At 46.1% G+C, this 70587-nt stretch overlaps 4 protein-coding genes and 1 non-coding gene across 18 annotated transcripts; 1 reads left to right on the top strand and 4 right to left on the bottom strand.

Moving 5' to 3' along the window:
• Positions 1–3456: 3456 nt before the first annotated feature.
• Positions 3457–7222, bottom strand: LOC133888124 (FT-interacting protein 7-like). Its single transcript, XM_062328254.1, has one exon. It carries the CDS (start codon positions 7029–7031, stop codon positions 3912–3914), a length of 3120 nt encoding a protein of 1039 aa, XP_062184238.1. The 5' UTR covers positions 7032–7222; the 3' UTR covers positions 3457–3911.
• Positions 7223–11211: 3989 nt separating this feature from the next.
• Positions 11212–11350, bottom strand: LOC133889871 (small nucleolar RNA Z247). Its single transcript, XR_009903952.1, has one exon. It is a non-coding gene; the product is annotated as a small nucleolar RNA Z247 (small nucleolar RNA).
• A 21130-nt stretch (positions 11351–32480) lies between these two features.
• Positions 32481–45413, top strand: LOC133888469 (increased DNA methylation 1-like). Of its 11 annotated transcripts, none has more exons than XM_062328730.1 (13): positions 32481–32777; positions 32870–35911; positions 36099–36222; positions 36737–36822; positions 37202–37443; positions 37840–37926; positions 38234–38333; positions 38427–38622; positions 38753–38949; positions 39156–39329; positions 42794–43679; positions 43832–43981; positions 44145–45413. In XM_062328730.1, exons 2-10 carry the CDS (start codon positions 32891–32893, stop codon positions 39174–39176), a joined length of 4074 nt encoding a protein of 1357 aa, XP_062184714.1. In that variant the 5' UTR covers positions 32481–32777; positions 32870–32890; the 3' UTR covers positions 39177–39329; positions 42794–43679; positions 43832–43981; positions 44145–45413. The 11 variants fall into 11 exon arrangements, with proteins under 11 accessions (XP_062184714.1, XP_062184717.1, XP_062184713.1 ...); XM_062328733.1 differs by lacking the exon at positions 43832–43981 and having other exon boundaries at positions 42794–43436; positions 43610–43679; positions 44126–45412; XM_062328729.1 differs by lacking the exon at positions 43832–43981.
• A 110-nt stretch (positions 45414–45523) lies between these two features.
• Positions 45524–56011, bottom strand: LOC133888470 (transportin-1-like). 2 transcript variants are annotated; one of them, XM_062328739.1, is made up of 29 exons: positions 55639–56011; positions 53846–54133; positions 53583–53672; positions 53283–53360; positions 53126–53206; positions 52824–52874; positions 52383–52468; positions 51979–52045; positions 51843–51899; positions 51727–51756; positions 51172–51231; positions 50948–51064; positions 50337–50450; positions 49768–49866; positions 49500–49625; positions 49347–49421; positions 49158–49229; positions 48900–49010; positions 48526–48609; positions 48284–48391; positions 47441–47542; positions 47292–47354; positions 47152–47226; positions 46800–46871; positions 46596–46720; positions 46409–46460; positions 46262–46330; positions 46130–46189; positions 45524–46046 (listed from the first exon to the last, which is right to left on the bottom strand). In XM_062328739.1, exons 1-29 carry the CDS (start codon positions 55813–55815, stop codon positions 45963–45965), a joined length of 2673 nt encoding a protein of 890 aa, XP_062184723.1. In that variant the 5' UTR covers positions 55816–56011; the 3' UTR covers positions 45524–45962. The 2 variants fall into 2 exon arrangements, with proteins under 2 accessions (XP_062184723.1, XP_062184724.1); XM_062328740.1 differs by lacking the exon at positions 55639–56011 and having other exon boundaries at positions 53583–53676; positions 53846–54038.
• Positions 56012–63072: 7061 nt separating this feature from the next.
• Positions 63073–67521, bottom strand: LOC133888387 (receptor homology region, transmembrane domain- and RING domain-containing protein 1-like). Of its 3 annotated transcripts, none has more exons than XR_009903788.1 (7): positions 67280–67521; positions 66467–66524; positions 66251–66393; positions 65699–65923; positions 64940–65344; positions 63765–64596; positions 63073–63520 (listed from the first exon to the last, which is right to left on the bottom strand). XR_009903788.1 is itself a non-coding variant. In XM_062328610.1 (6 exons), exons 1-6 carry the CDS (start codon positions 67320–67322, stop codon positions 63836–63838), a joined length of 1635 nt encoding a protein of 544 aa, XP_062184594.1. In that variant the 5' UTR covers positions 67323–67521; the 3' UTR covers positions 63588–63835. The 3 variants fall into 3 exon arrangements, 1 of the variants encoding a protein (XP_062184594.1); XR_009903787.1 differs by having other exon boundaries at positions 63073–63473; XM_062328610.1 differs by lacking the exon at positions 63073–63520 and having other exon boundaries at positions 63588–64596.
• Positions 67522–70587: the final 3066 nt, after the last annotated feature.

Raw genomic sequence — 70587 nt, 5'->3', positions numbered from 1 at the left:
GGCCTCATCGCATCATCTTGTTTGCGTAACTCGCACTTATAGATGACCAGATGCTTCTTGTTGTACATGAATAACATGAAGTTTATTCTTCTGAGCGTGTATAGAGGCAGTTCGGGTACCGATAGTTGGTTCCAGTACCTCCCCCACGAGACACTAGATAGGCGTACGAGTAAGTGTGTTATTATACGTACCATTATTACCTTAAGTGATTCATGTTAAGAAATTATAACTGTTTATGTCACGTACAGGAGGAGCGCACAGGGGACTGTAGGCATGCAAGACTGGTAATCCATTAATGTCGAGCACATAAATAGGTGGACGGAGTTAGCCACGGTGAATGTTGTTGTTCCTACTGGATAATACAACGACAACACGTACTGGGAATACCTTTCGTGGTACTATTCATGCACATGTGCCACCTTACTCAGCGGACTTGTAGAGCCAACCCCTAGACCCTTCCCCGAGGATCGCACCCGCCTTCTTCATGTTGTGGTAAATGATGCGGTACTTATAACGATTTTCATTAGTTAAACATATGTATTACCGACATGACCCTCATCTTATACAGACCGAAGCGGCGTACAAAATGCATACGCAGGCGGAGCAAGCTTGTGGGGAAGCAAAGCATGTCATCAACGAGAATGGATCAGAACCCTCTCCGAGATTACATGAGTGTTACGTGGTCTAGGTGGTTGTGCTCCGTGTTAGAGGGGGTACAACCTACCAGCTATGAACCCGTCTCATTCCTCTCACAGCGGCTCATCCAATGCCCGTGAGGAACCCGTTCGGGCACAATCGCGAGAGTCACCTTCGGCTATAGAGCATCATGTGTTACGTTCTGGTGCTGAAGCTGAGGAGTGCACGGAGGCTCCTAAGCCCGAGCAATGTACACTGGGTTCGCAGTCCACGCGGTGGACACAACCTCCTCATACTACAATGACACATACACCTGTAGTATCGACTCATCACGAGGACGTCATTGACTCCACGTAGCAGACGCCTAATTGGAGCAGCCCACATGATTTTGACTGGGCTACTGCAATGCAGACCGGTAGCTTTGCCAAGCTTTTAAGCGGCAAGTAACCCAATATCCCGATGCACATAGGGGTTCGCAGTGGTGCCAGCATGATGAAGCTTCGGCACACTAGACTCCATCGAAGCACGTACTATAGGCATCCACACTTCCGCATGAGGATCCTTCATCATAGTACATACAGGGCCGAGTAAGTGGTTCTGGATACACGTTCGGTGGGGGTTCAACAGAGCAGAACGATGACGATGACGAGCAAGGTCGCACATGGCAGGGGCCAGGGCATGCTGTTGGGATGAGGGCCACACACCCGCCAGACGCTTACACTCCTGGTGATTGCGTGCGTCGTCGTCGTCGTTGAGTTGGCAGTACACTTGTACTTGTTCATGACACATGTATTATTCACTTTATTTTTGTACTCATCTCTATTATGTCTTATCCAATGTATTGTTAATGTAATTATTTTTAATTTATTTAATGCTTATCAAATAATTATGATGCATAACTTTATTTATTACTTATTTATTAAGTATTGTTACATATTAATTATGATATTTAATATTTCTTAAATAATGAGGGATTTGTGCGTTGGTGTAGAGCCAGAACGTTGCCGTTAAGAAGTAATAAATCTATAACGGGATCTTTTAGTACAGGCTTTTTGTGGACACCTATAATGATTGATATAGCATTAAATGTCTCATTACAAGTTGTGCGTAGAGGGAAGGATGATCACTTTAAGAAGAACAACATAATCCAAGCTATGTCCAAATTGCATGCAAGACCCTTCTGTTCCGCATTAACCTCTCCACTCCAACATGTAACCACCGACGACCTTAGGGTCCTCTTGCATGAGCGATGTCAAATGTATCTCAGGGTGTGTGAACTAGCCAACCATCATTCTGTGCTAGGTTTCTCTATGAGGTAAAGAAGAATGACGATGTTGCCCGAGCAGTATGCATCCCACATCCAGGTTCGTCATTTTCTTTTTGGTCACCATGCTTATCTTTTTCCATTGATTCAAATGCTCCTCTTTTACGTTAGACGTTCCCAAAAGACGCTGAGTTGATGAACAAAGAAATCTCAAACTTCTTGGTGATGTATATGCTCTTCGGCGGGGGTGTGATGCCTGGTTCGCCTAGAAGATGACGAAAATTAGCGAACCTAAGGGGTACAAGGACGCCCTCTACTATTCAACCAGAAAATGACGAGACCGATGAGGACAATGATTTCATGCCACCAATGCCTCAACGTTCCAGCAGCAATACATGAGAAGTTTCAAGGAACACTGTAAGAGGACATTCACGCACCACATCAATATGACGTACGACCAACAAGAAAATAGGATGTACTCCTACCGTGATAGATCAAGATAACGACGAGGACAATGATTTCATGCCACAACGACCTCTCCTTCTGAGGCCTCCATCTCCGGATGACAATGAGGACCTTAGAGATTATGGTGAATTTGTTTCTACCCATCCTCACAACTTCCAATCACCACCTCGGCGACGACAACCATCTTTCCCTGATAGCATGTACTGGCACAACTGACATTCTTTCACTAGTTTACTCCGTCACTTTCCACCGCCATCTTGAGATGATCTAGGTAATCAACAGCTATATACTATGCATCTTGAGATCAATAATACAAAGGGGAATACTGCACTACTATATTTTAAGGTTGCTCATAGCCTTTGGGACTACATGGTGAATTAAGAATTTTAAAATATACATTTAAATTAGCAAATAATTTCTAATTTTATCGATACTTGGCAATTTCTAACATGACATATGTTCATACCTATATTTTGACTCAGCCTTTAGACAAGAAGTGACCAAAACTTTAAGCATAAAATGACAACACCTCTATCCTGAATCTATATCTTTAGACACGAAGTGACCATATAACAGAGCTTTAAACATGAAATGGCAACACGCCTCTTTCTGTCTCTATCGACTGACGTTACGTGACGCAGCTGGTCCCGGCATAAAATAACAAACACTAAATATTATGTAATGCAGTACTTTCCAACATAAAATGACAGCATCAAAGGGATGGCAACCGGGACCCGGCCATATTCGACACACGAGGTACCGAATATATGCTACAGTACCATATTCGGCACCTCGTGGGCCGAATATGACCGGACCCATGTTTTTTGGCATACGATGTACCGAAAGTTAATTTTTGGTAAATAAGGTACCGAATATGGATGTTAAAATTGTAAATATGATGATATATTATCTATTCAGTAAATATGATCATATATGTTATCTAATTTTAAATTTTTGTCCAAACAATAGTATGGTATGATATGGTTTGGTACCATATGATAGGCTTTATTCTTCCTAGCTTAGACCGAAAAAAAAGTTAACCACCTTTATTCTGCATGCTACACTTATCCAGAAAAGGCGACCAAAGAAAGAAAGCGGAAGGGCTTTACACATCACATGGCACATAGGCCAAACACAAGTATAGAATATACACCTTCCGATGAGATCCATCCACACATACAAGTATCTATCTGCGCATGCCAACTTTTTAAAAAAAGAGAAAAGAAAAAAAGAAAGCAATATGTGCCAACTTTATAGTGAGGGAGAAAAGAAAAAAAGGATGAAAAGAATGCATCAACTACTACTAGTCCGTTCTCTTCCTTTCCCTTCCCCCACACATGAATCATGGATGACATGATTGCTTTGCTGCTGTTGTGCTGCTTCTGAATGTTCAGAAACAGACGGATACACGAAGCTTCTCTTATTCTGATGAATGCTCAGAGTATCCATCCATCTTGGCATCTTCTCCGTCCTTCGGAAATCAAAACTAGACGACATCCAGCTTCTCTTATTTTATTTTTGCCGCGGCGCAGGCTTGGCGTGTCCGTCATAGCAGCACGTCGGATTTGGCGGGCAGCCTCTTGTAGAAGTTGAATGGCACCGACGGCTGCTTGCTCCGGAACCGCGGGTGCCGCAGCAGGTACAGCCCCACCACCACGGCCACCACCTGGAACGGCGTCACGTACAGCACCACGGCGACGATGAGCGACAGCATGATGAAGATGCCCGTCGCCCTGGGGTCGCGCCAGCTCAGCAGCGACTGCGCGCGCTCCCCCTGCGTCGCCAGGTCGCCCACCACCGTCTGCACGCGCCCGGCCACGCTGCGCAGCCGGTCGTACCTCATCCGCACAATGTCCCCCGGCTTCGTCGTCGGGAATGTGTCGAACTCCTCGTCCAGCTCGTCCGGGTATGCCTGCTCCGCGTGCGACAGCACCGTGTCCATGTGCGGCGGCTTGCGGGGCCGGCGCCGGTAGTTCCACACCCCGATCATGAACAGGTAGAGGAACACCGTCGGCAGGATCAGCTCCGGGTAGCACACCAGGATCAGGAACAGCACGTGCACCAGGATCGTCGTCAGCGGGTTCTTCCACTTGCAGATGCCGTCCATCCATTTCCCCACGGCCACCACGCCCGAGAAGAGCGACGTGATCCGGTAGAAGTTGGCCTTGCTCCTACGCAGGCTGAACATGTGCGAGTCCACGTCCAGCATGTACTCCACCACCTCACGCCGCAGCGGCGGCTCCGCGCGGCCCAGCCGCGCCGCCACCATCTGCATGGCCTGGAACCGGAGGTAGTCCAGCTGCAGCACCGAGATGGGGTTGGTGTAGTGCATCTTGGGGAGCAGCGGCTTGCCGTACATGCCCAGCATGTTGGCCCACGCCGTGCAGGTGAAGCGCACGGCCAGGTGCAGCTCCCCGGTCTTCTTCAGCCCCGACGGGTTCAGCGCCATCAGCGGGTAGAAGTGCGTGTACACGCGGTCGATCTCCAGCGTCGACAGCCGGATGCGCACCTTGCCGATCCTCTGGTCCTTGGCGTCGCCATGGTCGCCCAACACATGGCCGTTGTCGAACACGGCGATGGTGATGACGGTGCAGGGGTCGAACACCTCCCACGTGTACTGCTCGTTCCACTGCGGCGCCAGCGTGTTGAGCAGCGTGCGCGTGCGCACCCACTTGGCGCCGTACTTGGCCACGCAGTAGGGGTCCGTCAGCCGCCCCTGCTTCGCCTTCATCGGCACCAGGTTGCGCGCGCTCAGGATGCCCAGCTCCAGGATGCCGACGGACCCCTTGCGCAGCTTCTTCGCCGACGGCTGCAGGTCGCTGCTGTAGTGCGTCGACTCGTCCAGCACATGGTACGCCGTCTCCAGGCTCAGCCGCAGGTGGATCTTGCTCGCGAACGTCTTGTCCTTGTTGACGCTCGCCGCCGCCTCATCCACCGTCAGACCGCGCGACAGGTTGAACCACTTGGTCTCCACCGACTTGGCCAGGTCGTTGCGGGGCACGTACGGCGCCGCCACGGGGATGATCACGCGGCCCACGGGCTCGTCGCGCCCGGGGGCCACGCGCTCCTCCACCGTCACCACCAGCTGCTCGTCGAACGGTTCCCCCGCCACGAACATGAACTCCTCGTTCCACGTCGGGTTGGCCGACCCCTGCGGCTGCCCCGGGCGCGTGCGCCTGACTTGCCCACCGAGCTGTATCTTGGCGATGGTGGGAGCGAGCGGGCGGCCCTTCTCGGCGGGGACGAGGTCCTGCGCGGCGATGGCGACCACCTTGAGGTAGGCGAGCTTGGGCGAGTAGTAGACCTTGGAGCGCGTGTTATTGAGGCCCTCGAACGGCAGGGAGTGCGCGTCCGAGTGCCAGGCCTCCGGGAATGCCTCGTCGGCCTGCGTGCCGATCCAGACGGCGAGCATGATCTCGCCGTGGCGCAGCTTGTCGCCGCCGCGATCGGCGAGGCGGTACCACTGCGGCGCGAGCGGGCTGTCGGGCGGGACGCGGTGCGGGATGTCGGACATTTCGAAGACGACGCGGCCGACAAAGTCGTCCTTGACGACGTCCTTGTCCTTGACGACGATCTCGAGCTGGTTGGACTGCAGGTGCTCTCGGGAGAAGGCGAAGGTCTGGCGCCATACTGGGTTGGGGTTCTTCTCCAAATGCTTGGTGACGCCCTTGAAGTTGCCCAGCTTCACCTCCACGTAGGGGTCCAGCGCGCCCGTCACGTCCATGGTGGGGAGGTCGCGTGCCTTGACGACGCTCACGTACAGATACGACATGGGCTCCACCATGTCGTACGTCGACGCGATCTTGGCCGCCGCCGCGGCAGCCGCGCGCGGGCCCATCTTGGCGGGCAGCGGTGGCTTCGTCTCCACGAGCCCATACGCCGCGCCGGGCGGGGCAGGGGCAGCTGGTCCGGCGGGGCGCGGCATGACGACCGTCTGCCCTGGCGGCGGAGGCGGCGCGGCGACGGCGTGTAGCGTCGCCCTCCTGGGTTGTTGTTGCTGGTCGCCGCCTCCTCCTGAGGCCGGCACGGAGCGAAAGACGCGAGGCGGCTCGTGGCTGCTCTTGCCCTTGGATTCTGCTTCCGCCTGCTCCGTCTGGCCGACGGCGGCAGCGAACGCAGACCTGACTATCCTTTCGGGGTCTCCGGTGGCTGCAGCGGCGGCGACGGGCTCGTGCTGCTGGTGGTTGGGCGGCGGGACGTTGTTGTTATCGAGAGAGGCGGGAGAAGAAGAGACGGCAGCAGGCGGACGTGGGTGATCATCTTGGATGAGGTAGAGCCTGAGGGCGATGTCCCCGGAGACGCGGGAGAAGAGGCCGCGCTTCTCGAGCGGGTATCTCTGGAGGACGGCCTCGGCGGAGGAGGGTGCGACGGAGGCGGCGTTGATTCGGACGCGGCCGAGGAAGGTGTGTGGGCGGATGGCGTTGTGGTCGTGGAGGCGTCGGTCGTGGTAGACGGAGACGTCGACGGGGAGGGTCCCAAGGCGGGCGGGGTCGCGGACGTCGAAGACGAGCGTGTGGTTCCAGTAAGGGGAGCGATCGGCAGGCTTGGTGGCGGTGCGCTGGCGCTGATCGTCGAATTCGACCTCGACGAAGGGGTTGCAGGAGCCGGCGCCGTCCTTGGGGGAGAGGTCGGCGGCGTCGGAGATCTCGACGGCGAGCTTCATCATATCTTGGGTTGCTGGAAGTGTGGACGGTTAGGAGGGCTTACGCGGGCGGTGGTTCATTAATTTCATTGGTGCTCTGTCTGCTTTGCTGTTGCGGTGGCGGTGTCGGTGTCCTGACTCCTGAGAGGAGGAGGAGGAGGAGGAGGAGGAGGTTGTTGGTTTTGGCGGTGGAAGAGGACGTGGGGCCCACTAGTCAGTGATGGATGTAAAATAGATTGGGAAGCGTTGAACCCTCCCGGGCCGCTTTGCGTGTTGATATAGATGGCGAGAAGAGCCCCCGCCGTGGCAATCACAACAGAACGGAAGATTACAACAAATACTAGAAGATTACAACAGATTTACAATTCTATCTCTAAGCATGTATATCTTCCAACAGCCCCCCTCAATCATAACTTGCACAAGTTAAGATTGCATCTGAATTTTTCCAACTGCTGAGTAGGAAGAGATTTTGTGAATCCATCAGCTATTTGATCCTTTGAAGATATAAATCGAATGTCCAGGATCTTGCGTGCAACACGTTCTCGTACAAAATGGTAATCAACTTCAATGTGTTTAGTTCTTGCATGAAATACTGGATTAACTGACAAATATGTTGCACCAATATTGTCACACCAAAGACACGCTGCTGAAGGACAAGAGATGCCAAGTTCTTGTAGTAATGTCTGTACCCACATTATCTCAGCCGTTGCATTGGCTAAAGATTTATATTCTGCCTCCGTACTTGATCTTGATACAGTGGCTTGTTTCCTGGCACTCCATGACACAAGATTAGAACCAAGGAATACTGCAAAGCCACCTGTTGACCTTCTGTCATCTGGACATCCAGCCCAATCTGCATCTGAAAAGGCACTAACAAGCATAGATGACGATCTCCCAAAACTTAAACCAATACCTAAGGTACCTTTAAGGTACCTCAAAATCCTTTTTACTGCAGACCAGTGCAGGGTGGTGGGTGCATGTAAGAACTGGCATACTTTATTCACAGAGAAAGAAATATCAGGTCTAGTTAAAGTTAAATATTGAAGTGCACCAACCAAGCTTCTATATTGTGTAGAATCATCAGGACCCAGTAAATCTCCTTCGGCTGTGAGTTTTTCTGCAGTAGATAACGGTGTACAGGCTGGTTTACAATTGTACATACCTGCACGTTTTAGTATATCTGAGGTATACTTCTCTTGTGTTAACAATAGACCATTATGTGTCCTTTTTACTTCTATGCCCAGGAAATAATGAAGATCACCTAGATCCTTGAGAGCAAAATCCTTCTCCAAGTTCCGAAGCAAAGCCTTGGTGGCATCCTGAGATGAACTGGCAACAATGATATCATCAACATACACTAACACAAAAATTGTGATTTTGCCCTTGTTGAAGAAAAATAATGAAGTATCAGTCTTTGAAGCAACAAAACCAAGATCCTGTAACCTCATGCTCAACCTGAAGTACCATGCTCTAGGTGCTTGTTTCAAGCCATACAGGGCCTTATCTAACTTACATATATGATGTGGTCTGGTCTTATCCTCAAAACCTGGTGGTTGCTTCATATAGACTTCTTCCTCCAAAACGCCATGAAGAAACGCATTTTGTACATCCAATTGGCGAAGATTCCAACCCTTTGACACTGCAACAGACAAGATAATACGAATAGTGGCAGCTTTGACTACAGGACTGAAGGTGTCCTCGTAGTCAATTCCATATCGTTGTTTAAATCCTTTAGCAACTAAACGAGCCTTGTATCTATCAATTGTACCATCAGCCTTTCTTTTAATTTTATAGACCCACTTACAATCTATAATATTTCTTCCTTTGCAAGGTGGAACTAAATGCCATGTATTATTTTTCATGAGAGCAGAATATTCATTTTCCATAGCCTTTTTCCAATCTTTACTACCAAATGCTTCTTGAACATTTTGTGGTTCACCAGTAGCAGTCAGGAAAGCATACCTTATTGTACCATCTGTATAAACTTTTGGTTTTGCAATACCTTGCCTTGATCTGGTAACTGGTCTTGCCAGCACTGTTTGCTCGGTCACCTGTTGTTCCAGCGCAGAAGATCCAGGCGGCAACTCAGGCGCAGGATGTGACATCGGCCCTGGCTCAGCTGAGAGAGATCCGGACGCGACTGTCGCAGAAGCCTGCACGGAGTCTGAAGTTGTGCTGAAGAACGCATTATCAAGCGCATGCTCAGGAACCGGAGATGATGTCTGCTCGGGAAGAACGCCAGAAGAATCACTTCTGTTTCCGTGCGAAGAATTGCCGGGAAAGGTGCTGCTGTCTACATCGCTAGTACTGCTGTTCCTGTGCGAAGAATTGCCGGGAAAGGTACCGCTGTCTACATCGCCAGGATTGACGCCGAGATTAGCGTTGCTGCCGCCATGTACGCCGCTGCTGCCGCCATGTACACCGGGATTAGCGTTGCTTCCGCCATGCACCCTGTTTTCACCTGATAGCTGTTCTTCACAGGAAATATTAGCAGCAGAATCATTAATCATAGATTGATCACCTAATGTTACACCCCCTTGATCAATATGTGATGGATTTTGGAGATTAATGGGAAGCAAGGAAATTTCAGACCGAAGAAGAGGACCAGCATTGGGATGAAGATGAGCAAAAGGGAAAACATTTTCATCAAACACAACATCCCTAGATATATAGACACGCCCTTCAGATATGTCTAAGCACTTAAATCCTTTATGGAGAGAACTGTATCCCAGGAAGACACATTGCTTAGAACGAAATTGGAGCTTTCGAGAGTTATATGGTCGAAGATTCGTCCAACACGCACAACCAAACGTGCGAAGGAAATTGTAATTTGGTTTTTCATGAAATAGATATTCCAAGGGGGTAGAATACTGTATGACCTTGCTGGGAAGACGGTTGATTAAATATGTAGCAGTAACAAAAGCTTCATCCCAGAATTTAAGTGGCATAGAAGCATGAGCAAGAAGGGCTAGACCAACCTCTACTATATGACGGTGCTTTCTTTCTGCCGAGCCGTTTTGCTGATGAGCATAAGGACATGAGACATGATGGGAAATGCCAATTTTCTGGAAGAAGCTATTCAACTTTTGATACTCGCCTCCCCAATCTGTTTGCATGGTGATGATCTTTCTGCTAAAATGTCTTTCTACAAAACTCTGAAACTCATGAAATTTTTGAAAAACTTCAGATTTTTCTTTAAGCAAGTAAATCCATGTAAACTTGCTATAATCATCAATAAAGCTAACATAATATTTATTTCGTCCAACAGAACTGGGTGCAGGGCCCCAAACATCTGAAAACACAAGTTCTAAAGGGAAACTTGAGACACTTGTAGACTTAGGGTAAGGTAACTGATGGCTCTTGGCCTTTTGACATGCATCACACACAGACTCTTTATTGAACTTATCTGAACATGAAAGTTTATTTCTACTAACGACTTGTTGGACAATAGATAAAGATGGATGACCCAAACGACTGTGCCATCTTGTGGGTGAAGGTTTGATGGCACCACAAACTTGTCGGCTTGGACTAGATGATGAGGAAGCCGGCGGCAACGGATAAAGACCACCCTTACACTTGCCGTGAAGGAGAGTTTTCTTCGTTGCCTGATCCTTGATCAAAAAGAAGTTTGGGTGAAATTCAAGAAAGGCTCTATTGTCAGTAGTAAGGCGATGAACAGAAACAAGATTTTTGTTGGCCTTAGGAACATGAAGCACATTGTTTAGATGCAAATTGCGATTGGGGGTACGAACAATAGTATGACCAATATGATTAATGTTCATACCTGCACCACTGGCTGTGTGAATTTGATCATTACCAGTATACTTGTCTCTCACAGTCAATTTATCAAGGTCGCTTGTGATATGATCTGTTGCCCCCGTATCGGTGTACCAGTTTGTGTCAACACCATATGAAGAGGTAGCTGCAGCAGCACTTCTTTCTTCTCCTGAAAAAGAAGTGTCAAACCTTTTATAGCACTTGATAACAGTGTGACCGATCTTGTTGCACAGCTGACAGATTGGTCGGTTGGATTGATTGGAGTAGCCGCCATTGTTGCTTGATCTGCTGTTGTTGAAGTAGTCCCTTCGGCCACGGCTGTTTCCACGGCCACGGCCACCGCGTCCGCGACCATCACGTCCACCACGCCCTCTTGATGCAGAGTTGACGGAGGACTGCGAGCCACCATGAAGAAGATCCATGCGCATCTCGAACGAGAGCATTTGCGCATATAGTTCGCCCACCGTGATGGGCTCAACTCGAGCAGCCATAGCAGAAACAAGCGGATTGTAGTCGATGTCGAGGCCAGCGAGGATGTAAGACACCAGCTCTTCATCGTCAAGCTTCTTGCCCGCAGATGCCATCTCATCTGCTAAAGACTTCATCTTGCTGAAATATTCAGCAACGGACATGACGCCCTTCTGTGTTGTTGACAGCGCCATGCGAGTATTAATAACTCGTGCTCGAGAATGTGAGGCGAAGATTCCTTCGATTGCGCGCCACACATCAGCAGCCGTCGGCATGGTGGCGACTTGAGTAAGGATCTCGCGCGACAGAGAAGACAGCAGGAAACTGAGGACTTGCTGTTCTTGAGCTGCCCAGCGTTCAAGCGCAGGATTTGGGACCTTCTCGATCTCGTTGCCACTCTTGACGATTTCCAAGGTGGCAGCCGGAGCAACAGCATTGCCGTCGATGAACACGGCCATCTGTGCACCGCGCAGGGCCGCAAGAATTTGCGCCTTCCAAATTGGATGATTAGTCTTCGTGAGCTTTTCCGTGACCGACTGGCCAAGGAGAGGAGATCCAGACGGAAACGCCGCCATGGATGAGGAGGAGCTAGATGAGAGTGAAGCCATCGCCATGGATGTGGAAGAGGGAGAACCTAAGCTCTGATTACCATGTAAAATAGATTGGGAAGCGTTGAACCCTCCCGGGCCGCTTTGCGTGTTGATATAGATGGCGAGAAGAGCCCCCGCCGTGGCAATCACAACAGAACGGAAGATTACAACAAATACTAGAAGATTACAACAGATTTACAATTCTATCTCTAAGCATGTATATCTTCCAACAATGGACGGATAAGGAGCAACAGCTACCGTCGTCGTTGTGTCGAGGTGCTCTGCTCACTCACTCACTCACTCACCCGGAGCAACAAACAGAGGGAGGGAGAAGAGAGGGAGAGGGAGAGGGAGAGGGCAGAGGCAAATGCGCAACCACCTGGGCTGGTGGTTGCTGCTCCTCCCTCCACACACATATATATACTGTAGTATTCTATTTGCTATGAGCTGAGTGGATCTACCTTCCTACACTAGTTAGTACACTGGTGGTTGAGTTGAGGCAAATCATGCATTGCACTGCAATCAGGCCCTTTGCTTCCTTAGAGTATTTGTTGTCCCGCACGTTCCTTTGAATTCTCTTGATGGCGTCTCCATATCCTGATATCTATCGACATGGACTTCATTTCTCCTCACTTCACTTGCTTCTTCTTTTTTTGTCCTACTCCTACACTACTGGAGTAGTATATTACAAGTAAATAAATAATATATATACTCAGATTTCAGATGCATATTATTATATATATGGGTGTCGCTCCTGTTGTATCAACCACCATTGCAACTTGGAATAAAATTGGTCTCTGACTCCTACCTACGTACGTACGTAATCCTAAGCTTGTTTGGTGGTTGCTGCTTCTTCTCCTTCGTTTCTTCCATGGATGTAACCCTTGGAAACGCTACCTGCCTGCCTCTCCTCGACTGCATCTCCCAACTGAAAGCAGGCAGATTAAATTTTAGTATAGTATAGTAGTAACAGTGATGTTGGTCATAATAATATCATCATCATCATCATAATCCAACGACCTTCAATTCGGAGCGGAGGGTCCCCTGCCTGCATTCTCACTTTGCAATACCAACCACTCCAACAATTAGTCTTTCAATTAATCTAGCTTTCTGCAGTTACTATGAGTCCACTTTTAATTAAGCGCGGACCATATATATTTGCAGCTATATGATGTGCCGCCTTGTATATCCCTCCAAGCAAAGGTGATGTTAAACCACTCTCCCCTAAGAGCAAATACTAATTGTTGGAGTGATTGGTATTGCCAAACTAAAATTGAGCCTCTATAAATAACGTTTGGTTTTAGTCCAAACTAAAATTTTGGTCGCTCAAGTTTCGTCCAAAGACACTGTAGAAAAATTTTGACCGACCAATTTTTTTTTAAATATAACCAAATTTTAATAAAAAACCAAACAAAAGTCAATTTCAAGACACGATCAAATTTTGGCTTAACTCACTGAGACCGCAATTCAAACAGACCCTAAATTCACGACACTGATAATTTGTCCCGACCAAATATGTGAGCTCAAGTCATTCATTTGGCCGCCTAACATTTGGTTGACCTGTAGAAAAAATTCAAAAAGGAAGGAAAGCTATGCCACAACCAACAGGGTCCTCCCTCTCCTCTGGCCTCGTGGCCCTGGAAGGAAAGGAATGCCTGCCTGCCTGCCTGCCTGCTGTTGGACCACAATACACTGTACTAGCCGTGTGTTGCTATGGCTTCTAAATTCAAATAAACGACTTCCAAATTAATGTATGATGATAATGATCAGTACTACTAGTTGTAGTCGCGATAGATAAACCATGCCTGCATATAATAAATAATTCATAATAATAATAATTGTGATGGATGCATTTACCTACAACTCTAATTTAAGACCTTGCATTGCCGTCAACATCACGCACAACGTACGTATCCTAAAGTGAATTAGGAACCTTGCCCCCCCCCCCCCCCAAATAAACAAGTAACCTAGCTTGTTGCATACATGCTAAACATCTATATCACACCCGATTTCAAAAGGACAAACCAGATTTATTATATATGTATATCAGGATCAAATTTTATATATGTGGTGACGTCATAAGTGAAATCATTACAATATCATAACATAGCGATAACATAGTCTCCGAGTCGAAGTCTTCCTCCGCCTAGAACTCAGCACCATCGTCCGGGAGATCCTCGAAGTCTTCACATTCTGAGCAGCAAAAAGAGGTTAGAAGAAAACAAGTGTGAGTACATGTCATACTCAGCAAGTGTGAGAAAATATGACATAAGGGCTTAAAACAAGAAAAGCTTGGCTCAGATTTACTGTATCTATATCATTCTATCTTAGGACTCAAAAAGACTTAGTAATCTTATTTACTATGTGTAGTGACAAGACTTTAAAAATCACAGCTCATCGGATTTCATCAGACTACCAAACTCATCAGGTATTCCATATTCAACTACCAACTCCTCAGGTTACCACCATCCGACTACCAGAACCAACCATTCAAGATTCCCCTACTAACCATGATGAAGTCCAAGTCTGCTCTTGACCGTGAGAACAGCTGATATATCAGTTTTATACCCTGCAGATGTTGCACACTTTACCCACAAGTCGTGATTCTCGTGTTTCACACTTCCAGGGTGTAGAGCTGGGGTCTCACAACAAGGCATTTACAGAGCACCTCCAAATCCGTATAAACTCATTAAGGTTTCACCGCTAATAGGGATTATATTCACTACAGAGGCCCTCTCTTATGCCTCAATAGCCAACTGGTGCGTACAAAATAAGGAGGACATCTAATTAATTAGCTAGGTCGTACCAATATAAGCCTCACGGTTGCACTGTTGTGCCGGGTTACAGGCTTCACAAACCGGTCATTAGGATCTAAAGCAAGTACTCGCATATCACCCAATGCGCACACAGCAGTCATACCAACCAAACCAACCTGCCTAGATCCCTATAATCCATGTTGCAACAAAAGATTACCCAAATCGGTTCATGTTGCATAGACCATTAAACAGATTAACATTTAAACCACCCAACATGACATCACGACTAAGTATTTCTACCCTTAACACCCAAAGTACAACACAGGCGACAAGGATAATCTGGAAAGTACTAGTAAACCCTAAACATGGGATTCATATTGACAGAATGCAAGTAGGAATGAAATACACACTTTCCTACAATATGGTCAATGTGATCAAGGACACTTGCCTTCAACAGCGGGTTGCTTAAACTCTTCAAAAGTCTTATCCTGCAGGTTCACAAACTGCCCGTCTCCTATTGCATTCACAAACACTGGAAATAAGCAAGTACAAGTATCTAAGAATAGTGCATCAAACAGTAGCAAAGCGCTATAAAAAGCCTACTAACAGAAAGTACATGTTGCTACGATAGCGCGAGCGCAAGAATCGCCTAAAACAGAGCTATGACGAGAAAGTTATAAAGGTTTGAAGTTACATGGGTCTTTCTATAAAAGGGCAAGAGCTATTTGGTAAAAACATAAAAGTTTCCGGGTGAAAGTTTAGGGATCTATATGCAAATAAATAAAACTACAAGGGTTAAATGTAAGATAAATAGAGCTAACATGAAGCTTTTGTGAAAACCAAAAAAGTCTAAGGGTTAAACTGTAAAATTCCTAATTTTAGAGAGTAACATGATTTATTTTTGAACTGGAAATTCTGGTTATTGCGTAACGCTAACGTCATCACTGACTGGGCTCAAACGGATGATGTGGCGCCTACGTGAGTGCTAACGGGGTGTATGGTCCCGTGGACCAGCTGAGGTGGTACGGTCCACTGGTCCATGGTGGACTGAAGGGGTATGGTTTTGGCCTATCTAATCTGGGCCATAGGTCGGAGATTCGATGGCTCAGAGGGATTGGGGAGAGATTGGCAGTCGACGACAATGGAATGGCGGCGCCGCCGTGGGCATGGCCGGAGCATCGCCGAAGAAACGCGCTACCTCACTACGGTGCACTAGGCTCTATGGTGAGCGGCAGAAAATGAAAAGAGGTGCACGGGGATCTCACCGAGGGCTTCACGCTCGTCGAGGAGGGCTCGGGGGCAACTGGCGACAGCGAGAAGGCAATGGCGGGGTCGGAGTTCGACGGTAGCTTGACTGCGGTGATGAAGAAGCGAAAGCGAGGACCGGGGAAGCTTCCTCACGCTCCTGCGAAGCTAGGGAAAAGGTCAGCAGGCCTCGGAACGCAACGGGAAAGGCTAGCGACGATGAGATGGCGGTGGTACTCACCAGAGCTCAACGAAGGATGGCTTGTGGTGATGAAATGACGTCGAGGTGCGGCGGAGAAGGTTTCTCGTGCTCCTGCGAAGTCAATGACATCCCCAGAAGCGTCGGGGAGGGCTTGGACGCGGCAGACGACGCGCGGTGGAGCTTTGAGCGGCAATGGCGACTCCACGACGGTGATGAGCAGGTGAGAAGCAACAGAGAGGGGGCGATGAGGTTGGGGTGGGTTTTATAGGAGTGCAAGGAGAGTCATGGGGCGCGGCATGGGACGAGTGGTGGAGATTTCTGTCGGTGGTTGAGGGTGTGGTTGCAGCACAGCGACGAGAAAAGGATGAACTACGGGCCTAGGCTGTCAGGAGATGAAGAGAGGGAGGGAGTAGCGGGCTGGGTTGGGCCACATGTGTGGGGAGATGGGATGGCCCTGCGGGACAAAGAAATGGGCGTCACAATCTGCAACCACCTTTCTCTAAGTTTCAAAGCTACTCCCTCTGTCCCAAAATATAGGACGTGTTAGGATCTGAAAAAATCTTTAAAAGTATACTTTGACCATTAATTTATTTTACAATATATTATCAATTGCTACAAAATCAATATCGTATTATAAGATCTATGAAATACGGATCTTTTGATATAACTTCTGTACATTAAAATATATGTATAATTTGAATGATTGTTGATCAAAAATTATAAAATTTGACTTTCATAAATCCTAATATGCTCTATATTTTGGGACGGATAAAATATTATATACAGTACTAGCTAGCTAGGGTTAAATTTAATCTGATCGATCAGTAATACACACTCCTATATATTATGGATCACTGCTATGTAACATATATAATTGAAGTTTCTCAAAGAGAAGAGGTAACTAGCAGCGTACAACTTCCTGGCCAGAAAAAAGCTCGCAGGCTGCGTACAACAAACGGTAGCACGCATGCATGGAGATGGATGGAGGCGGCTGCATCTGTTTTGTTGGTGCCATTATTAAACAAGTAGTAGTAGTCATTACTGTGGCTTGTTTACTTGCATGATTGAATAATAATCCAACACGAGTCAAGAGCTAGGTAGAGATCATGCATGGATGCTTATCTATCGAGCCAATTTCAGGTGCCACCAGACCAAAATATATATGGGCCAGGCCTGGAGGAATCTCCAGATTGAGCCCAATTAAGTTTTGGCAACAATGGAGGAACTTTTTCCCAAATAAAAAATTGCAACTATATGATTCTGTTTTGAAAAATTTCAGATCTTGATTCCAATCACTCATTGGAAGGGCGATAGGGACGTATCGCTAGTTATAATAGCAACAAGTCGATATGGCCTGTCAGTGTGGACAAATCATGCTACCTGTCGCCCTTTCAACAGGTGATAGATACTTGTTTTTTTCTTTCAATGAAGTTAGGATAGTGTCGAGGGTAATTCTTGATAGTGGTTTCGGGGTACGTTGGACAGTGGGTGTATGACCTTTGTTCGGAATACGTATGTTGTATCTAGGTGTGTATGTGCAACTCAAGACATCGGGGTTTATCCAGGTTCATGCCCCACCGGAGCCTTTCAAACAACCACCACTGCATCCTCATGGCGCCACGCACCGGAAAGGAGGCCGATTTCCGCAAGTCCAAATGCACCGCTACGAAGCTGAAGCAGATGTACAAGAATCGTCTGCTTCCGCACCATTTGTCCTCCGGGTACCGCCCTGGGGGAGATGTTCCTGCTCCCCGCCAGGGGGAGATCATAATCTTTGCTTCATTTTTCTTGGCCAGTCTCGTCCTCTCTTTCTTCGAGTTCTTCTGCGCCGTCATCTCCTTCTACGATATCTGTCATCTTCATCTAAACCCCATCTCCATCATCATGCTGAGCATCTTTGCTCATATGTGCGAGAACTTCATAGGGGTCGAGCTATGTCTCGATCTCTTCAGATTTTTCTATGTTGCCTGGCTCCAGCCAGGGCCGGCTACCAGGAGCTGCAGTTTCCGTCTCCAAGACTGTGTCGCTAGTTCCTACTTGGAGATGAACCCAAAATCATCGTGGTCGGGCTGGAGGGAGGAGTGGTTCTACCTTACGACCAATGACTCCCTCGACAACCTTCGCATGCCCGAAGCGCCGACACGTCTTGCAGAGAGTTGGGCGAGCTCTCCCACACCGACCGCTGAGCTACTACCCCTCTCCGACCGGGTTAGGGGGCTAGCGAAAGCCGATCTGTCGGGGTCGGATGTCGTGCGCGACTTCATCAAGCGCCGACTTTGCCCCTTATGGCGAAGGGCGCACCCGACCTACATGTATACTGAGAGCGACAATGATACTCGGGAGAGTTCCGTAGGTAATATTACAACCATCTGCTTGCCTCGGGAGGCTCGATCGGGTGGTGTTTTACCATTATTGTTTTTAGATCTTTCCGATGAGGTCATCGATCTGCGGGTCAGATCGCTAATGGTGGCGACCGCCAGGAAAGGAGGCCCTCCGTGCATCCCTCTATGCGAGCTCCCTCCGGTGGATAGGGTGCGGGTTACGCTAGTATGTTTGATATTTTCCCCAAATTCCCTATTCCAAATTTTTTTTCTTGGCAGAGTTTTATTTTTGGGCCATCTTCAGCTTCTTCCCGAGGTCGATGCCCTGAGGCCAATAATCGACGAGGTCGACGAGACCCTTCGGGAGATCGATCGGGAAGCGTCTGCCCCAGGACCGAACGTCCCTCGTCCTGGTTGCGCTTCACACCCAATTGGGCCGGGGGGCGGCCAACCTCCGCAGAGTCCGGTGATGGTCGAGGGTGGTGGCGCCGTGAGTGATGCCAGTCAGCAGGAGGCCGGCCAGGCGCCCTGCGACCGGTCCAGGACTAACCCGGCGTCCCACGGCCAGTCTGGGACCGACTTGGCGCCCCACGGCCAGTCCGAGTTCGACCCAGCGCCCCGCGATCAGTCCAGAACCGACCCGACACCCGGTGACCAGTTCGGGGCCAACCCAATGCCCCGCGACCAGATCTGTCCTGGCCAAGCGCGGTCCAACCCTGGCACCGGGGACCTAGCCTCCGTACGGCGCGGAAAGAGGGTGGCGGAAGGATCATTGGATACGGGGAAATCAAAACATCCCTGCAAGACCCCAAGCACCGACGGCCCACTAGCGGGGTTGTCCTCTTGGAACGGTCGATCTAGCGAGTTTGTGAGGTCCAAGCTAGTGCTTCAGTCTCCGTTACAGAGGTAGGCCTTTCTGGGCAGTTGTGGATACTTTGAACAACTCTTTTCTTCTTGATTTGACAACTTTGCTTGTTTATCGTAGGCCTTCGGCGACCCCCCCCCCCCATGATTCCCCGGCCTGATGCCCCGATGCCCCTGCCAGCGTTGGCTTTGCCCCTCGGCGTATCAACGACGCCTCCAGGCCCCACGGGCTTGGTCGTGGAGTCTGTTTTGACTCCTGACTTGATCACGTGGGTCGGTCGTTTCCCGGTCGTCGTTCGCAAGCTGGTCGAAGAGAAGGAGACAGCGAGCAGTAGATGCGCCGAGCTAGAGAAGCAGTTGGCCGAGATGCAGAGGAGGTGCAGTGAGCTCTCCCAGAAAGCCGTGCTGGCCGCCGAGCACTCCCAACCTAAGGATGAAGAGCGCATTACCCTCAACATCCTCTGGGAAGCCTTCAGAGCGCTAGCGGATCCGTTGGGTAGCCTCGGGCTGGGGGTGATCGAGCCAAAGGATGGTCGCACCATCCAAGCCTGGCCTACGCCCTCCGGGTCTTTGCGGAGCACTTCTCTGAGCTCCCTGCCACCCTGACGTTGAGGGGGCGGAGGACCTTTCGCATGCGGTGAGGGCAATCGTGGAGTACATCTTTCGGTGCTACTGCAGCCATGACCGTAACTTCAACCTAGACTTGGTCCAGGAAGGGGCCGCGCTTGCCGGTCCAGAAACCGAGGAGAGGCTTCAGCGGGAGTACCAGTGGGCGGTGGACTACGTGATGTACATCTTCTGGGTAGAGGCCGCCGAGGAGTAAAAAACTCGGTTGTAACCTTTGTTAGGAAATATTTTTTGAATGGAGCCCCCATGCCTTTGTTTCCTGACAAGATTGTGTCATTCTGGCCATAGAGTTCCCGGAGTGTCCGAGCCTCCCGCCTGAACTGATCTGCCACCCTCGCCGATTGGCCCCCCAGCCCTCATCGAATCCCCGACCATATCCGTTGACCACCCTTTAGACCGACAATCCTTGGAGGTGGCGGCGAGACGTGTGCAGGGATATGTGGTCGAGCGGGCGAGTACTTCGAGCCACCGTCAAGGTGCGTTGCACCGATCACTCGCAACGCGTGATGTTCCTAGGTTACACCAGTAAGGTTCATCCAGCTGACACCGGTGTGGCTTGCGCTCTGTTTTTTGACTAGCCTGTCAGGAGGAGTTGCTCGGGGTGAAGAGGGATCTGGAACAGGCGACTAGGGAAAGCGCCCAGCAGAGGGAGGAGTTCCACGACCGCCTTCGCCACTGTCGGGAAGATTTCTATGCGGTGCGAAAGGAACTCGAGTGGCTAACCAAGGAGAGCGACGAGCAGCGAGTGGCGTTCTACAACCAACTCAGTCGAGCCTTCACCCCTTTTGACTCGTTGCTTCGGTCCGCCGGTGTCCAGGTCTGTCCGACCCCTGGGAACACCATGTCCGGTCATATCGAGTGGTTTTTGGAGGCATCCGAGGAGGTAGGTGGCCTTGAGCAGAGGATTCGCGAGACCGTTAGAGACCATCTTTTCAAGGTCGGAGTCTCTGGTGCCTACCTGGCCCTCGCCTGTGTCAGCGACCACTTCCCCGACCTGGACATCTTGTCGGTAGTCGGCGCCGGCTTTGAAGGTACTCGGATGACCGTGAAGGAACTCGACACCCGGACTGATTCATTTTTGTATGCCGTTCGTTCCTGTCTGTGGATTGTCCGGTTCGACCCCCTTAGGGATATTTTTGGGTCCTAGGAGGAATGTCGTAGGCTTATCTGGAACTAGCCCCTGGGCTTTGTAATGAGGGGCATTTGGCCCTTATGTGGGTCTTCTCCGTATTTGGATGATGAATAGTCTTTGAAGTGCCTGTATCACTTAGGAAGGATCGCATTAAGCCGCTCACAAGCAACATTTCTGGTGCTGAGGGAGACCCTTAGCACGACGAGCCTTTCGGTGGCGACCATCGCTCGACCCGATTTAGGACTTGCGGCAATGTGGTCATTAACCCTAAGGTGCCTGTACCCTGTCATCGTGCGAGCGGGTTAGCTTCGGATCTCGTCCCGTCAACATGAGCGAGCGGGCTAACAAATCTCAGAATTTGTCGGGAAACCGCGTTTGTCCATGGAGTCCTGCAACATAAAGGGTTTGATTACTTTAATTTGGAAAAACTTACAAGTCATGTCCACGCTTGTCCGAAAGGTCCTGCAAAATAGTCAAACAGGCTTGTCTCCGAACAGCCTCATACGTAGAGCTGGCGTACCGCGAGCAGTATGATCAGCGGCCGACCACCCCGGTCAACCCGACTGCGCGTGGCCAGGAAACTGGAGGTCGTTAGTGACCTGCGACCAGTTTTACGTGTGGTGGTCACGACCGTGCCTGAGGTTAAGAATTTATGGCTGCCTAGGGCTTTAGAGAACGGTCCCACGACGTCCAGCCCCAAGACAGTGACCTGCGACCAGTTTTACGTGTGGTATGGTTTGCAGTGCCCGGGCTGGTAGGTTGGTTTTCTGGTCATGGTGCTGGCATGACTCGCACCTTTTCACCTGCTCGCGAGCATCCTTGCGCGCCAGCTGTCGGAGGATGAACTCCTGTCGCAGGGATCCCGAGAGACCCTTTTTTAAAGATTCGGCTGGGGGGATGATCCTGAACGAGTTCGTCAGAGAAATAAATGGAAGTGCAAATAAATGCAACGGCCGGTGGTGGGGGATGATCGACCTAGTGCAAAGAGAAATAAATGCACCGGAGTTTAGACAGGTTCGGGCCGCACGGGGGCGTAATACCCTACTCCTGTGTGGATGCAATATCCTTCCTTGAAGGGAATCCTTCAAGGATGTATCTGGTTACAAGGGTGTATTGTCTAACGGAGAGCTTGAGGCTCCCTTGCTCTAGCTCTACTCGAGCTTGCTTGTGGTGTTCTTCGAATGCTTCAGGGGAGCTTCAGGGGCGATAGCTTCTTTTTTTTGGAGAGATCGCTTGATCCAGGTTGATCCCTTCCTTTTATACACTCGCCGACCACGACTTACCCCAAATGGGAAAGAGGGGGCGCAAGTTCCAAGATGCCACAGAGAAAGGCGTCATCATTCCCTCTGGGCGAAGCGACAGGGGCGGTGGAAAAACGCAGCGCGCATCCGACCACCCGTCACTGCGGACGTCCTGGCGCCGTTGAGAGGGCCCACCGGGCGGCCACAGAGGCACCCGGTGCGCCCACCCTGTCTTGTTCTTCTGCCAGGGCAGGGTGGCGGGCGGAACGTTTTGATCCTGGCAACGTTATCCCGAGATACCCTGGATGATACGGGACGGGACCCGTGCAATTAATGGACCCACGCCCCTCTGCCAAAGCATGGCAGGGACTGACACTGCGGCGTGGGCAGTTAGGAATGTCAAGATGTCAGGATGTCAGGCCGCGCATGCCCATTAAATGCGGCTTCGGACCTTTGACTGGTTGACACCTCGCCGACGGGTCCTTCCGGGTCGTCGGGGCGTCGGGTGATCTTGCGCGAACCTTCGGGGAACCGGGTGCTCGGGGGCTGCCACGTGCAGCCCCGAGCACTTCTGCAGAACCTTTGGGGAACCGAGTGCTCGGGGGCTGCCACGTGCAGCCCCGAGCACTCTCTCCCGAGCCCTTCTGCAGAACCTTTGGGGAACCGAGTGCTCGGGGGCTGCCACGTGCAGCCTCGAGCACTCTCTCCCGAACACTTGGCTGTTCGGCCCATCGGGGGCCTATGGTACTCGGGGGCGAGCGGGCACCTCCCCGAGCACTTTCTTCCCGGTACTTGGACTCTGCGGGTCATCGGGGAACTGGGGTGCTCGGGAACCAGAGGCTGTGACCCCGAGCACCTTCTCCCGGAACTTAGATTTTCCTCATCCTGCAGGGGGGACCTCGCGGGATGGTGACACGTGGTGGACGGCCGGCCTGTTCTCGGGACTCAGGGACCCCTAGTTCCTGATACACCGACAGTGGTGGGAGGTCCGGCCTCCACGTTTGCTTCTGAGGGTGTTAGGGAGCGCTGTGCTCCCCCCATTCTGAGTGATGTACTTTAGTAAAGGGTCGTTGCTCCCTTGGTGATAGAGGCGTCCCTCTACCAAGGAGAATTCTCGCGGTTGGCTCGCGTGACCTTTTCTGCTGACACATCGTCGTCAGGGGTTGCTTGATTCTCAAGGTAGTCCGAGATCCGATCCATCCAGGTCATACCAAAATCGAGCAGGGCGTCCACATAATGGCCACCTGAGGTCGATGACACCGAGGGAGGCATTGCCTCCAAAGGTGTTGCCTCTGGTGTTCTGTTTCTAAGCGGAGCATCCCTTCCGCTTCGGCCTGAGACCACAACGGGTGGCCGTGTGAGTCTTTTTCTCAAATACTCCAACCAGGACAGGTTTGTAAGAGGAGGCTAGATGGGCCAGCCCATCGACCAAGGAAGAAATCCTTGCGAGGGACGTGTGTAACTTCCCAGCCGATAGAGCGTTGCTCTAGCTTTCTCACTTCGGAGAGGTATGTCGCCATCGTCCGGTCCAAGCACTGAAGACCCCTTGGCGATGGGGTTTCACCTAGTAGCAAGTCTCTCATCGCTAGTAGGTGTTTCTCCCCACGTGGGTGATGCTTGTGTTCCATTTAAGAGGCCCTCATACTCTACTTCGCATTTAACAACTGGAAAAAATGGAATTGAACCATGTACATGACGATGCATGGTCCTGTGCTTGCTCCTTCTTGGTTGGGGGAAGCATGCTCCGCTTAGCGACCAGTACCGCGTCCGTGACCCTTTGAAATCCTGCAAGGTAGAACAAGGATTCCCCTTCCTGTGGGGAGTGGTCATTACTCGTGCCCAAAGTTCGAGGTGTAGACCCTTGTTTTCGTCCTGGGGTTGAGCCTGCTCAGAGAAACGACACACGCGATTAGTTCCCCGATATTCTTTTGTCGGATCGAATCATACCTGCTCGATGGTTTTGGTTCATGTCCCGAGGCTGGGGTGGCAGTCCTTATGCGGTGAGCGATCCTCCGGGTGGGGCTACCAGCGAAGAAACCCGTTCCCCAAGAGCTTGCGATCTGTGAGCTCTCCTTGGCACCGGGAGCATGGATGCCTCAGCAGCCTCCCGAAGCCTTCGGATCCTGATCCGATGTCCTGAGTTTGAGATATATCAGCTCCGTCTGGGTCGTACCCAACGAAGAACACCTTACAACAACTTGAATCCCGAACTCAAAAATGCGCCCCCTACCTGGCGTGCCAACTGTCAAGGGTAATTCCTGAAAGTGATTCCGGGGTATGTTGGACAGTGGGTGCGTGATCTTTGTTCAGAATGCGTATGTTGGATCTGGATGTGTATGTGCAACTCAAGACACCAGGGTTTATCCAGGTTCAGGCCCCCTATGGGTAATAGCCCTACATCCTGTGTATTCTTCTTGTTGTGGTCTAAGCCAGTTACCGATGATGTTCTGCCCAGCCTTCTACTTGTTGGGCCCAAAAATCTCTCTCTCTATAAGCCTGGTTGTCGGTGTATCAGGAACCGGGGGTCCCTGAGTCCCGAGGCCAGGCCAGCCGTCCGCCACGTGTCACCATCCCGCGAGTTCCCTCTCGCGGGATGAGGAAAATCTAAGTTCCGGGAGAAGGTGCTCGGGGCCACAGCCTCTGGTCCCCGAGCACCCCAGTTCCCCGATGACCCGCCGAGTCCAAGTACCGGGAACAAAGTGCTCGGGGAGGTGCCCGGTCACCCCCGAGCACCCTAGTCCCCCGACGATCAGAAGAGCTAAGTTCCGGGAGAGAGTGCTCGGGGGGCCGCGTGCGGCAGCCCCCGAGCGCCCGATTCCCCGAGGGTCAGTACAAAAGTGTTCGGGAGAGAGTGCTTGGGGTTGCACGTGGCAGCCCCCGAGCACTCGGTTCCCCGAAGGTTCGTGCGAGAGTGCTCGGGAGAGAATGCTCGGGGAGGTAAACAGTACCCCCGAGCACTCGGTGCCCTGACGACACAGAGGGGCCCGCCGATGAGGTGTCAGCCCGTCAGAGGTCCGAGACCGCATTTAATGGGCGTGCGCGGCCTGACATCCCCAACTGCTCCCGCCGCAGCGTCAGCCCCTGCCATGCTTTGGCAGAGAGGCGTGGGGCCATTAATTGCACGGGTCCCGTCCCGTATCATCCGGCATATCTCGGTATAACGTTACTAGGACCAAGACGTTTCGCCTGCCGCCCTGCCGTTGCAGAGGAACAAGATAGGGCGGGCACGCCGGGTGCCTCTGTGGCTGCCCGGTGGGCCCTCTCAACGGCGCCCATTGCCAGGGCGTCCACAGTGACGAGCGACCGGAGGCGCGCCGCGTTTTTCCACCGCCCCTGTCACTTCGCCCAGAGAAAATGATGACGCCTTTCTCAGTCGCGGCGTCTTGAAACTTGTGCCCCTTCCTTCCCGTTCGGGGTATGTCATGGCCGGCGAGTGCATAAAAGAGTCGGCACACCGGAGGGATGGGGGAGAGAGAGAAAAGAAGAAAAAGAGGGAGGCAACTAAGTTGAACAGAAGAAGAGAGTCAACCGAGACACCCAGACGAAGAAGACGAACCACGCAACGAACCAAGCCAACAAACGAAGTCATCACAAGCAAGCCTGAGCAGAGCTCCGGCCGAAGAACAAGGAGCCTCAAGCTCTTAGTTAGACACTATACTCTTGTAACCAGATACACCCTCAGGGGACCCCCTCGGGACAGTTATTGTATCCATACAGGAGTAGGGTATTACGCCCCCGTGCGGCCCGAACCTGTCTAAACTCCGGTGCATTTACTTCCCTTTGCACTAGGTCGAACATCCCCGACCACCGGCCATTGTATTTACTTCCACTTCCATTTATTTCTCCGATGAACTTATTCAGGATCATCCCCCCGGCCGAATCTCTAAAAAGGGGTCTCTCGGGATCCCTGCGACAGGAGTTAATCCTCTGACACTGGTACTCCTCCCTTTATATATCAGAGGGAGAGAGGACTTACACATGTGTCGGTGTATCAGGAACCGGGGATCCCTAAGTCCCGAGGCCAGGCCAGCCGTCCGCCACGTGTCACCATCCCGCGAGGTTCCTCCTGCGAGGTGAGGAAAGTCTAAGTTCCGGGAGAAGGTGCTCGGGGCCACAGTCCCTGGTCCCCGAGCACCCCAGTTCCCCGATGACCCGCAGAGTCTAAGTACCGGGAAGAAAGTGCTCGAGGAGGTGCCCGGTCACCCCCGAGCACCCTAGTCCCCCGACGATCAGAAGAGCTAAGTTCCGGGAGAGAGTGCTCGGGGGCTGTGCGCAGCAGTCCCCGAGCGCACGGTTCCCCGAGGGTCAGCGCGAAAGTGCTCGGGAGAGAGTGCTCAGGGTTGCGCGTGGCGGCCCCCGGGCTCTCGGTTCCCCGAAGGTTCGTACAAAAGTGCTCGGGAGAAAGTGCTCGGAGAGGTAGACAGCACTCCCGAGCACCCGGTGCCCCGAGGACAAGGATAAGCATTCTCGGGAGAGAGTGCTCGGGGGGGGGGGGGGTGAACAGTACCCCCGAGCGCTCGGTGCCTCGACGACCCGGAAAGGCCCCCGAGGGGCCCGCCGATAAGGTGTCAATCAGTCAGAGGCCTGAGGCCGCATTTAATGAGCGTGCGCGGCCTGACATTCCCAACTGCTCCCGCCGCAGTGTCAGTCCCTGCCACGTTTTGGCAGAGAGGCGTGGGGCTATTAATTGTACGGGTCCCGTCCCGTGCCATCCGGCGTGTCTCGGGATAACATCGCCAGGATCAAGGCATTCCGTCTGCCGCCCTGCCATGGCAGAGGAACAAGACAGGGCGGGCACGCCGGGTAGCTCTGTGGCTGCCCGGTGGGCCCTCCCAACGGCGCCCGTTGCCAGGGCGTTTATGGTGACAAGTGACCGGGCGTGCGCCGCGTTTTCCACCTCCCTGGTCACTTCGCCCAGAGAAAATAATGACGCCTTTCCCAGTCATGGCGTCTTGGAACTTGTGCCCCCTCCTTCCCGTTCGGGGCTTGTCACAGCCGATGAATGCATAAAAGAGTCGGCACACAGAAGAGAAAGAGGAGAGGAACCACCCAGCAATCCTCAAAGGATAGACCGAAAGAGAGTCCGACCAAAGATACATCTGAGACGTCCAAGAGACCGCAAGCATCGAGCACAGAAGCACCAAGAATCAAACCGTAGTCCCTGCCCAAGAACAAGGAGCCTCAAGTTCTTAGTTAGACACAATATTCTTGTAACCAGCAACATCCTTGAAGGACTTCCTCAGGACAGTTATTACATCCACACAGGAGTAGGGTATTACGCCCCTGCGCGGCCCGAACCTGTCTAAACTCCAGTGCATTTACTTCCCTTTGCACTAGGTCGATCATCCCCCACCACCGGCCGTTGCATTTACTTTCACTTCCATTTATTTCTCCGACGAGCTTATTCAGGATCATCCCCTCAGCCGAATCTCTAAAAAGGGGTCTCTCGGGATCCCTGCGACAGGAGTTAATCCTCCGACAACGTGAGTCAAGACATAGACTCAGGCCTAGCTAGAGCTTCTCACCTAGGCCTATCATTACTAAAAGCAGTTGTATCCCATTTGCTCTACGGCACCACAGAGCATGTCCCATCGCTCCACCGCCTGCATCATCCCGGTCCCCCGGACTGTCCTGTCCTGTCCCGTCCCCATGTGTCGCCTGCACACCTGCAAAAGAACTCTTGCCACGCTTGTCAGGCCATCCCGTAGTGATTAATGCTACGGGACGGGTCATGACCGCTCTGCGCTAACCACGCCGTGGACGACCAGAAAGGGGACCTAGGGAAGGGAACTACTCAAGTGAAAAAATATTTATTGTGATTAAACTGTTTGGACATATACCTGCCCTACGGCCAGAGGAGACTGGTCGCGGGGTTTGCTCCTGTGACCTAAGGGCTGGTCGCGGAGCTCGGTCGGAGAGTCTGGTTGCGTGGTTGCTGGCTGGTCGTGCTGTTGCTGACTGGTCGTGCGGGAGAACCACGGTTGCGGACAAAACGTAACATGCAGTACCTGCTGATATCTTACAGGCATGGGTCCGCCCGCGAGGGACCCCACTATTCTTTACACCAATAGATATATTTAAAAATAGAATCGTCGCGGATTAATCAGACAAGGAGAGTAGAAGCTGGCAATTTGATTCGCAAAGTTAAACATCTATGATAAATACAAAGTTCGCGATACATGGTTGTAAATATTACAATGTCGGGAATAAAACATTGGTTCTACTATGTGGACCAGGGACTTTCCCCCCTTCTCTCACATGCCACTTCGCGATCCTCTTATTTCTAGCGATGCAGGAGACCTTGACACCTCTGAAGTAGTTTCTCACACCTCTAAACTTTGGCATCCTGCCTCCTAAAAATGTCGTCTCAAAGGCGGCGTTCCTCCTCTTGCATTTGAGGATCATCAGCCTGTCATTTGCGTTCCTGTTCTCACTGCTGACGTTCTTGTTGTCACGCACGACGTGCCTCCTCCATCCTGATCTCATGCTCCATTTTCATTTCGGCCTCTCTGATCCATCCACCATTAAACGGTGGCTTAACCATGTCGATCTATTCTTGAAGCGACAAGGTTGTTTAACAATTAAAAGTTGCTTATAAGTGTAGTTTGCAATATGAATTTGAAAAGTGTGGAAGAATGGGAAAGAGGAACATACTGTGAAGTTGGGATCAAGTTCAGGACACATGAAGAATCTCTTACTAAAGATCTCCACGTCGAAGGATCTCAACATTCATGCTTGTTCACCACATAAGTAGAAAAGACGATCATGCCAGTGTGACACTCCGAATAGGTGGTTCCTCCAGCAATCCATGGCACCCTGGTAAAATGTAACATCGCATTTTAAATATTAGTAAATAATTAAATGGAACAGAAAATTACAATAAGTCAATAACAAGTTTACATTATAATAGAAAACATAAAATAATACAATCTTATAATACCAACACAGTTTGTTACATCATACGTCATTGCAACATGACAAAAATAATTTCGACAACACAAATTACACATAGCAAGGTTCGTTACAACATGACAATAATCGGTCACAGAACTCTATAATACATGGATGAAGCAGATGAACAATGATGCCATAGACGTCTCCCATCGGAACCTGAACCGGAAGGACCTGCTAGAGCATTGTTGCTACCTACTGGACATTTGGCGCACTTCTTGAAAATGTGTCCGATTTTATTACACTCGCTGCACAATTTTCACATGATTCCTGGCTTCAGATTCATTCATGTCATTACGAATCCTTATGGTCTTGCGACATCTCGTCTTCTACTTCGTGGTGTCAGGATCTGGGACATACAATTTGTTCTCGTTGTGAACGAACCCACTATCTCAAACCCATATAGCTCATGGTTCCATGTCTCAAAAAGAGATTCCTTCATGAAGTACTCAGAGACATACCTTTATGTCCTCAAGCTAGTCTCAACATAAGCAGCAATAACATGGGAGCACAGCCTTGCTTTGTACCAGTTGTAACTGCATCTTTTAGTAGTGAGCACACACACTCTCTCCTGAATAGCTCTTTCATAGTTGACCCCCCCCCCTTCTGACCTTCGAACCTACACATAATTTCATATCGGTGTTGTGCAGTCTCCTTGGGTTTCACCCAGTGCATATGTTCCTTATTCATCTTATTAGCCATGTATTAAGTCATTTTAGACCCCATAGATCAACCGAACGTCATTTATTGCCACTGCTACAAAACAGACCATTAAGTATTTGCATAATAAATTCCACAATTCTGATTAGTGGCAGTCCCCTAACACCTTTCAATCCACTCATAGAACATCTTTACAGATGATCTGGTCCTCCTCCTCAATCATGGATGATCTAGTGGGATGCTACCAAAAGCAATATGGATGCCCTAATGTCTCATCATTGGCCTCCATCCATGCTCTTCTGTTTGCTTCGTGGTAAGGTCATCTAGTGTTTTTCATAGGGCGTCAAACTTCCGTTATTGGTTCTAACTAGACAACCTCTTGAAAAGGTTTATCAGGTTCTTGTTCTTGAACTACCTGAAGAAGTTAGCACCCAAATGCCTCATGCACCACACGCTCTACAAATCTTGTCAGATGGATCTAACTTGGCATTCAGATGAACCATTCTACAGGTCGAGGATTGCCTTCAATATCTCTGCATGCTGGTCATGTATAACGCAAACATCCAGTCGATCTCCCACAACAAAAATCCCGATGCGCTCCAAGAACCAATACTAGCTGTCTGAATTCTCACTCTTGACGAAGGCGAATGTCACTGGTTAGTTGTTTTCATCAACTCCAATTGCAGTGAGTATTTAACCCTTGTACTTACCGGTAAGGAAGGTCTTGTTGATGCAAAAGATATGATGACAATGTTGGAACGCTCGAATGCTCCCAAGGCAAAGCATGTGCACTGTAGAACCAACTTACCAGGTTCCTTCACCGATTAGTTGTGCTTGGTGTCAAAGTAAGTTCTAGGGTTCCTCTGAGTAATGGTGTGAAGCAACTGTATGAGATTATCGTACGATGCTTCATACGTTCCGAACATCATCTCAGTTACTTTTCTCTTTGCTCTAAAAGCCTTATCGTAACTAATGGTGTACCGGTACCTCTCCTCTATTGCTCTAATTATGGATCTAAATTCATAGTTCAAGTTGTCCACAATCGGAGCAAACATGACATTGGCAACAAAACTTGTTGAAAGGTTCATGTGCTCAAGAGCTTCCTCGTCCTCCCTATCCTCCTGCTCTATTTGTTCAATTAAATCAAGAACGAGTTTCCTCTCGTCTGCCTCACCAGTTGGTTCCATCAGAATGGTTGAGGACTGCCCAACATCAAATGCTTCCACCTCATGTATCACCATTTCTTCACCCTCCTCCATAGCATCGCCGCCCTGTAACTCCCCAACTCCCTCCCGGTACCTCCATTGCATAAGCAACACAGGTGGTCATCCTCTCTCCGTTGCTCCCTCCAGGTACCACCTCCAAATTGAGGTTTTATTTAGCTGAAGCACATCCCAATAAACACATTTAGTTCACAGTCAATTACAACACTAACGGTCAGCTACTGTTGCTTGGGATTTATTTTGAAACTATGCATTAACCAGACGTAAAATTGCTCTGGTTCCACGTTTCTAGTTGAGGAATAGAAGCAAACCTTGACAAGATCAGAGCCATCGACCAGATGAGATCCCCGACTAGGTTAAAGTAAATCTAGAAACTAACAGGGTGTATGGTGGTTTGAGTAGGTTCATCTCGAGGCTAGGTAGAAGGGGATGCCACTCTTCAAGCTTCTAAAGAAAAGCAACTCTTTTCTATTAGTCTAGATATATTCTTCTCCACTGAGTCAAACCCCAACATACCTACCCCTTGCGGACCATAAACAATGTCTCCTTCTCTATAAAAAAACTTGAAATACGACTTATCTGACATACCTTCCCACAATTAATAAAAAAAATTATATAATATTTCGACTGACAACAAGTATATGTGCTAGATCTACAATAACAGAAAATAACAAAACAAACTGCTAACGTTCCTCTAAACTAATAGATCTGATGCCTAACATTTTCAAAACTAGATTTGATGGCTAACCTAACTGACTTGTAAAAAAATACTAGAATTAGAGCATTTACCTTCATCATAGATGGATTTTGATAGGGCTTTCCCTTCCATCATCTCTCCTCCCCTCTTCTCTCATCTCACTCTCACTCAATTTGTTAGAGACACAAATGAGCATTGTGCTCATGCAGAGGGGTGACACTCCATTATATAGGAAAAGATGTCGCCCAACCGAAGGGTGATAGCTTTTTCATAGGTCTTACATGACGATTTATCACTCTTCTAACGGGCGATAGGTTGACGTCGCAGCCACAGTGGTATTGTATTCGAGCTGACACCCCGTGTCGCTCATTGTAAGAGCGAAAGTATGTGTTTAGATCTACAATTTTTCAAAACAAATATATATATTTGCAATTTGTTAATTTAAAAAATAAAAAATCAACAATGGCGGCCTGCACTGCACCACCTACTTGGTCTGGCTGGCTCTATGAATCCAAAAGTTATGCCTGGTGGAGTGGAGCATGCCTGGCCTGCAAAATTCTAAATCTAAGAAAAGTCAAACTAGTCAGGAATCTTATTCAAATTCAAAATCTCCACTCCATGGCATCACGGGTTTGATTTGGTTTGGTTTGGTTTTGGAGCCAAAACGTTCAAACGAAGCTACTATAGTAGTCGGAGCACTGCCTCCTCTGAGTCTCGGTGGCTCAGTTGTCCCTGCCATTCGTCTCCCCCCGCCCCGATACACGCCGGCCGTCGGCAGGGGGCAAGCCACTGCTGCCGTTGCTTCAGCTTCACTGCCCACGCCGCCCCTCACCCGCCTCCCTTCCTCTCCCAGCCGCCCAAACCAAGCCAAACCCTAGAGGACGCCCGGAAAGTGGCCTCGGATCTCGTCGCAGATTTGATCCGCTCCACCCCCAATCTCTCTCGATTCCATCCCAATCCCTCCGTCCGCGCTTGGAATTCAGCTGCTCTCCTCCATCCCACCCAATTCACTTCAGGTACCACCATTTGGATCCGGTCCTTCTCCTCCTCGCATTCTCTCTCACTCACGGACCAAGCCCACGCTTCCCGCTGCTGTCCAATTTTGCAGGCTCCCTACCTACCAACGCCTATGAACATGGCCGCCGGGGGACCCAACGCCGACGGCATGCTGGGTTTCAAGGAGGACGACGCCATGAGATTCATCTTCGGCGACGACATCATGGCCATGGACGACCACGGCGCCTTCGACAGATCGCTCATGGAGCTCCAAGTATTCAAGGAGGTCTTCTGTGGGACGACCACGGCGCCTTCGACGTCCATATTTTCCCCTGCTCACTTCGGTGTACCGCACCAGCCTGCTGGTATCACTGCTGCGCCACAGCCTCAAGTGCTTCGTAATGAGCCAAATGCTCCTCATCAGATGGATGCCAAGGTGGATCTCCAGCTCGAGGAGCATTCATATCCTCATGCTGATCAAAATGGGATTGACCAGGCATCTGCCGAGCCCGATGCTGCGTTGCAGGGATTCATAGGTTACTGCCAGGCTGGACCCAAGTGTGCTACTCATCTGCTCGGCCTCTGTGATGGCCAACACCAATTTTTCGGTGCTGCTGTCGTCGACAACATTTTGGGTGTGCACACGCAAGGAACAACTCAAGACGTCAGAGCTGGAATCTGCAATGCGGTTGGGTTGGGTGGCAGCACCAGCACCAGCACCAGCGTGGTTGATGACCCCATGCCTTCCTACATGGAAGCACTAGCGGAGATCTCGGAATTCCAAAGTGGGACTCTTCTTTCTGATCCCTTTTTGCATCAATGGCTCAACGATCAGCAACAATTCCCAAGTGATACGTGCTTAAGTTTTGATCAAGGGCAGATAGCTGACACTACTCATAGTCATCTCCTCTACACAAGTACAACGGAGGTAGGAGTAGAACAATATCCATTTTCTAGCAAAGCAACTCGTGGTACTGCAACGGTACCTCAGCAATCCCAATATTGGTTCAGCCCTGGTCAGTTTGCCGAGCTTGAGACCATTTGGCAGGATGCTACGCCTGAAGCTAACATTAGTTCACTGGATGATGTTGATGTTCATGGATGCAGCAGTCTACACTCTGGCTCGGCAGTTGTCGGTTCCAAGAAGATGTTAGGCAGGGATCTTCCTGACCAGCTGGAAGCACACGCACATCGCCTTTTCAAGGATGCTGGATGGACTATCAAGCCACGGAAAAGGAATGACAGGGCTAAGATGGCATCCTATTTCACAGCACCAAACAGGGAAGCGGTTCATACCTCACTAACTCAGGCTTGGAAGTTTTGTGGCAAGAAATTACATGAAGCTTCCGCAGATTCTGAAAGGGGAAGGTATCCAAAGGAGTGGTCAGATGTTGATGCATTTTGGAAGGACCTCACGGATACAATGGCCTATGTTGATAAGATGCTTGTGAACCATCAGAATGCACTCACGTTTCTTCAGCGCTGGCAGATTTTAGACCCCTTCATAGCTGTTGTGTTCATCAGTAGGAAAATCACAGCTCTGCAGCAACGTAAAACTCTTAGAGCTGTCGACAGTTCAACCTTTGTTCTTGATGACAGCACGGACGTGTCATCAGAAAGCAAGAACATGCACAAAGCCAGTGATTTATTGGCCAGCCGAATGATTCAATCTACTCCTGTAATCACAGACTCTGATTGCAGTACACTAGCAACTGAGAGCTACAACGGGCATCAGACTTTACACAGTTATCATGATGCGGAAGGCAGCAACGATAGGGATATGAGCCCAAAGCTTTGTGGCACCAAGATTCTGAATTGTGATGCAAGTGACCAAACAGAAAATCATGTTTATGAAGGTGATGATGCAAGACAAATTGTTGCTCGAACAAAGATTGCTAATAATCCTGTAAAAAAGGTGAGGAAGAAGTCCAAAAGGATATCTGATATCGATGCAACTGGACTAGACGGGTTGTATTCTCAAAGCTTCACGCAACCTACCATGGAAAATGTGTTTAACCATGAGGTCAATGTAGCAACCATGGTCATGTCTGATGCAGAAAACTTTAATGCCTCTAAGGCACATGGTATGTGTTCGGGTGGTGGCACACTGAAAAATTATTTGAAAGCTGAATCGAAATCAGAAAAGCTAGATGAAAATGACCAAAGCAACAAGTGTGACATGTTCCTGCCTTCAGAGAGCAAGCAACTGAGTATGTTACAGAGTGAGAAGAGGATCGAAGAACTTAGGGAATGCAATACATTCTCAGAAACCCACTGTGCTGCAAGGGAGTTAGATGCCACAGTGTCCTGCCCTGATGACGAGGTCCAGAAACAGTTGCCTTCATCCCGTGCACAATCTTCCGAGGATTCACAAAATGGTCCAATAGGCAATACTGTTCCTGTTGAGTTATCCCATGAATGTAATGCTGCTGTTCTGGAAACTGATCTAACCCTTGAGTTTCAAACCTGCAAGGAGATCGCCACTAAAAGCAAACCTAAAGGTTGGGAGAAGTATGTGAAGAAAAGACCTCGTGAGCTGCTGATCAACGATGATGACCTTTTGATCACAGCTATAATAAAAAACAAGGATCTTGGCTCCCGTCATAAATTTGCTGCAGGCTTTTCAGGTGCAAAGAAGTTCAAGAAACTTAAGAGCCAAAAGAAAGGTAACAAGCTACTTTTGAGAACAGCTGGAAAAGCGGGCACTAACCTATTGGGTGGGAAGAGAATAAGCCTGGCTCGGAAAACCGTCATCTGCTGGTTGATTGCCACTGGCTTTCTTACTGTAAAAGATGTTATACAGTACCAGGATCTCAAAAGCAATAAAGTTGTAAAGGATGGGCAGGTTACCTGGGAAGGAATTGTTTGCAATTGTTGCACAAAAACCTTCTCTGTATCTGACTTCAAAGCTCATGCTGGTTGCAGTTTGCCAAAGTCCTCGTTGGGCCTGTTTCTACAGTCCGGCAAGTCATACACTTTATGCCAGGTTGAGGCTTGGTCTGCTGAATTTATGAGCAGGAGCAATGCATGTGGTAAAAAAGTCGAGGCAATAGATGAAAATGATGACACCTGCGGTTTCTGTGGAGATGGTGGTGAATTACTGTGCTGTGACAATTGCCCATCAACATACCATCAAGCTTGCTTGTCTGCTAAGGTATCTAGCTTCCTGTTGGTGCACATTGGCTAGAGATAATTTTCAATTCAAAGGTTGCTGTCCTTTAATGTTGCAATGTTTTGTTCCAAATAACGTGTATCATAGCAAATTGAATTGAATAATACTTAATCTATATGCAAAGTTGTTTCCTAATTTGTTATTTACGCTTCTTCCTTTACAAATACAGGAGCTTCCAGAAGGTAGTTGGTACTGCCATAACTGCACTTGTCAGATTTGTGGGAGATCAGTTAGTGAAAAGGAGGTTTCGGCATTCTCAGTTGTCTTCAAATGTTTACAGTGCGGAGATGCGTGTAAAATTCTATCATATCTCCCCTCTATCATTTGCATAATTTTCTTTATAGTGCCATCCTTTTATAATGCTTAGTGTTGTAGTAGCTGAGAGTTGGTTGGGTAGTTTGCCAGTTTATGTTAACTTTACTGCCTAACTTCATTAATCGTTACTTTGTTTTATGGAACAATTTTTATATGCCTGGGTTGATCCAAGTAAGGTCCTATTAGTTGAAAATGTAGCTCCTTCCAGAAATTGATTTTTCGCTCTCATAGAAACTGCTTTAGAGGGGCTTCAACTTCTCAGCGTAAAAGGGGCTTACGCTCCCAATAAGAGCCCCTCTAGTCTAGCGGCGCTCTGTTGGCTAGTGATTAAGCTTCGAGCAGTTTTGAGCAGAAGCTGAACCAGAAGATGATTTCATAATTCACATCTTATTTAACTGAACCAATCTTCAATTCTTCATTGTGCATTGTAGATGAAATCTTTGAATGTTTATCCTTAACTTCAATTCGATATACTCTTGTTTTCACTGGCAGACCATGACACTTGCATTGAGCAAGAGAAGCTACCTTTCGAGGGTAAAAGATCTGACACATGGTTTTGTGGGAGATATTGTAAAGAGGTAATATTTATTTATTTTATTTGTCAAGATGATGTTCAATTGTGCATGATGCTTTAATCAATATAGCTGACTTGTAATTTATCATACCTTTAGAAATTGTAGCTTCTTTGTGGCCCTCATTCTTTGTCATAGACATATATATTTGATTAACCTCTCAGATTGGCTTACCAGGCCTCAAAGCTCGGATGTCAATTTTATGGCCATCTAGGATAAAAATAATCAGCAACTAATGGAACAGTAGAAATGTTTTCTACTCTTCATTTTATTATCTACCACCTTTCTGCGCACCTAACATACTGCAGTTCTTGGATCAAATATTTTGTTTCCTGCTCTTCATTTTCTTTCCTGTTAAAGTGCTTTTCTACCCTTGTTCTAACAGATATTCATAGGACTACACAGTCATGTTGGAGTTGATAATATTCTTGACAATGAGCTTTCATGGTCCATATTGAGGTGCAACAGTGATGGGCAGAAGCTATATTCTGTTCGGAGGATCGCCCGTTTGACAGAGTGTAATACGAAACTAGCAGTGGCTCTTACTCTATTGGAGGAATGTTTCACTCGTATGGTGGATCCTAGAACTGGTGTGGACATGATACCTCATGTTTTGTACAACAAGGGGTAAGTTTCCTTATCCTTTCCTTGTAATTTTCTGTTTCCCATTGCTTCATTACATGTTTTTTGGCTCATACAATTTTCTTGCGCAATATGGGCAAATATGAGGCTGAGATATCACACAGTAATGATGTGTATATACACATTAGCATGAACACTAATACTATGGGGGTTGATTTCTCCACGTTATACTGGAAAATTGAACTGATAAAATTGCTGGTATGCTAAAGTACAGAAGACGGGCTTTGGAACGTTCAATGCTGTAGCTAGTCTTATTATATTGTTCTTCTCAAATGCACTTCAGTTGATATAGGGCTGATTCTCAATATTACATAGGAAACATGAATCTGTAACTTTACTCAGCAATTTCAACGTTCACTAACATGGAGCACTTCTCATCAGATCAAACTTTGCTCGTTTAGATTATCAGGGATTCTATACCGTAATCCTGGAGAAAGGTGATGAGATTTTATGTGTCGCTTCCATCAGGTAATTCCTTTTGTTGATCAGGTCTTTGTTAGACACTGTACTTTCTTTTCTGTCTGAAGTATTATTTAACTGAATTGATGCCTTTTTTTTTTATCTCTACCCACTTGCTTGCCATTGACTGCTTTCATGGCTTATATCTTTAACGATTAACAGATTGCAAATTTTCAGCTCATGAAATGTTAGCTATTGGAAAATTTCCTCATAGTTGAAAACAATATGTTGTGGAAATAATAGTAAACAAATAAAGCATGTGAACTGTTTCTTCCATTTTGAATATTAAAGAAATATCTGTTTCTTTCTCATGCAGGGTACATGGAACCAAAGCTGCTGAGCTGCCTTTTATTGCTACTTCTGTAGACTATCGACGGCAAGGGATGTGCCAAAGACTATTGTGCATTATTGAAAAGGTACATTGGAGTAGGAAAACAGACAAACCTTCACAACCTTTATAACTATATCTGCATTTCACCATGTGATTTCCCCCCTTTCCTCTAATACAGATGCTGAGATCATTCCATGTTAAGATGTTGGTCCTTTCTGCCATCCCACAGTTGGTTAGTACATGGGTTTCAGGATTTGGCTTCAAACCTATTGAAGACGATGAAAGGAAACAACTCCATAATGTAAACTTGATGTTGTTTCCTGGAACGTCGTTACTAACAAAGAGATTGGATGGAGTTATGGCTACCAAACCAGGTGAATTACCTGCCTGCTTACCAGTGGCCACATTTGTGCCTTCTGGTTTATGAATCTGTACACTTTTGTATTATGTATTCCTTCCATTTGTTTGTGTCTAGAATACTCAAATGTTTGAAATTATATGCAGGTAAGGAAAAGGATGTTCATGATGTTTCTGGATTTCCTAATGATAACTTTATACCTAATGCGAAAGCAAGCGAGCATCTTGAACTCCATGACCTTGACTTGTCCGGGACAGAGTTTAAAGCTGAGATTTCAGTGAGTGGTCCATTCAGAACACTGAAACATGAATGTGGTTCAGCAGCATGGTTTCGGTCTACTAAGGTTTGTTCCATCAACGCTATGAGACTTTAAGCTTTTCGTTGATCACTTCAAATAAAAGGACTAATGTTTTCCAATCAAACATATTGTCAGATGGATGCATATCGAATTTCCATTATAATGATTTATTTGTATGCCTGTGTGAGCTTTGAATGTGTAAAGGTGTACATTATAGCGATAACTAATTCATGTATTATGTTGTTCTGCAGTTAGCTGTTGGGGAAGTGTGATATTCTGATGTATTAAATTCTGGTCTCTTGCTATCCATCGTTATGGGTTGCTCTGCGTTGACCAAATTGGTTTTTCCAGTTTACGGCTTAACTCAATTTGTAACAGCAAAATTGTACAGAAGCTTGCTGATGTGTGCAGGCAACTATTTACAGGTATTTGCAAATCTTAGTCAACTTTGATTATTCAATTAACCACATTATGGGCCGCTTTGGGAACTTGTTGGAGTTTGTCTACAGTATTCTTGTTTCTTGGAAGTTTTGGCTGTGCGTCTGGGTTGCAACGTAAAGCACAAATTTAGTTTGGACTCGAATCATATTGATTGGTAGATCACACTGAGGGGTACCTCCATAATATTTCTGAGCATCTTTCGAGTTGATTTGATACATGAAAGGCCGGAACAAAAGGTATTAGCATGATAGCACTTAACGAGTGGCTTGCACTATATACGTATCCCCCAAGAATATTTAAACCCTTTTACTGTGCGTCAGGCTTATACCTTGTCACACCCGGTTTTAAAGGAAACAACCAGATGTATTCCACATGTATGTCAGGATCAAGTTTTACATACATGCAGCGACGTCATTAGTGATAACATAAACTGTGTCTCAAATAACGTAAACAATCCTTACAAAAGGACCCGTAGGTCTGAAAGAAAATACTAATAAATCTTCAATTGGCAGCGGAACACCCATCCATCCACAGGCGTTGTCCGGGGGAAACACCAGCCTAGGATATGGTCTTCACTCGATGCCATCTTCCTTCTAGAAATCAGCGTCCTCGCCCGGGACTTCCTCGAAGACTTCACCTTCTGAGCATCATCCGAGGGTAGGGAAAAGGCAAGCGTGAGTACATAAAGTACTCAGCAAGTGGAGGAAAAATATGACATGCAGGCTATTGACAAGGAAAGTTCAACTTGGGGATTTACTGCGACTATGCTCAGCTAAAACAGACTCAAACAATCTAGCAATCCTATTTACTAGATTTTATTCCAACAATATAAGAACATAACTCATCGGATTCCATCCGACTACCAGACTCACCAGATATCCCATATCCGGCTACCGACTCATCGGGAGTACCACCACCCGACTACCCAAACCAACCCTTAAAGTACCCATCTAATCCTGAAGAAGTCCAAGCCGCTCTTGACCGTGAGCACGGCTGATCGATCAGTTATTTACTCTGCAGAGTTTGCACACTTTACCCACGAGTCGTGATTCCCTTTTTGCCTTACACTTCTGGGGTGTATGGCCGGGGTTTCACTACAAGGCTGTTACAAAGTATCTCCACATCTATAAGCACCCACTAAGGTTTCACCGCTAACAGGGATCCCATCCACTGCAGAGGCCCCCTCTTGTGCCACCGAACCAACCATTGGTGCGTACAGAATGCGAAGAACACTAATTACTTAGCCAGGCCGTACCCATATAGGCCTCATGGTTGTGCTGCTTTGCCAGGTTACAGGCTCCAAGAACCGGTCCTTAGGATCCCACACAAGAACATACACAAACCCTGCTGTATAGCTCCACCACATACTAGCCATCCAGTTGGGATCCCTAAATTCAAGTTACTACAAGATTATCAATTCTCCCAAGTACTTGTTCCATAGTTATTAATCAAAGTTCATAATGATTCTAATCCATGACTGCACTAGCATGACTACCCTTTTACAGGACCCAAAAACCCCAAAAAGGCTACAAGGAATGGCCATACAAATTCTAGTAAACCCTATTCATGGGATTCAAAATTAGACAAGCATGCAACTAAGGAAAAGTAAACTATAATGATCTAGGGTTAAATCAAGGTGATCAAGGACACTTGCCTTCGTAAGTTGGCTGCTCAGAATCTTCGAAAACTTGGTCTTGAATGCTGGCACTCTGTTCTCCTCCTAAGCCGAAGAACACACCGGAAAGAAATAACAAAACAGCTAAGTACAACACACTAAACAGGAAAAACTAACTCTAAAAAGGCTAAGAACGGAAAGTACACGCTGCTACGATCTCGGGAGCGCGAAAATCACCTAAATCGGAGGTCGTATGGAAAAGTTACACTAATTCTACTCTACAGGGGCTTTTCTGAAAGTTTGCAGGGACTAAATTGTAAAACAGATAGTTCTAGGGGCTTAAGTGCAAAGTTCAGGGACCTAAACATAATTACCCTAAAATCCAGGGGCCTAATTGCAATTATCCTATAGTCCAGGGGCCAAATTGCAATTATCCAGAACTATCTAAGGGCCTATATGCAAAAACAGTGAAGCCTAGGGGTTTCCTTGCAAATCTCCCTATTTTCCGAGAATAGGTGGAATTCTTTTTATACTGAAAATCCTAATTAATGCGCAATGCTGACGTCACAGGCTGACTGGGCTCTGACTGAGCATCCACTGCTGACTGGGCTCTGCCACGTAGGACAGGGACATCCACGTGGCGCGCTGACGTGTCTCTGCTGCTGACTGGGTTTAAGAGGGACACGTGGCGCAATCTGGACGGCTAGCGAAGGGGTATATTTGCGATCTAATCAGGAACGTTCAAAGGGGATCCGACGGCTAACCTTGAATCTTCCTTCTCGGGTCGGCGGCGCGAGCTCAGGGCGGCGGTGCTTGACCGGAGAGTCGCCGGAGTGGAGCTCCGGTGGCTGGACTTCGACGGCGAGCGGCGGAATACGGAGAGGAGACGACGGCGAACCCGATTGAGCAACACGTCCGCGTCGGGGTGGCTTCCAACGGCTCGGCGACGGCGAGAGGCGGCGGCGGGATCGAAGCTCGGTGAAGGTGCCGGTGCGACGACGGAGCGGCTCGATTGGCGGTCGGGAAAGCGTCTAGGGAGGCATGCGAAGACGGAGGAGGCATCAATCGACCGAAATATGGCTCGGGGAGCGCTGACGACGGAGAGAGGCGGCGGCGCTTACCGGTGCACGATGACGGCTCGGTCTGGCGGCGGAGAAGCGTCGGCGAGCAGCGAAACGGGCTCCTCCCGCTACGGCGATGCTGGCGGCGAGCTCGGACACGGCGGGGAGGTTCGGGCGCAGAGGATTGCTCGGCGACAGCAGCGGCTATGGCGCTCGGCGAGCTCGGGTTCTTGCGCGTGTGCAGGGGGGAAAAGGCGGCGCTGCTGGGGTTATAAAGGCGAGGGCGGCGCAGGCTGTTGCGGGGCGCAGCGCGTAGGGCGGACGGCGCGACGAAATCGGACTCGGCGCGCGGCAGTTCGGGATCGGTTTGGATACGGGCGCAGGTTGTTGCAGGGCGCGGCGGAGACGACAGAGCTGACGGGCGGGCCCCTCTGGCAGCGACGCGCGCGCGGGGTGGGCTGGGCTGGAAGCAGACGGCGCTGGGCTGGGCTGCGGAGAGAAAACGGGCGTCACATACCTTCAATCAATTCCTTCTTGTTACGAGCAATCTTACTCTTACTGAGTATATATAATATCAGACAGCCAGAGTGACAGCATAATAATAGTAACTCACCGCGTCTAATTTCTAAAGGTTTGATATTTAATCTTTTTAACTTTATTTTACCTTAGAATTCTTTGTAGCATTGGCCTCTTAAGTAAACTGAAGCATTATTTCTTATTGAAAAAATAGGTAGAAAGGTAGCTAACTAACTATGGCTCCTTTCTCATTAAGTTCTCATCGGACGGCCAGGAAATGGATCAAATGAACCAGAAATCCAAGAATTTTGATTGAATTGGAGAGAATGCAATTAAGCTAAGAGTCCAAGAAATCACAGTATAGCCTAGTCTGTTCTGTGTCTAGAACTGAAAGTTCAGATGCCATGCGAAACCCTATTTGTCTCTCCTGGGTGAAGTGCTCTCCTGAGATTGGGCGATTGTGTATGGTTAGTCTGATTCTGAGACAGAAATACCTTACATATGCAACACCTGAATTAAGATTACTTGCACATCTGAAATAGAGGAAATATTTGTACACCATGGAGCTGTTAGTGTATGAAGTGGAATGCATTCGACCCTTCTCTAAGTTCTTCATGATAGGAGGCTATCTAAGCTGGATGCTAGGCATAAAAAAGGGGTATTGAAGAAACATGGTAAACTTTTTGATCAAAGAGATAAGGATGATAGCATCTATATAACAAGCCATCTAATCTGTTTGAGGCATGAGAAGAAGAATACAGCATGGGTCAGTCTGCCTGGATATTACATGAGTGCCATCTACTCTTTTCATGGTAATTCTACTGGGATGCATATTTAAGTACAGAGCAACCAAACTGATGTAATCCGTCTGGATATGAGTACTGATGGGTTCATGCGAAGTAAGCCCCTTCACCACGAAGTTAGACGAGCATGCCATATTTTGCTTGATGCCATCAGATATGTTTATACCCCCTTTTCTTTTGAGTTTTGGGGGAAGTTCCTTTTCCATATGTAGTGTTGTTTGATATTTAGGTTAAGGTCACAACAATCCCAGATGGCATTGTACATGTAGGTGATGCATTGCCATAGGTGCTGAGGTGGCCATAAATTGGTGTTATAATCCTTTGTCGGATGATTCAAAAGTGAGATTTGCCATCTTTTTTTGGCTACTGTACTTTTACAGCTTCAGCCTGCAAGGGTTTATCTAATTTAGCTGCAGTGGAGTCATCGCTCCGAATTAATTTGAAATCAGGATGTTTTCAATTTTTATTTTTATTTTTTTGTACTTGCCCAGGTCCAGTGGCGGATTTGCCACTCGAGCAACTAGGGCCTTGCCCCTAGTCTTGGCCCAGTTGCGCCTTGGACCTGCTCCTATTTTTTATGTAGCTCAGCTCAACAAGCCCGGCAAGCCCATTGAGCGGCCCTAGTCACCGGGCCAGCCCAGGTCCACACCTAGGTCCTTGGCTTTTAGTTTGTGCACCCACGAAAAAATTGGAATATCCACCACTGCCTTTAGCTTGGTCTAGCTTCAAATTTACCTTGTTTAGCGTTCAATTATTTGCTTTGAAATATAATTGACCTTCCTCAGTGTCTACATCCTGTATCAGGACTGATGGGGCTTTCTGCCGCAAAGCTGGTGTGGTCATAGTTTGGCTATGATCTTCTCGAATCCTCATGGCTGCAGTGCATTTCGTGCATCATTGGTGTGATACAAACCTCAACAGCAGCGGCAGGGTGCGTATGCAGATTTGGTCATCTGTGGCAGGACTCAGACTCTCACTACGTCTCTCGGCAGTTGCTGTAAGAATCGATCCAGTTCCAAATTATCCAAAGGTTTGACAGCAATTGAGAATGGGAATGGGGGTTTATAGGATGGAGTTTGGGATGAGACTTGGTAGATTGCTTTTTAGTCCCAGTGCCTTGTTTGGCAAAAGTAATGAGAAGTTGTAGAAATTGATTTGCAATTTACAGAACATGCTAACAAAAGTAGTGATGACAGAGATCTGAGATGCATCATCTTTCTTTAGACAACAATTCCCTGAAGTGGAGTTGTATGCTCAGATTCCCAACCCACATGCCGTTGAAATTTTACCCCCTCTGATCAATAAGCGAAACAAGTGGAGCTCCTCTCTTTGTCATCTGTTTCGACTGAACAAAAGAATTGTTACAGCAGCAGAACGAACATCAAACTATTTACGCAATGTTCATATTGGCAAAAGATGACATGGAGTTCCCTCTTCCTCTAGTATCAAAAGAATTCGAGCAAGAGATTATTACAGAAAGGAAGCACACGTTCATCTTGGCAAGAATGAAATTGAAATGGGAAAGTATATTAGAGAAAATTTGCACTAATTCATTCCGCAGGGGGACGAGGGCAAGAAACAGAAATGAAGGGACATTGAAAAGCAAAGGGAAAACAAGCAGCAGCAGCAGCAGCAGCAGCAGCTAATATGATGACATTCCAGGAGGAAGCTAGCTAGGTAGCCCGCCAGCAGAGAAGAGGTCGGACGGCGGCGGCGTCTGCTCCTGGGACTGGAGTGGCGCGAGGAGCTGCGACTTGCGTCGGGTATCGCGGGATGGCAAGGAAGTGCTTGGTCTTGGAGATGAGACGGGAGCAGCGGAGCTCGCCGACCTTGAACTGCTTGTCGGGGTCGTGCGCCTGGTACTTGTTCTTGATGCGCTCCCGGCGCTTCTTTTTATTTTTATTTGGTTGCACTGGGATGGATCCTCCGCGCTTCTGTCTGCCCTACATCAACATGCGTGGAATATCCTACAAAGCACTGAAACTAATTGGAGTACGAATCTAATTGCTAGCCCAACAGACAGTGCATGGTTCCAATTCCCGTCTACAATTCAGTTAGGTTTCTTCACACAAACTACAGGTATTAGAACACGCTAATCGAGTGATATATTACCAGAAGGCCAACTTATCAAACTAGTGTGTCATACGATGTAGGAGACAAGCTGGGTGATTACTTGCAGAGGAGAAGGCTAGAGACTTCATCAGTCTTTATTATGCGGAATGAATTGATACAACCCTGTGATGTGAAGAAGAGAAAACAATCCTACACCTAGACTCTTCTGTTGTTCCACAAAATAAGACCTTTGAACAACTCAATGTTGCCGCGCGAGGGTTGTCAGTGGAATGACAAAAACAAAACCAAGCCCACTGACCGAACCAACCAATACAAATCGACATCCTACTACCAACCAAACGTTCTGATCCTACCGTGGTAATTCTAACCACTCACGTGTGCTTCGACCAGTCCTTTGTGTACAATAACAACCGGGCAGAATCTATCACATGTCACACATGTAAAATCACACACTCCACCCCTGACTTGCCCAGTCTCATCTTTCTTCCTGCTCTCTGTCTCCTCCGCTGGTGTGGGTGAATAGATCACACAGGCTTCTTCGCATCTTCTTTATACTCCGTATCTAGCCAATCTCTGCACAACTGCTGGTTCTAGGGCGGACATGCACTGTTCCCAACCACCATTTCCAAGCATCTAAGGCAAAAGCAATTCTCGGTTAATTTCTCGTCGCTCAATGCAACTGGAAAGGCATCGTTGACAAAGAAACCAAAGTTTACCTGCTTATAGCCATTCAGAATCTGGCACACTTCATTGTGAAGACCTTCACTTTTTATCTCCTGTACACACATAAAATTAGCTCATACGGAATACTAGCATCAAAAGGAGACCCAATAGGAACTGCAACTCACATTCCAACTTGCACAGGCCTGGCAGATGTAAGCTAGTGAACCCACAGCTCCTGAAGGGTTTGCTGCCACCTGGTATAACCCAAAGAGTAATTCAGAAGTAAATCAAGAATGTGCCCGTTAGCGCTTAGTCAGGGGGTGTGGATGTACCATAGCACATAGACCATGGAATGCATCCTCTTTCTCAAAATCATCTCTTATCCTGGATGGAGACCAAAGAAAAAAAACAAGTTCCATACATCATGCAAGAAAGCTGGGTCACATGTTGTCATGAAAGCTTGAAACTACTTCGTCCTCTTTGGATGCTCTATAAAAACTCTAGAAAATGTCTACTTACATGCACAAGGCATTGCACCATGCTTGCATGAAATGGTCCATATGAGGGGCCACAATGTCTGGACAGACCCAGCTAAGCCTCCCAAGAGTGATTGCGCTATTTTCTAGAAGTGACTTGTTCAAACCCTGTCAGCGTGAAAAAAAAGTAGGCATTTAGCTGAAATCTAACTTGAAAACATGATACAAGACCTTAAAAATCATTTACCTCAGTGGATTTTAGAATCTGAACCAAGCATGAAACAACAGTGATCACCACAGGTGAGATTTCTTTGCCAATCTGGGAAGCAAAAATTACATGTAAGCAATAAATTTAACAAATACGAAGGAACACTACTGTGTCAAAAACACAAAACTAAGAGCACAAGGAAACGAGCTATGTGGTGGCCAGTACACAACTAATAAGCGTCTCTGGAAAGAGGAAACCCATGCCAAATTGTCTGACCACTATAAGCCGTAATAAAAGAAAAGGTATGCCTTGGTAAAAAATAAATAAAAAATAGGGCACCCGGGTTGGCAGTAGCAGCACTAAACCAAAAGGTATAGAAGTAGGCACTAACCTTGACTGCTAATTCTCCAATAGCCCAACAAGCATTGTTAGCTACTGACACAGCATCTTTCACAGATTGAGGGTTCTGCAGCAATAAAAATGTGTGAGGAATGAATCAAGATAATAATAGACCACACAGGATATGCTTACTAATTGCTTTGCTGCAACAGTAAGGAATTCTTGAAGGCGTCCATGCAAATGTATTGGGCAAACCTAGTATAACAAAGTGTGTTAATTTTTTATAGGATGAAAATTGTCTCGAGATAACAAATCATGAACTTCGGTGGTTCACAGCTAACCCTAGAAAGGTCTCCAAGAAGGGCAAGAGCACTTTGTCGGACATCAGCTGCTTCATCCATGCAGCATTGCAAAAGTAGATCTCTCATATTGCTCTGTGCAACCTACACCGAAATAAAGACGACATATATCAAAGTGCCACTGATACTATACTAAAATTTTAAGTGCTAATCAGCAAGCTGAGAATCATCCCTTAAAAACACCACAGTCTAACATCCAGTTAATACATGCTTAATGTTGAAGACAAACTTCACGACTAAAATAGAAAAATCTTATTTTCAATAACTCCATAGTCTAGCAGTCAATCAATGCATGCTCAATGTTGAACATAAACTTCGCGGTTGTGTTCTAGTTTTTATAAAATCCTAATATACCTCATAAAGCAAATTACTATGGACAGGCATCAGTACTTAGTCTTATAAACTCAAAGAGTTTCATCCAATGGAGCCAACACAACAAGTGGACAAGTGAAACTAGCTCTTTCCAGAAGAAAAAAAGAACTATACGGCTATACCCAACCATCCTGGTGAGAGTTGATAACTCAAGCCTGAGAAATCGCATAAAAATAGTCTTCACCCAAGCTACTTGCTAAACAGACAAAACTGCAACTTGTTTACAAACACCTAAATCAGCTACCCTTTTACATTGACACAGAGTGGTTTGTCTACCCAGAAAATGAGGTAAAAAAACTCCTAGCACAACAAAACTAATAATTTCTGTATACAATATAGTAGATATTGAGACAATCAATGTACTGTCTGACATTAATAAGTTCAAACAGAACTAGTAGTATTTATATCTAAGTATCTAACAATAGCAGATCATAACCAAAGAGAAGAACTTACCAGGCTTTCGATACTGGTGCCAAGACCTTCGGCAAGTCCTGACAGTAGGTCCAACGAGCAGACAACGAATTCCCTATCATACAATGCACCAGCCGCAGTAGGATCAATCTGCAAGTTAAAAGGATATCCATCAAGAAACAGAAAATTTTACAATCTCATATCTTATATGTATTTGGACCTTGTAGCATATCATATTAATTTTTCTTTCAGGTGACCTTATAGAAGGAAAAAAATTGACAAACCTTTGCCAACTGTTGGGATTGGATAAGATTGATGCACCTCTGAAAAACTGGCTCAGCAAACTGAGCAAATCCTGGTCCCAATGCCTGAAAAGATTGAATAAAAGACAATGGAATCTTCAGGAACAGCTCAGGGGGGAAAAAAGAAACTGTACATAGTATCCTAATCATTCACATTCTTTTAATTTGGCATCAAGATAGGCAACTCAGCTCCTAATCCAAATTGTTACAATCAAAAGAAATCTTCAATAAATATATCACGGTGAATTTATAACCAATATAATCACAAAAAAAGATCTAACATGGATGCTACACACCTTAAGATAAGGCATGTTCATAACTACATAGATGGTTTGCACAGATTAAGATAACAGTACCTGTGTGATAGATGTAAAGCATTCAAGCAGCGGAAATAGATCTTTGTCAGAATTGGAAAGTTGCTGCCATTTCGTGATTAAAGGCGGCATAAATATATCTAGATATTTCGCCTGCATAGCATCTTAAGAAAATTAGCAATCTCCATAAGGAAGCAGCACACAAAAAGAACGTGGTCACAAGGAATCCAAAAGAACCGATATGCTTGCTTGATGGAATAAAAGAACAAACTAGAGAAGAATTCATGAAAATGTTGGCACCTGGTTTAGTTCTGCTCCGACAGCATCAGCAAGAGTACCAAGAGCATCATAGAGTATCCGGAGGTTTCGTCTCTGATCAGAATCAACACATAAAATTAGAATTACAAATACGAAACCTGAGGTAGCAGTCATTGAATGGTAAGGTTCAGTGCGTTTGCAATATAAGAAAAAAACTAAATTCTAACAAACCTGATATTTTCCATAGGCACACATGAGGTGCTGCAAAATTACTTCCAAGTGTGGAACTAATTCTTCTGCAGCTTCCTGAAAATAGGAAACCAATACTTAATATTGTACTCAAATTCTCAGGGCAGAAAAATCATTCTAAGATATGTAAACAACCTCTTCTAGAGTTGCAAATGCCGAACAAGCAGCCTCTTGTACTCTTTTGTTTGTATCCAATATCCTTCTGAGCAATCCCATGAGGATCTTATCAAACTGTTCAAGGCCATTTGGATGACCAAGGCTCTGCATCAGCAAAAAGAACAGTTGAATAAGAACCATAATCTATGAACTGACAATGTATTAATGGCAATTGTTTGTGAGCCTTAGGTGAAACCCTAGAATGGCAGGGATAAGAATAATATCCGCAATGAGAGTGCCCTATTACCTGAACAATGAATTTGCTGTATCGAGAGAGGGTCCAACAAGTGATACTTCGTATAAGAGGAAATTTATCATCAAGAAGTGGGATTAGAAAAGCAACAATCTGCATTTCAATGAAGACATCTTATAAAGTGCACAACATATAATAGCAAGAAGGTGCGTGAAGAACTGATTATAGCCCATAGCAGGCAACATCTAATAAAAATAACTGAATGTGGTAACACTATTGAATTGATTGAGTTAAGTTTGTCCTGTAAATATTAAAGATTGCAACAATAGTATGCTCCTGCAATAAGCATTTCAAAATTACCAGATATTGTTGAAACAATTTTATAGCTATGTTCAAAAGATTCATGACAGAATCAAGAATGCAGTCTATACAATTGCGTCTGAAAACTAAGTCTAAGGAATGTTATACTTATGTTACATGATCGTCTCAAGATGATTTGGTACATAGTCAGCTACCACAATGAGATCTTTACTCATTTATACCATAACAGAGGAGAGATTTGACTGCTATTGTGCCAACACATATTAGAATAGCAACGATTATCAATTACTCATTAGTATTACCTGAGGAAGGTGGGGATATAATCCAGCAATGCACCCTTCTGCTATAGCACCAAGAGACAAAACAGCAACTTCCCTCTCCTTCCAAGAATCATCATCTGTCCGAGCCAAGTTTTGCTGCAAGTTATAGAAAGTGGTGTATTTTTAACCAAAAGATGCAAGGAACACCATGCAACCATAAATATAATATCAGTTATAACACAGGCACCGAAAAGTATATAACTATCCCATAATATCAGGAAAAGCATTCTGAAAATAGCCATTACTCAACATCTAATGCAATAACTAGTTTACAGTTGAATAGTTTTAGCACTTTTACAACCAGGGCAACCTTCAGGAATGGCACTTAGGGCCTTCCTGCTGTGCTAATTGTCTGGTGCTAATAATAACAATTTCCAGTGATTATGGAGGAGTTCCACATTATTTTTCAAGTAAACACAAAGCTTGAATGGTATTTGGAGGGAAAATGAATATGTGCGTCAAAGCCATCATAAAACACACTCTTTGCCAAAAACCATGAGAAAGGTTCGATCCAAATCATTCTAGTAACAGCTTCAACAAAAAAACATCATAACTAAAAGTTTTAGCCTAAAACTACAAGGAATGCAAATTACCTCAATCAAAGGCATTAAAGTTGGAAGGATGTCATCTCCAAACACATTAGAGAGGACATCCAACCCAGCAGCACTACACTTCCGCAAGTTCCAGACATTTACGGCATCATCATCATCCTGTTCAAAGTACCATTTTTTTTGGCAAATTTTAAATTGATGAGGTGGTCTATGTTGGTAAAAACCATTCATCTGATTAAAAGGAGAGAAAAAAATTCTGAACTTACACCGTCTTGTCCAGTTTCAGATCCATGTAATCGAGAGGCATGGAAACGGGGCTTCAGGTCCTGTTACACATTATCTACATCTCATTCACAGCAACAAAACAAACAGAACATAAACGTTGAAAGCTTGTAACAGTTAGCTTAAAGGCACAAACCCTGTCAACCATACAAGAGGCTCGTATTGTTCTTTATAAGGCTAATGGCAATTAACTTCCAAAAATAAATAAACAACCACTGAAAAATCTCCAATATGATGTATGCTCTTTACAGTTCACCGGTACAGGACTGCAAGGTTAAGCTTACTTAAGCAAAATGCAACAAAAGAATGACCCCAAACTAGAATTAGCTTGGCCAATGCATTGCCGATGCACCATCCCATCCCCACCCAAAAAAATCTCCTGCCAGCCTCTTGTGAAATGAGTTAAAGCTAGAATGGGATCACTCCATTCTGCTGAGCAAGCACAGGTCTAACCTCTATGATGGATGATCACAGAGGGGGCCATTAAAAAATAAGCCATTATCACTAAGAATGATTGTTCTAAAAAGATCATAACCAACCTGGTCCCTGTCTGGAAAGGATTCGTCTTCCTGAAAAGCATATAATATTTATCAGAATTAGCCACTGCCACTGATGATACCGGTCAAACATGCAAGCCATAAAGAATTTACCACACCTCAGCATCATCAAGCGATTCATCGTCATCAGCATATACCATGTTGGATAATAAAGTCTAGAAAAAAAAAGTAAAACGTAAGAAATTGTAACCAACTCCAATGTTCATGTGCACTAATTTGAAGAGAAAGACATACCGGGATCAAGCGTGGCAAGAACTCCCGTAAACCTTCAGGAGGCATGCTGACATCACAGTACGCAGACCTGGAAAGTATAACGATAGTTAGAACACTAACAAAGCATTTAGAAAAGATCAAAGGGCTTCTAATTTCTAGCCATTTCATTAGTCATTCAGACTTTATATTCAATGTAACATGTCAACAAATAAAATGTGTACATAAAAAAATGTGATAAGGGGCATGTCCGTCACAGTAAATACCCATTAAGTACTACCAATACGACTCAGATTCAGACAGTCACGGAAATACCTAGTTGCATTTTTCCCCCTTTTTAGGAGAATTCCTAGGTGCATTGTTTGTGCAGTTAACTGTGCACTTGTTTCTGATGACATGTTGGAATACCATGTTCACAGAATACATACCAGAATTCACAAGCCTCCAGAGCGACTTCATCATCTGAATCTTTATTAGCTTGCAGGATCAATTCAGTAACATTTTTTAGATGTGGCTGCAGTTTCAATATCCAATGTCAGATCCAGCATAAGACTACATGAGCATAAGCAATTTAGTAATTACCAGAAAAGCCTACCGATGAATATTACTAAGTTCTACAAACAAATTAGTAGTCTAGGTCTCTAGGACAATCGCAATACTATACATAGATGGCGCACAATTTGAGCCCAACAGGATGAAGTAAGCTGCTAAATAATATTACAAAAGTCATGGCACAGTAAATCTTTCATACGGGCCATCATTTGTGGGGGGAAATATACAGGACAAGGTGTTGGAACACTGGTTATGTGTCTAATGATTATTTGATGGAGCAGGAAATCAAATCTAATAGGCAGCAAACATGATATTACCTCCAAAATTGATGGTCGCACTTCAATCAGCTGAACCCAGGCCGAACAAACCTACCAAAGAAACCAATAAGATTATGAAGATGGGATATGCAATTGAACAATCATTATTAGAATTTGCATTTGCAGACAAGTCAGCTGGGAAATGAAACCTACTTCAATTATGCTATAATTACATTATAAGCATTAGAATCCTGTGAAATCGTATGTGTAATTCTAATTTACTTGCAAACAAGTAGCGCAGCATATGCAATTCTCTAACAAATAAGTTAGCTTCATGATGTGTAATTATCTATAGTCATTACCAGTTTCCGAACATCTGCTGAAGGGTCCTTTGCAAGGTTGAATAAACCCTGAAGGTATTGATCCATGGACATATAGAGCGCCTGCGTGTAAATTCAAGTAATCAGTCAAAGGCATCGAGAAATGTAAGATGGGGATGGTGGCAGGCGGGACTCTTACCGATGGCATCACCACAACGTACTGATTAATGCAGCCCAATGCTAGTTTTCTAAGACTTGCATGTGGAGACTGGAAAAACTGAAAAATCAATCAAACTTCAAGTGTTAGCATACCATAAACATGTAAGACCAGAGCGTGCAAGTATCAGTACACCTCCAAAGAAGCATGGCTAGTTTGAGAACAGGCAATTGGTGTACAAACACATAAAAATTGACCATTTAGATAGCGGAAGTAAAAATGCAATTGTTTAGGTAAGTAATTAACTAATTATTTATTATGGATAAATAGTTGAGTATATACCTGTAGCATCCTTGGCATGAAGACATTGATCGGTCGTTCAGACAAACCAGGAACATCAACATCGAGCTCTTCAGGGACATCCTCACAGATCTGTCTTCAACAAGCAAGCTTCTGAGCATGCAAATTGTAAGATCAACTACAGCATGCTGCCTTACTGTGTAGAACAACTAGTGGGAGTTTCCTCATGATATTTAATTATAAAGTGGTTTAAGTTTTCTACAAAGTCAGAACTGATGCTCAAGTATGATCGTTGTGCATATTACCTTGTATATAGCATCCATAGCACCTTCCATATGATCCAGATCATTACTATCCAAACACTTGTGTAGGGCCTGAAACAACTCAATCCACCCAGCGACTCGAACAATTTGAAAAAGTACACTGATCACTGTTCCAACTGTGGATCTAATTGCCCTATTGGTTGCTCCTATACATGGCAACAGCTCGGACTTAACATATTGCTGAGATGGAGGAGGCATAGAACTGAAAGTCGTTCGCAGATTGTTTTTCAATAGAAGACCAGCAGCTTGTCTAACTTCAATAGATTTCCCCTGGTACAAAAAGGAAATTTAACCAGATGCCAACTAGACCACAAAAAACAATAGCTGCATCTACCAGCAAGTCATAACTAAGGTTGACAATTTACGAACTACTTGCATGGCTACATCTACATGAGATGCAAAAACATATATTCCTAGCAACGATCCCAACACACAAAAGGTTTTAAAAAATTCTTTCAGAAAAAAAGCAACGGAAGGAGGCAATCAACGATTTCTCATCCCGTGCTGAGGCCTTGATTAAATGGATGTCATTGTCCTGTTGACTCAATTCATTGTTTAATACATTTTCTTATATTTGCCATGAAATTTGAAATTAAATGTAGCAATAGCAAAATACAAGTTGTTGCAAGAAGGGAAAAGCAATCAGCAATCCAACATATCATCTTGAATGTGTTATTCCTTCAAAGTTCCAGAGTCTAGATGACATCACCGCTAACATATGGTTTTTATCATGGATGGTTATCAAACCCCTCAGAGCATAAAAATATAGCTATGTCCTATGATCAGTAGTTCCAACTAAAGTGCAAAGAGAAATGATCTAAATAGTGGTTAGCAAGCTGTCACTCACCTTGATCTAAAAAAAACTGTCACTCACCTTTAAGCGTAGCACTCCATGGGACCATGAAAAGTCAAAACTAACAAATACTAGAGATCAAACAACTAGTCTGAGCAAGTTTTGGATGTGCACTAACAAGTGCTCAAGGGTTCTGTATACTTTTGGTTGTTAGTTCATACCCCTGAAAATAGGCACCTTTGTTCTACCACATGATTCACATTTTAAACAATGTGGTTCATCAGCAATTTTTGGAGTGTGAATTTGAGAAACCATTGATCACAGTGTGAGATACTGAAGTGGCAAGCGGTATGGACATAAAACAAAAAGGCAAATGAGTGCTGGTAGCCAAATTAACATGGAAGCAAACTCTGAGCTCTACTCGTTACCTTCCCTTCACCTATTCAGGGCATATTTGCATAGTCTAAGCCCTACTTGAACCTCTGACAACACTACATGACAACTTAAAGTTTTTTTTAGATAATGGAAAAGGTTCCGGCCATACATAGGTAGGCAGCCTTGTGCGAACATTCATTTTTTAGCTTAATTGCCAGAACATATTTTTTTGGGTACACATTAACAGGCCTAACATCCATTACTGCTTCCAACTGAATAACCGGCGCATCAAATTCGATTTGAACTGAGCACGCAACTAAAACTCCAGTCGCGACCTCGAAGTCTATAGAGTCAAGTAACAAGCTGTAACTTGCCATTAACCAAGGGAATAATTGGCTGACATGTAGTGTATCCTAGCAAATAAAGCATCAAACATCAAGGGCAGAAGCACCGGTATAGATGGTTAGCGAAGATAAACTTGGGACCAAAAGAGCACATAGGAAGCGGCATCGTCAAAACCTTAGCCTTTGATGAAGGCGTGGCGATCAGAAGAAACGCGCGATAGAGGTGGCAAGCGAGGGGAGAGGGGGAGGGAGGAGGCACCGACCTCTCCGCGTGCGAGGAGGAAGACGAGGTAGTTGTTGAAGTCGGGGAACTGGCTGTAGTGCTGGAGCTGCTGCCAGATGCGGGGCTGGTCGGAGTTGGGGGAGATGTGCGCCTCCAGGAGGCCGCAGATCTCGCGGAGACCCTCCTCCTGCGGCTGCCACAGCGCCGGTGCCGCCATCGCCGCCGCGGACGATCAGTCTCGGGGTCAGAGGGAGGGTGATGAGGGCTTTGGGGTGGAGAGAGAGGAGGCGGCGGCGGCGGCGGCGGCTGGGGAGGAGGAGGAGGAGGAAGGAATCGGCGGGGCTCAAAAGGTCCGAATCCAAAGAAGAGAAAACCAAAGGGGTGGAGGCGGAATGCTTCTTTCTCTGCTGCATGCTTTCTTTGTACTCTTGCAGAAATTACAAAACTTGCAATTTATTTAGTTTTGGTGGGGTTTGCTGTAAATGTTATGTATTTTCCTTGTTCTCGGGTGTCTGTCATATTCCTCTACCAGTCGTTATTGTTTACATTATTCATGCAACAAATTAAGCTGATACATTATAATTATACTCTTGCATTGCATTGCATCATAACTATATTAAATCATCCCACATAGCAAAAAAATAAAAGAAAATTTACAAAAACCAACTACAACTTGGAGTGCTTCTGAGAAACCCCTATGATTTCTTTTTCTCTAGTCTCCCTCACGAGTATTCTATATTGTCGATTACCCCTTATGACATCTGATCACATGCTGTGGTGTATTTGTGACTTTCCAAATTCCAAGGTTCTTAGGATGGTATAATGATATCTAGCATCGCTTTCGGCAACTAGGGGGTCATTTAAATAAACCTAAAAAAATCATTATCTGAACTCTCTACTAATATACTTTTGAATATTCATCATATTTAAGTATGTAAAATCATAGTAGCGGGTCGTAAGCTACTGAATCAGATTTTGGTGGACCATTCAAATAAGTGTCACGCGCCTTCGAGCCCACCATGGCGAGGCAAGCAAGCGAGTGTAACAACCCAAAATTTGCTACATGAAAATTTCCCAAGAAATAAAATCCCTAATGCCCTTTTTGGATAAATCCATAAATGAAATAAAGAAAAGGAAATGAGGAAAGAATAAAAAAAGGCTTAAGAAAAATAGAAAAGAGAAAAGCCTCCTCAAGCCCCCTTTCCTCCCTCAGCCCAGCCCAACCCCCACCCCCACCCTCTTGCTTTCTTTCCGTGGCCCAACCCCATCTCACCTCGGGCTCCCTGGCGTAGGCCGTTCTCCTCTCACACGCGCCTGTGCTCTCTTGCCCCAACCACCCGAGCCCATTCTCCCCTCCACGCCCCGCCCGTGGGCCGCGCTTGGGCCAGCCCGTTCGCCCGCACTGCGTTGTTCCAGCCCTCTCTCGCTCACACTACCGCACTGGGCCCACCTGTCAGATGCTCCTCCCACCTCTCACCTATTCCCTTTTTCCCTTCTCTGTAGCGTGATCAGCACTCCGCCCAAATCGACGCCCAAAGAAGGAAGAAGATCGCCCCGTGCTTCTTGATGATGAAGAAAGGAAAGGAATCAATCGTGCCCTGAATTGAAGCTCAGAAATGGGCAACCGATTACAAAATCGTCGGGCGGCCTCGAACCCTAACTGAACTTCGAATCCACGTGCTCGCCCTATATAAGGACCTTAGAGACCCCCCTTAGCACCTCACACACACCCAGATCAATTCCCCTAACATTCCTGAGCGAAATCACCTCTTGGGAGCGCTATCGTTGAGCTCGAGCCGTCGCCATGAAGCCTCGTCATTGCTCGGTTGATACAAGCCATTCCGACGCTGACGTGTGCTCCAAATGGACTCATCGTCATCCTAGGAGGCTTTTTCGCTGCTCACCGGAGCTCTTCAGCCACCGCGACGACATCTCCACCTCTCTCCCACCATGTGCTGCCACCCCGAGCCGTCGGAAGTCAAGTAGGCTCGCCGATCACCGTCTGATCGCGCACATATGGTTAGGATTAGAAGCCACGCCCGGTTCACATACTTGATTTCGCATGTCCTATCCGCTCGCAACAGCTTAGATTTAAATAGGTCAAAGCCCAGTTAGCATGCCCACATTAGCCGCCCACGCATGCGTTTGTATCCAACGTGGCAACCTAGTCAGCAGTCTGAGCCCAGTCAGCGAGTCTCGTTAGTACAGTGATGTCAACTTGTGCAATAAAGCCCTTTTTACTTTATAAAAATAATTCCTAAAATCCAATAGATCCAAAAATATGTTTTTCTTAATAGAATGGTAAAGTCTTTAATAATTCTGTAAATCCTTTAAATATATTTTCCTTCAATAAAATAAATGTTTTAATTATGAAAATGATTTAGAAAATCTAGAAATATTTAAAAGGTTTTCTTTAATGTTTTCAAATTTTGGAAAATTCTACATAATTAGGACACATTCAGAAATAGGTTTTCTTCAATATAATAATTAGTAAAATTATGTTTCAATTCTTTTTATAGTTTCTTTAGTTCCTAAAAAAAACTTTTGAATTCCAAATAATTGCTCGAAAATCTAGAAAAATCCAGGAACCTCTAGAAAATTTAGCAAAATTCCTATGCCTTTGTTTCACCCTTTTAAGGTATATCTCCACTGTTGCAACTTCGATCTAATCGTTTCCTTAGACAATAGTTCACCACAAATTATAAAATAATAATTTTAGTTGTTTGGTGTGTTTTGGCTCTTTATTAGTTCTTGGTGTTTATTGTCTTATTTTATTTTACGCTTAGAAGCTGACGTCCAGGAGGATGAATTTGCAGGTTTCCAGAATCAGGAGTTTGAGGAACCCGCTAAGCACCAGGGTGAAGATAAGTTGTCCTTGATGCATTTTCTCCTAAGTTTCTAAATGTTTTGTTTTGCAAAGTTGTATGCTAGTAGTTGTTAGTGGGAAACCCAAGTTATGTTTGACTTAGTTTTTCCCACATCTACCTTGTCACTCGGTTTTTGTGGGATCAATGGTAGAATTGCCTAGCCTTACCGAGGGAGTTTTATAATGATTACATGCAACGAGATAATATTGTGATAGTGTTTTTAGCAATATAGAACTTAGGGTATAGGCAAGTTTGGCATATTAGTTGGCATGTGATGTGTTCCCAGTAAATTGTGGGCTTTGTCAGATAATTAGTGATTTCCCTATGTTGGATGATGGCGATCTTGTCCAGACCGTGTTAAGGACTGATTCATGATGCGATCGGACCGAGCTTTACAGTATAACCACAAGTCTGGGATGGAACAAACCTGGCTAACTAATTATTTTTCTTCCAACATAGTGTAGACCAGATGGTAGAACGGAAAACGAAGGTAATATATTCCATGGATCCGTATGGCGCAAGAGTGAGCTTCCGCTATAGAGGTAACTACTCACATGATAGTGAAACCTTAGCGGATAGACACTTGTTGGAATTTTGTAAATGCCTTGTAGTGTTTTTCCTAACTATACACCTTGAAAGTGTGTAAGTGTTTAGCTGAGACGGTCAAAACAAAAAATCATGACATGTGGATAAAATGTACAACCTCTACAGAGTGTAAAACTGATTAATCAACTGTGCTTGCGGTTATGAGCTGTGGGCCACACATGATTAGAGTTAATTGGTAATGGTTTGGAATGGATAACTTTGGGTTGGTGGTTCATTCATGATTGCGAGAACTATGTTTGAGATGGTCAACTTCGATTGATGTGATTTACGTCAAGGAGGTTAATTCCTGAGGTTGTTTTTATTTAGTTATTTACGCTCACATTTATTAAATGTTTATTTAGATTCTACCTTTATGCAAATAAACCCCTGTAAGATTTATTACTGTGAATACCTTCATTTCATTCTTATACCATAACCTGCGGAGTATGAGATACTCACACTTGCTATAACTATAATACTCAGTCGAGGAAGGTTCTGAAGATTACTCTAAGGATGGAGAATTCTGATGTGGTGCCCTACATCAACTACTTGTGGAATAAGAAGACAACATTAGCTGCAGTTCTATTTGCTTTTTGATCCTCGAAAGTCCCCTATGTAATAACGAATATTCACGTTAAGTTGTGACATTGTGTTTTTGCTATCATATTTGAAGTCTCTATATATTGAGATTGATTCCTGACTCAATATATAGCATGGTTATTGTCTCTCTTTAGATCGGTCCCAACAGCGAGGCAAGCACATGTGTTTTTGTAGTCCTTACATCCATATGAGCTAATGGTATGAACGACACAACTGTATTTAAAATACTAGTGGTCTCCCTCCATGTCCAATAATAAAGTGGGACAAGAGCTACATTCTTCCTTCACATTATTAAACTTTTGAGATTTATTGGGCATTAACCTCGTGGGGTCAAGCCCATATATCTAACAGTTACCCGAAAAATACCAAGCCCATATATTCCAGTAAATTAAGCACGAGCAACGGTAGATGACGCTGTCCATGCACATGTTTTGAAAACTAGCTTCTTGTATTCAGATAGGACTAGGAGTACCTCACATTACAGACAGACAGGAGCACACCACAATCTGCATGCTAACCTAACTAGATAGGCAGAGGCAGAGATGCTAATACCTCGCTGCTATACGTGGAAGGAAATGCTTGGATGGATGGAGAGGAATTCAGAAGCAACGAAAGGAGAGGGCATGCTGCGCCGATGCTGATGCACCCATCCATCCCTTTGGCGCGCGGGCTGGCTGGCATAGAGAGCAGAGCAGGCACACACGCATGGCCTCTGCCTGCGCCTCAGCTTTTGCTCTGATGCCGCAACGGAGCACCGAGCATGCCAAAACTTGTTTATGTTGAGGAGTCACAACAACCAACAAAGGCTTTGGCCATTCCTGGCCTGGGGCCTCCTCTTCCTCCCCCTTTTGGGTAAAGCATATATAGGAATTGTACCCTGACACCCCCACACAACTGTACACTTGGCTATATATCCTACTACTCTACTCTCTCTATATATATGAGAGAGAGGTGCTGGAGTACGGAGGCACAGCCCCATTGGGATTAGTATGGGTATGTCTGGTTCGTAGCCGTAACATTTTGCCATGTCTAAGTTCAGTCAAGTTTGATTAGTTTAGATATAAGTTTGTTTTGCAGTTATAATTGTGGTAAGATTACTTTTCTGTTGTTGTGGTCTCACATTTTAGAAACTCGGAAAAATATGATAAGATTTAGTTAGGCAGCTTAAAATGTGACCATGATTTTTTTCGTCATAAATGTGACAGCTTAGGCAAAAATATTTAGCAAGCCTCGATATTCTTAGACTATAAACCCAAAAAGCCCTGGGTCTTACTGTTAGTCTTGCAATACCAACAAAAATGTTGAAATAAAGCAGGCCATCTTTTGCCAAAAGCCTCCTCTCCTTCGGTGTTGGAGAGGCAGCACACAACACCACATAGGGCAGGGGTACTGCTACTCTCTCTGCGGCAAGAAAAAACCAAGGAACCAAATGCATTCTTGGGAGCAGTAGCAGCCAAGGTTTATAAAACAGTTTGACACCTAAAAATCGAGACCTATCGATTTTCTAAAATTCAAGAAAACCAAAAAATTTGATCGAAATTCGGTGAGAATTTGGTCAAAATTCACTCGATCAATTTTGTAAATTAGAGACAAAAACCGACCGAATCGAGTCATCAAAAACCGAGCAAATTCTCCGATTTACCGAGCGAATTTTCCAAATTTTCCACATTTGAACAAATTTGTTGAAAACCGGTTGAATTTTCCGATTTGCCGAGTGCATTTCTCGAATTTAAGTGAGGTTCAACAAAAAAATAGCTCAACCTTATAAAATTAATAACTAATTCATCCGAGCTTCAAATCAAGTGAAACAAATTGTTTAGTTTTCTTGTAACATGATCTACACAATCAAAGTATTTATACACATCAAAAAGTTGAATATTTTATGTGAGAAAATGTATTTGCTAAACCTAGTTAAATGTATAGTTAATTCTTTACTAATCCAAAAATTATGAAACCAATTTTGTCAGTCTTTTTACATGATCCTATATCTTTTACAAATACATTAACTCATGAAATAGTTATTTTAACATGCAAAATCTTTGGGGCTCATCGGATTTACGCTAGCGATGAAGTATCTAGGCCTCTATTTGGTGTTTTGATAATTAATGATAATATTTATTTGTGGACTAACTTATTTGATTAAGACGTAAAAAGGTTAGTCCCGGTGATGATGGATGAGCTAGATGCATGATGCATGTGAAAGGCATTTCTGCATTTGATGATGGCTAGCTTAAGATAAAGGTATAAAATAAAGAAATTTTCGTTTGTCGTCGATCATAAAGGAATTAATTTGATAAGAACATATATCATACTATCAAGAGAAGTCAATATTCATTTACTTAAAACATATGTAGTTACAAACCCTGCTCAAACTTGTATTTCATGCTAGAAGAAAGAATTTCTTTTGAAGGAGTGAAAAGTCTTGCCCTAGAAAAGTGTTCGGAGTGTCTAGCGATCTGACTGTAAGAGGGTGGCGGTCTGATCTCCATGTGTGCAGAGAGGGTAGAGGCTCTAAGCTATATCGCAAGTCTGACTACCATGGGTGGCAAAGAAATGACTGGCGATCTGAATGCTAGGTCTGGCGGGCCGTCTAACAGGATGAATAAAGAGTTTTTGCTCTCTGTTCTGACTCGTAGCCTGACTATGGGGGGAGACACGGTCTGGCCGCCAGATAAGAAAATTCAAATCCAACGCACTAACTGCTTTGTCATAGTCGTTAGGACTCAAAGGTGTTAGTTTGTCTGAAATATGAGTGTAGTGGCTATATTTCGAGAGGCAGCCTATATATAGTCCCTAAATTGGTTTAAAAAGACTCTTGTCATTTAGATTACATACTCTTGAACCTTAATTCCTCCTCTCCTCTCTTTTGCTTAGTTGTGCATCTTTGTGAGAAGTGAGAGTGTTCTAGTGCATTAAGTATAGAGTTTAAGCTTTGTGGTAGCAATTTTTCAAACAAGCATCATCAATTTGTTACTTTTAGGGTTGTTGACTCCTAGACAGTTTAGAGTGGTGAAATTGATAAGCCCTTCAATGAAGATTGTGAAGGTGATCCGGTGATGATTGTGAAAGACTTTATGCACGTTTTACCGGAGTGTTCAAATATAGTGAAATCGATATATTGAGTGGTTCATTGGAGTAATCGAGCTTAATTTGACCATTCATTCGTTCCTAGCTGGAGTACTCGATCATCATCGCTTCATCTTGGAATCTTACTGACTACCCAGCTTGCTTTGCTCTGCTGGAGTATCGGACTGGAGTGGACTAATGCTTTGCTTTGCTTTTCTCCAACACTGTAGTCTTCCTCTTGGATTCAATTAGTTAACTTAGGCTTTTCCTCTTGGAATCTTAAGACTACACTGATTACTTGGTTAGTGTGCAGGCAGGCTCGGGTGGGTTAATTAACCTCAGGCAAAGCTCATAACTAAACCGGTCACTAGCTTGTGAAATTTGAACATGATGATACCGCCAGGATGCTCAGCTCAGGAGAGTGATGACAAGAAGACTGGAACATGCATGCATGCATGATACTGAATCTGATGTAGCCCGGGAAAGGAGGGAAAAGACAGACAAAAACCAACAACATTGCCTCAACTGATTTGGAGCAGCACCCAGCCAGCGCTCAGTAGGTGATCTGAACGTGTTGAACCCTCAGGACTCGGGGGATCTCAAGCTCACGAAAAAAATCCAAGACGCCAAAGGAGCTGGTAACCTGAAGTTGACTGCATTCGGCCACGAATTTCATCCAACTGGCCACCAGATCAAAGCAAGGGGTGCTGCCCTGCCCTGCTGTACGCAATCGACAGCTTCACTTGGGCATGGTACCCTGTCAAAGCAGGGATGGAAGAAGCCAAGATGTTACCAAAGAACCACCTTCAGAAAATGAACATATAATTGTTTCAAAGAGAGAATGAACATATCAGAAGCAAGAGCAGATATCGTTAAAAAAACGCAATCTTCTCATGTTTAAGAGCATTCTTGTCATAAACATATTCCTGTTACTTTTAATATGCACAGCAGCACAAAAAACAAACTATTATCAATAAAAAAAATAAAAACAAGAAGGCAAATGTACAAGAACCAGAAACGAATCTATGCATTTTTCTCAAATAATCACCTGTGTTACATGCCTCAATGTATGCACAAGTCACGCCATATCTTGAACAGATAAAAGCTGATCCGGACCAGTTAGCATCCCGGCAACGACTGAGCTGATGTCATGTCAGATAAACTTGCTTCTGAATCAGCACAGTGTCTCAGGTAGGAATGCTGGAAGGACTGAGCAGATGATGTGCCTACTAGATTTGTCTCTGAATCACCATGGGGCAGCTGGGACTGTTGTAGCGATTGAGGGCCCATGGTAGACAGGCTTGGCCCTGATTCTCCACGACACCTTAGGTATGTGCGATGCTGGCTGGATGATCCAAGATAGTAACTTGAAGATCCATACCCAGAATTGGAGATATAGGATGAACTGACATGTGGACTGGGTGATCCATAGCCAGAATGGGATATATGGGGTGACGAGTACCTTATACTGATTGGTGGAGACAAGTGGTTGCCAACCAAAGAGTGTGCAGAGGCAATGTATGAGATGCGCAGATGGGGAGATGACATATTTGCAAGTTCTGCGCTGCGTCTACTTATAACGATGGCTGGTGAGTTTGTGTAAGATCTAAGGGGGTTGGGGGAGTGGGGAGTACTAGAAACAGAGTAAGCACGGGTAACAGATTGCGATGAAGGACGGCGGCTTATTGGTCTGGGAGGGGATGCTGCCACACTCGACCGGAATGAAGATGGTTGAGAAGGTAAGCGAACCGCAGAAGAGAGCAGCGGGGTAGTCTCTGAGGCAGGAAGGTCTAATACTCCATTCCTGGCATCTCGCTTGCACACAGGACAGAATGTTCTCCAAGAAGTGAGCCACAAGTCCACACAAGCTGCATGAAACTCTGCAAGGTGACAAACACAAATATCAGTGTACTACCTTAAACATAGCATTATTTGTATAGCTGATTGTATCCAGAGGGTACAATTCACCCAATGCATCAATTGATTTATTTTTCATCAACAAAATTTGCAATATCCTCTAGGCCAAGGACCAAACTGACTAATACAAGAAAAAACTTGGCAAAATGTTTTTTTGTTCCAAATTCGAGGATTCCAAAGTACAGTATAGCAGATAGATGCCCTAGCTTTGCATAAGATCTATTGGACGTGGCAGAGCCCCAAACAGTCAAGTTACTATAGTACAAGAAAAGGCAGCTTTGGTGTTATAGAGTTAGCAAAACATACTGTGACGGCAAGGCAGCACTCTTAGCTTTTCTCCAACATTGTAGTCTTCCAAGCAAATGGCACACATTGATGATGTGCAATTATCTTCTTGCACTTTCGTGAAAATAAGACTTGGCATTGCCTTAACTAATTGACTGCTCATTCCATGGAATTCTCGAGCTTCTGGAATTCTAGGACGGTCCCTCCTTATATGATGTCTTCTCACAAAGAAACATGTAGCTAGTACAGCAGACATGGCAAGGAGTGATATGAATGAGATGGCCATGATCGACCAGGCCGAGTTCTCAAACGCAGGTAGTATCCACACCTCTACGTCAGTATGGCCTGAAAATTTCTTCAGCACCTCCCCTGAGGCCTTCGAGACGAACATAGCATATATATGAATACCACTTGAACTTCCAGCCACTGTTACATTTCTAGTTAGTGCAGAAAATATACAATCAACTGTAAAAAAAAATCAGTGGATGAATTCACAAAATTGTGCCTTGTTGTGCAGTTGATTTTTATTGTTCATTTATTTGGACACGATAAGCAAAAGTATTTGTGTTTGAGCCATTTTTTAGAACAGAGCTGAAGCATTTGATTGCGCATCTGGTTCATCTATACTTAATGCTTTAACCATTATTAGGTTAACATGTACATGGGCTAAAGAGGCGTCTATATGTGTTGGCCATGCTACGAATAAAGAGCATCATGCAGCTATAGAAGTGGCATTGAGAAAATGGAAAAGGAGAAAGTGGGAGCGACAAGGTAAATTACTTGAAACCAGAACTCCGCTATTTTCATTGTCGTATACTATTGCAGCTTTAAATCCAGCATCCTGTGCATTTCTTACTTTCTCATCAAATGTGCACCCGCCTCTTATAATCAACACAAATGGAGACGGCGGACCCTTGAGTGCTTTGGTTGTCAATGTGCTGCAGGCATTCAAAGGTTCAGCAGTATAAACTATGCCATTAACACCCGATCCTTTCACTCCTGGAGCTGCAAGCCAATTGAAACGGTATGTTCAATCCTTCAGAAAAATACAATACAGCCAATTGCAGAATTACACAATCAACCGAATAAAATCAAGCTTAATGTTACACAGGGAGCTGCTATAAAGCATCCACGATAACAGTATAGCAGGTAGTGCAATGGAATCGCACATCACCATAAATCAGCAGGTGCAACTAAGAGACCAAACATGAACACCTAATTGAGCAAATAGGCAAGGCATGCAAACAAATAAATATGTTTCGTACGAAGTAATGTCCGGCATTATTAGTTGTAATCTGACAAATATAAATGACTAAGATGTCCATAACTTACCAAAGCTTGCCTCAATGTCATCGAATGACAAGGTCAGATTATTCCCCATTAGAACTACATTGGCAGCTCCCAGCTGAACCATGAGACAGACCATCGCACAAAGAAAGAGAAGTCTACTCTTCATCCTAGCAATCTCCAATGCCCTAGAAGAGAAGCCAGGTCGTTTTTACGAATTACAACCACAGAACCAACAAAAATGGAGAACCAGCTCAGTACTTCAAAACTCCAAATCTGTGTCTCCGCGAGCAGCTAACGGCCAACTCTCGCTCCGGACCTGCAGCAACAAAGCACTAATCAGCTAAGATTCATATCAACAATAACCGATAACGTCGAGATTCTTTTGTCATTTTACCCCTAACATTAAGCCAAAAGGAGCAGGACTTTTGCCCATAAGCTGGAAAGATGCAATCCTTACAAATTTCCAAAATTAAGGCCCAGGGGAGAATCTTCCCTGGCCTGTAGTTATCAAACAAGTAAAGAATTAACAACTAAATGGCCTTCCCTAGGTAGTTGAATTATGACCAAAGGAGCAAGTGATATAGGAGACATGGTATGGTCTTGAGCTCCAGATCTCCAATCACTAACAATCTCCAAAAGTTAGGAAGTACTGAGCAAGGATCTTAGTTTTTAGCACCGCAACGCTAGATGATGACACACCGACTCCGGAAGAATTACCACAAAGGAAGGGAAATTCAGCTAAGCAAACGGCCAGATCTTAACGGGGGCTCGCTCGACGCCACAGGAAACCTAAGGGTCAACAAAGCTACAGAAGGCATCTCGATTCCAAGCCTCCAGAACCGCAGCAGCAGTGGGCGCATCTAATCTCGACTAGAACCAAGCCCTGACACTCCGGACCAGTAGTAACTCAATCATCGCCAGTGACACAGTCATCCTTGGCAGTAAACCACAAGTGCAACCCAGTAGAGAGAGGAAAGCCCGAATCTTTGACACAGAATTTGATCGGACAGCTGAAGATGGAAAGAAGAAGGGGGGGGGGGGGGAAGAAGTGGAATCGGCGCGGATGCGGACCTGGGGTGGTAATAGCAGTGGCAATGGGGACGTCGGATTCCATGTGACGAAGGGCTGCAGTGGTGGAGTAGGAGGGCGGCGGCCGGGGAGGAAGGGGGCGACGGGACCGACGAGTTGGGGAGGGAGTCGCTGTCCTGTCCACGGGATCGAGTCGCGTCGCCCACTGCCGAGCTGGACTGGATGGACCTGGACGGAACCTTCTCTGTCCTTCCTCCCTCGAGCCTATCCGTCGTCACCCGGCCGCCAACTCCAAGGCCTATCCGTCGCCCACTTTTGCATGATTAAAATTTATTATTATAATATATAAAATCAAGTACGTGTTATTACAATTTCGTTCTTATTTGAAGCATATTATTATGTACAAATTTAGACTACAATACTCTTGTCTTTTTCTCTAGCTCACCCATCTCTCATCTCTATATCATTCCTATCGTTTATAGCTATCATTAGCCCTTAGTGAAAACAAAACCTATGACCGATTGGCACAGCGAGCTATCACCGGTGGCAACTGACGGCGCGGCTAGGCCATTGAACAGGGACAAAGCATCATCATAGCGGCTCAGTCATTTGAGGCACTCGCAGCATCTTTCGCGAGCTCAGAAGCAACCATGGCCTATACCCTATCGCCAGTAGACAGCGGTACATCTCAGATGCTTGAGGGCACCTAAAGTATCTACACATGCGTGCAAACTCTACTATGTGTCTCTTAGGCGATGGGCCCAGTCAGAACTAGGCTGACAGCAAGCACCGCGGTGGCCTCACCGGTGACAGGCAGAAGCAAAAAGGCACGCGCAAAAGCTTTAATGGGTCGCGGAGCTCACCAAGGTAAGGATTTAGTAGATGGAGCAGTGAAGAGATGACACAATGATGAGCAGCGAAGAAGGTTGGCCATCGTCGAGGAAGAGGGTGTCTGTCGGAGGGTGAACTCCACAAGCGGGGATCCGGAGGGATCCCCTTTGAGATTCGGGCGGGGGGATGATTCTGAACCCGCCTCGTACGTGAAATGAATGGGAGTAAATGAGATGTAGGTGGAGTGGATGATCGGATGCAGGAGGAAATAAATGCTCAGGAGATTTTAAACAGGTTCAAGTCGCACAGAGCGTAATACACTACTCCTGTGTGTATGCTATAAATGCTCAGGGAATGTCTCTTTGAGGATCTACCGTGTTACAAGAATGTTTGTCTAAATCTAGAGCTTCGTGCTCCTTGTTCTTTGGTCGATCCAAGTCCCAGTCTCTTTTCTCCGGGGAGCCCGCCCGTCTTTTATACCCTGTCGGAGCGGGTGGCGTGCCCAGAAAGGATGACGCAAGTTCCAATGCGCCATAAATGAAAAGCAACTATCATGGGCTGCAGCTTGATGTGACAGGGAGAGTTAAAAATGCGCCCCCGTCCGGTCTTCATCGTCATCATTCCGCTTTTCAGCGTGTGCAGCGAGGAGGGCCCGCCGGGCAGCCACCGAGCAGCCCTGCGTGCCCGCCCAATCAGAGCGAGCCTGACACAGCAAGGCGGCAGGCGTTACGCCTCGAGCCCTGCGACGTTATCCCGAGGCGCGTTGGATGATGTGCGATGGGACCCGCACATTAAATGTCCCCACGCCTTCCTGCTAGACCGTAGCAGGGACTGACAGCAAGCGTGAGAGAAGTGGTTGAAAGTGACAGGCCACGCGCCCTCTTAAATGCAGCATCGGGCCTCTCACTAATTGACACCTCACCGCTGAGCCTTTGTGGGGACCACCGGTGAAGGACTTCTTAGGCACTCGGGGACTACTATTCACAGCCCCGAGCACTCTCTCCCGGATATGCCCTCTCTTGGTCCTCAGGGAACTCGGGTGCTCGAGGACCACTATTTATGACCCCGAGCATCCTCTCCCGGAACTTGACTGCTCGGGCCCTCGGAGAACTCGGGTACTCAGGGACCACTGTTCGTGCCCCCGAGCACCCTCTTCCAGAATTTGGCCTTCTCGGGTCATCGGGTACTCGGAGACCACTGTTCATGACCCCGAGCACCATCTCGCGGAACTTGATCTTCTCGGACCTCCCCGAGGGAGGGCACCACGTGTCACTCTGTTGTCCTGGTCTCAGGACTCGGGGACCCCTGATTCCCATATCACCGACAGCGTCGGTGCTCCAAATCGATGACCACCCCGCTCTGACGCTTCCCTGGTGGAGGCGGCGTGCGCACGAGAACCGCCTTAGTGAGGGGAGGCGATCCCCTCACCGAGGGGTTGAGAGGGAGCCTGATGTGGGAGACGGTGGAGCGGCGAGGCAGCGCGCACATGATTACAGCCTGGACTAACGAGGAAGGGGAAAGGGAGGAGGGAGAGGAGGAGGTGCAGGTGGCGTAGGTGCTCACCGGGGGTGGTATGGAGGGAGAGGGCAGCGTGGTTAGGTGTGCCACGGAGGTGGTTAGGGCGTGGTTGGTGAAGCAAAGAGGTTATGGGGTAGAGTTGGAGAAGGAAGATAGAGGCAATTATGTTCTACACGTATAAAATATATGTAAAATATGTATATCGGCGGTATATTTTAAATAAGAGTAAAATTATAATGACACAAATCCGATTTCATAAATTATAATGATATTTTTTTAATAGGGTAAAATATAATAGTACCTATCTAATTAATCCTTTCGTCCTTGTTCTCTCTGGGTAGTACAAACTAAAACAGTTTTTCAGTAGAGAAAAGAAAAAGAAATCTCCAGTTTTTATGCCTTACTTTTTTATTAATGCTTCAAAGACTATGATGACTAGACACGATCGATGAATTCAAATGATGTGATAATAAGCATTGACCTCCGCTTTGCGTAAGCCTTTTAGTTCACGCGAAATAGTTGTTGGAAATATGCGACAAATATTAAATATAGATTTTATTAAAAGAAAAACTACACATAAAAATCTAGATACATATACTACAACTAGTATGTTTACCATGCACTTCGGATAGAAATAGATATTTCTCATAATTAAAAGTTACACAAATAACTTACTTTGTGTAGTTAAAAATGGAGTGGCTGTAATATCATAATGTACTATGTAAGTTCTTTTTAAACGGATTGTGTTTCTTAGCTTTGATGGCTTTCCTAAAGTTCTAACATACGGTTTACAACATTACATAGTTTCTTTTGGCTTGCAATATTTTAAAACTGAAATTACTCCAATATAATTGCTCTTCATTGGTTATACTCACGTGTTTCTAGCTTGTGTTCATCCTTGCATTTGAATGAGTCATGGACTCACCTAACTTGTTGATTGAGATTGCTTTGAAAATAGAAATATGTAAACATTTTGTGGGTTTGATTAATATTCGGACTTG

Source organism: Phragmites australis, chromosome 13, assembly GCF_958298935.1.
Source record: "Phragmites australis chromosome 13, lpPhrAust1.1, whole genome shotgun sequence".
Lineage (NCBI taxonomy): Eukaryota > Viridiplantae > Streptophyta > Magnoliopsida > Poales > Poaceae > Phragmites > Phragmites australis.
Note: the sequence above shows the minus strand (reverse complement) of the source record. Positions and strands in the feature narration are given on the sequence as shown.

Coding starts and splice junctions, on each gene's coding strand:
- LOC133888124 (XM_062328254.1), bottom strand. CDS start 7,031: ATGATGAAGCTCGCCGTCGAGATCTCCGACGCCGCCGACCTCTCCCCC.
- LOC133888387 (XM_062328610.1), bottom strand. CDS start 67,322: ATGGAATCCGACGTCCCCATTGCCACTGCTATTACCACCCCAG. Junction 66,525..67,279: donor CACTGCTATTACCACCCCAG/GTCCGCATCCGC, acceptor TTGTTGCTGCAG/GTCCGGAGCGAGAGTTGGCC. Junction 64,597..64,939: donor AGTGCTGCCTTGCCGTCACA/GTATGTTTTGCT, acceptor GTCACCTTGCAG/AGTTTCATGCAGCTTGTGTG.
- LOC133888469 (XM_062328729.1), top strand. CDS start 32,891: ATGAACATGGCCGCCGGGGGACCCAACGCCGACGGCATGCTGGGTTTC. Junction 35,912..36,098: donor AAGCTTGCTTGTCTGCTAAG/GTATCTAGCTTC, acceptor TTACAAATACAG/GAGCTTCCAGAAGGTAGTTG. Junction 38,623..38,752: donor AGTTATGGCTACCAAACCAG/GTGAATTACCTG, acceptor AATTATATGCAG/GTAAGGAAAAGGATGTTCAT.
- LOC133888470 (XM_062328739.1), bottom strand. CDS start 55,815: ATGGCGGCACCGGCGCTGTGGCAGCCGCAGGAGGAGGGTCTCCGCGAG. Junction 53,361..53,582: donor TCATGCCAAGGATGCTACAG/GTATATACTCAA, acceptor TTGATTTTTCAG/TTTTTCCAGTCTCCACATGC. Junction 46,721..46,799: donor AGATTCTAAAATCCACTGAG/GTAAATGATTTT, acceptor TCACGCTGACAG/GGTTTGAACAAGTCACTTCT.